At 61.5% G+C, this 70,324-nt stretch overlaps 2 long non-coding RNA genes across 2 annotated transcripts; both read left to right on the forward strand.

The window, feature by feature from the left end:
• The first annotated feature begins 19,567 nt into the window (after nt 1-19,567).
• LOC142870914 (uncharacterized) lies at nt 19,568-23,337 on the forward strand. The gene is made up of 3 exons (XR_012919234.1): nt 19,568-19,850; nt 20,045-21,631; nt 21,818-23,337. It is a non-coding gene; the product is annotated as an uncharacterized LOC142870914 (long non-coding RNA).
• Nucleotides 23,338-23,407: 70 nt separating this feature from the next.
• Nucleotides 23,408-27,153, forward strand: LOC109730855 (uncharacterized). The gene is made up of 3 exons (XR_012919193.1): nt 23,408-23,760; nt 23,916-24,203; nt 26,093-27,153. It is a non-coding gene; the product is annotated as an uncharacterized LOC109730855 (long non-coding RNA).
• Nucleotides 27,154-70,324: the final 43,171 nt, after the last annotated feature.

A 70,324-nucleotide genomic window follows, 5' to 3' on the forward strand; every position in this document is an offset into this window, starting at 1 on the left:
CTAACTTCTCTACTTTGGAAGGCTGACCCCGTTCTTGTGGACTTGGTATTTCCACATAGCCATCCTCAGGCTTTGTGTTCAGATAAACTCTGTACTTCATGGTAATTTCTGAATCTCGTTATTTAAGGCTGACAGCTTCCAGTCACCACATGGGTGGTCCCTGCCCCGTACCCAGTTTCCCACCTCTTGGACACCCCTCTGTCCAAGCAGGTCTGCCTCACCACACGGGTATGATGTTCTCACTCTTACTTCAGTGATTCAACCGTTAATATTATCTGACTTCCTGTAATGTCCCCTTGAACTTTACACATCACACCCTTTAAAGTCCAGATTAAGTTTTATTTTTTCTACTGAGATTTTCCCAACTATTCTACATTTCATAAGTTTCTTCCAAGTTTCTATGCACTTGATACTTACAGCTTATGTTAGGTGTTAATGCAATTATTAGTGCAATTGTTATTTCTTAAATATTGTCCCTCCCCCACTACTTGTGTTCTTGTGTGCCCAGCATTCTGGGCACAAGGTCTGGAACATGGCAGGCTCTAAAAGCCTTTGAAAATCCATCCTGCTGCTTACTTCTGCTTGTGAGAGAAACCTTGGGTCTGTGAGTGACTCAGACTCCTTTCAACCCCTCCTCTGGAGTCATTAGCAGCAGGGCTGGGTCTAAACTTGGGAAGGAGCTTCAAGTTCCTTTATTTTAAGTTGTCCCTTCTACAGAGGGGGTGGCAGCTGTGTCCGTGGATGATGTGGAATGTTGGGGGAGCGGGGTTGGGGGCACAAGCGCCTCCCCATCAAGTTGTGCTCACTGGGGTAGAGGGTACGAGGGTCTTGCTTCACCCACGGGACCACTGTTGGTTTATCTGTTACCACCCTGTTTTCTACTCGAGACAGGGAGGTGTATTTGTGTGGGTCTTGAGGTGGCAACTCTGCACGATAATGCCTTCCCATGAAGAGAGCCTCCCAGCTGCATGGCGTCCGCACCGCTGTCCCTGTGGGGCCTTGTGTGCGTGGGCTCCACTCTAGAATGTTCATCTGCCAAGCTGTTCTCTCTGTCGGAGTGGCTCCTTGGAGCTTGTGAATTATCTTTGAAAAATATTTCTTCTGTAATGAGAAAATTTTCAAGAAATAGTGGGGGTGTGGGTTGAGGTACACAGGGCTACTTGTACTAGCTTGATGCAAAAGTAATTGCGGCTTTAGCATTGTTGAAATTTGCCATTTGATATTGGAATACATTCTTAAATGTGGTTATGTTATACGTCATTTTAATGTGCATTTCTCACTTTATGTTTTTTTGCTAATAACATTCTTGCTGTTTATTTGATGCTTATTTTAGACTATGCAAATGATGTTATACAAAAAGCAAATTTGAGGGATTTTCTTATTCGCATTCAAAATGGGTCGTAAAGCAGCAGCGACAACTCGCAACGTCCACGATGCATTTGGCCCAGGAACTGCTAACGACCGTGCAGTGCAGTGGGGGGCAAGAAGTTTCGCAACAGAGCCGAGAGCCTTGAAGATGAGGAGCACAGTGGCCATCGGAAGTTGACAACGACCCATTGAGAGCAACCATCGAAGCTGATCCTCTTGCAACTACACGAGAAGTTGCCAAAGAACTCAACGTCGACCATCCTATGTTTGGCATTTGAAGCAAATTAGAAAAGTGAGAAAACTCGGTAAGTGGGTGCATCATGAGCTGACTGCAAATCAAAAAAATCGTCATTTTGAAGTGTCCTCTTCTTGGGCACAACAACAGCGAAACATTTCTGGATCAGATTGTGATGTGTGAAGAAAAGTGGATTTTTTTTTTTTTTTTTTTTTTTTTTGAGACAGAGTCTCGCTTGTTGCCCAGGCTAGAGTGAGTGCCGTGGCGTCAGCCTAGCTCACAGCAACCTCAAACTCCTGGGCTCAAGCAATCCTGCTGCCTCAGCCTCCCGAGTAGCTGGGACTACAGGCATGCGCCACCATGCCCGGCTAATTTATATATATATATATTAGTTGGCCAATTAATTTCTTTCTATTTATAGTAGAGACGGGGTCTTGCTCTTGCTCAGGCTGGTTTCGAACTCCTGACCTTGAGCAATCCGCCCGCCTCAGCCTCCCAAAGTGCTAGGATTACAGGCGTGAGCCACTGCGCCCGGCTGAAAAGTGGATTTTATACGACAACCGGCAATGACCAGCTCAGTGGTTGGACTGAGAAGAAGCTCCAAAGCACTTCCCAAAGCCAAACTTGCACCAGAAAAGGTCATGGTCACTGTTTGGTGGTCTGCTGCCGATCTGATCCACTGCAGCTTTGTGAATCCTGGCGAAACCAGGACATCTGAGCAACATGCTCAGCAAATGGATGAGACGCACTGAAAACTGCCACGCCTGCCGCTGGTGTCGGTCAACAGAAAGGGCCGATTCTTCTCCACGACAACACCCAACTGCCCGTGGCACAACCAATGCTTAAAAAGTTGAACGAATTGAGCTATGAAGTTTTGCCTCATCCGCCATATTCACCTGACCTCTCGCCAACCGACTCCCCCTTCTTCAAGCATCTCCACAGCTTTTTTGCAGGGAAAATGCTTTCACAACCAGCAGGATGCAGAAAAATTCTTCCCAAGAGTTTGTCGAATCCCAAAGCACAGCTTTTTACGCTCTAGGAATAAACAAATTTATTTCTTGTTGGCAAAAATGTGTTGATTGTAGTGGTTCCTATTTTGATTAATAAAGGTGTGTTTGAGCCTAGTTATAATGTATAAAATTCACAATCCAACACTGCAATTACCTTTGCACCAACCGAATAGCATAGGTGGCCGGAAGTGTCGTCCCCCCACTTGTCCTCAAGCAGACCAACAGCCTGACCTCTTCTGCAGTGGGGCCCTGCCAGCGTGGGCTGAGGTCCCCGGAAAGCGAGGGCCCCTCATTCTGCAGTGAACGCCAGAGTGCCCTGTCACTCTCCCCGAGGCCGCCAGATGGCAGTGTTGACCCGCCCGGTCTGGCCGCTCGGCCTCTGTGAGGGCCACCGCCGGCTGCCAGGCGGAGTGTTCAGACTTCACTGTGCTCCTGTGATGGGCCTTGAGCCTGGCGGTAAATCCTGTCTCGTAACCTGGACGAAGGACACCTGTCACCACCCCACCTCAGCACATCCTCAAAGTGGAAGGGACAGAGGAGATGAACCCAGCCAAACCGGTCGTAATCGGCACAGGAGGTGCCCTCGGTGTGTGTTACTTACGGGTAGCAGTGCAGGAAGGGTGGGGAGAGGAAGGTGGGAGAGGAGAGGGGGCTGCTGGCCGCTCAGGGAGACAGAAGTGAGAACACAGAATGTTTTGGAGCCATATGCGTTTGTAAACAGGAAACTGATGACTAGAGAATACATTGAAATGCTGTTCAGGCTGCTGGCGAGTGGCAGAGCTGTGATTGACTTGGTATCTGTTTTATTCTACTCTCTCTGTCTGTATCCCTCACCCCTGTATCTCTCTCTTTCTCTGTCCCTCACCCCATCTCTCTCTCTGTCTCTCCTCTGTGTCTCTCACCCCCATGTCTCTTACTCCCTTGTGTCTCTCTCCTCTCACCCCCATATGCCTCTCTGTCTCTGTCTCTTTCTCACACTCCTTGTGTATGTCTCTCTCTCTTTGGGTTTTCTTCGTTTTGTACTATTGAGTTATTTTTATTTCTTGTATTTCAGTAAATTCCTTTCAAATGAACCTTGATGTTATGGTGATCTAAGGACCCAAGTTGATAAATGCCATTGAGATTCTTGGGTGAGAAATTTGTGTAGGTGGTATTAGTAAAAATAGCCACAAAGTCATGAAGTAAAATCTCCGATCAGTGACATTCTGGGTCCCAGGGGGCAGGCCATTTACCTCAAGTCGTGCTCAATCAGCCGAACTCCGTGAAAGTGCAAGGAGAGACTGGTTTTCCTCACGTTTAATTTAGTTCAGTGCCTCTCGGTTTACCAGGAGTTGGCCTGGGCTGCCCTCAGGTGCTAGAGCAGGTGAGATGCATCTCCCCCGCGTTCTGCTGTTTCTCTGTTTTGCTCTGAAGGGCAGTCGGGTCCAAGGCAGACCTGCCGTAACTAGGGAGAAAAGAAAAGTGTAGTTATAGTGACACCGTTTCCTAAACCAAGGTTGGAACAAGCTGTCACACACGGTCTGACAAACATTTGACTTAAGACAGTCCTTGAAATGCCAATACTTATAATAGACTTGTTTAAGAGTTCCTATTTATTTTTTTCTTTTTAAATATTTATTTTTAACTATTTCAAGAGCTATAGCTGGATTCTATTTTCTTCTACATTCTTTACTCTTGCTCAAGTGGACAGTTTCATTTGCTTTTAGAGTGGAGTGTTGGGAGCCCCTGGGGGACTTAGGAGGTGAGGAGACCACAGTGTCTGTGATAGTTGAAACTTTTCCTCTTCATTTAAGAACTTTCACTCACAACATCCCAGGACATTGGCAGCTTCTGCAGAGGTCATCCGTGGGCCTGCACCAGGCCTGTTCTTTCAGTTTCCTGGGAAGTGCTGTGTGCAAATTCTCCGGAACCTTCTGTGGCTCAGGCAGTACCTGCAGAGGACCTGCTACCACCCGGCTCCAAAAGCCTTAAGGAAGCACTTCTAGGAAACTGTGCAACTGCTCACAAGGAACTTTTCCTGAAAGCTGCTCACAGATTCGACTGAGGTCAGCCCTGCTGAGAGAAGGCGTGGACCCAGCGGAAGGCTGAGAACGAGGACAGGGACAGGGCGGCCTGTGCAGCTCTCGGCCACCTTTCTGGAGGGCCAGGGAACAGGCACGGTCGAACCTGGCGCCACTGTGTCACAAGAGCATTAGACACTGCAATATGATTTCCCAGAGATCGAAATCTGCTTGTTTATGCTGCCCATTTAGGGGTAGCGTTAGAATACTGTATTTGGACACCCGGCGTGCTCGTGCATTCATTCTTTCAACAGTGTTCTTTGAGCTCCGGTTACACTCCAGGCACTTTCCAAGTCCGAGGACACAGCAGGGACCACGAGAAACCGCTGCTCTCTGGGGGAGAAGCAGACAGGCCCCCCAGGACCCGGAGGGGGAGAGGGGCGGGCGTGTGCTTCAGTCACGGAGGGGCTGCACCGGGACAGCCGGGTGCAGGAGTCTCGGCGGCTCGGTGCCAGGCCTGGGGACACAGCGAGCGCGACAGGCCAGTCCTCCCCTCAGGGTGCTCGTGTCCTGCCACCATGGGCAGCCAGGTGGCAAAGCGACATGCGCAGCAGCGGAGTGGCAGTGGGAGGCGCCGTGTGGGGAGGGAGGGCGTTGGAGGGAGGGAGCTGGGGGCCGGGTCGCAGCGGGGAGGGCTTCCCGCAGACGCCCAGGTGAGAAGGTGCTTCCACCCTTTCTAGACCAAAGACCTTACTTGTGCGTCAGGCTGCGGCTGAAACCCTGACCCCAAAGCCATTCTATGGCAGCAGAGCTGCTGCGGACACGCCGCACAGGGGGTTGAAATCTGCGGAGCCTCCTCACCACAGTGTGTTTAAGTTCTAAATTCTGGGTTTTTTTGAGTCAGAGTCTCAGTGTGTTGCCCGGGCTAGAGTGCCGTGGCGTCAGCCTAGCTCACAGCAACCTCAAGCGATCCTCCTGCCTCAGCCTCCCGAGTAGCTGGGACTGCAGGCATGCGCCACCATGCCCGGCTAATTTTTTCTATATATTTTTTGTTGGCCAATTAATTTATTTGGCCAATTAATTTATTTCTATTTTTAGTAGAGACACAGTCTCACTCTTGCTCAGGCTGGTTTCGAACTCCTGACCTTGAGTGATCCTCCCGCCTTGGCCTCCCAGAGTGCTAGGATTACAGGCGTGAGCCACCGCGCCTAGCCATTTTTAAATTCTTTAAATAACAACTGGGAAATGGCTAAGTAGTTAATGAAATAGCCACTACATGGAATATTTTCCAGCTACGTGGTGACTACGAAGACCGTGGCGGAATATTAGAGCAGAACAGTCAATGGAAATCAAAAGCAGACAAGGCCGGACACAGCAACGACAGGTATGTAAAAACGTGACTATGACGACGTGAAATAAATGCATCCAAATTAATAATGGCCCAGTATGTGTGGTTAATTTCATAGGCTTATGGTAGACTTTTATCATTTTTTTAAATTTCAGGACAAAACTTTGTACATTTAGAAGTCTATATTTAATAACTCTCCTTAAATTTTTGCATGATTTCAAAAGAACCAACCAAACTTCAACTGATATTTTGTTTTGATTGTGGCTGCAATCTAGCAATCAACTTAATGAAAGAAACCTCACTGCTGACTTAGTTTGAGTTGGCAAAAATCTGTTTGAGAGAATTTCACTTTCACACAGCCCCGTTGCCGCCGCTAGACGCACGGGCTCACCTCCTGAGGAACCGCCGCTCCCTGAGCGTTTGGCCGCGGCCGGCAGGAGGGTCGGTTTGCTGGAGCCACGCCGGCAACGCGCAGCGCACTGCGGCCGAGACTGCGGCCATGCTGGGAACGTGCCCATCGATCCGTTAGGTTATGAAGCTGCATAATTAGCAAAGACCCTTGACGTCTCAGACAGCTGTGTGCAGAGCCCCTGGGTGGTCTGGACAAGCCGCGGAACGTTCCGGGTCCTCGCAGGTTCATGAGGTGAAAAGTTTTAACCTTTATTAGCGCACGTTGCAACATTCTGATAAAGCAAAGGGTGTTGAAGGCGTGGCATTTCACTCAAAAATATTGGCCTAAAAAATGCTTACGGCCAATATGTTCCCATGCAAAAACTAAGAGAGACCTAGTGGGGACGCCCGACGCCGTCTTTATCCTGGTGGGAGCCGCGGGGGTGCCGGCGTCCAGGGCGCGAAGGCTAAAGGCGGGACGAGCTCGCTCACTCTCGCACTCGCACAGATCTGAAGGAAACAATTGCCAGTCGAGACTCGCCAGCAGGTAGGCGTGGGTTTGGGGCGTATTTACGTTCTCTTCACTGTGACAGGTTTGTGTTGTTCTGCGCCCCTCATAAATCTGTGAGAAAAGTGAGCCTGGAGTTTCAGAGCAGAGAACGTGTGGCTGCTGAACGTGTTCAGTCTGTCGCGGGAGAGGCCACCACATGCTCAGCATCACAATTCCTTACTAACACGCAACACCTGTCTGTGTTCGGGGCCCACAACATGCTCAGCACTGCAATTCCTTACTAACACTCAACACCTGTCTGTGTTTGGGGCCCACAACATGCTCAGCACCGCAATTCCTTACAAACACGCAACACCTGTGTGTGTTAGGGCCCACCACATGCTCAGCACCACAATTCCTTACTAACACGCAACACCTGTCTGTGTTCGGGGCCCACAACATGCTCAGCACCGCAATTCCTTACTAACACGCAACACCTGTGTGTGTTTGGGCCCACCACATGCTCAGCACTGCAATTCCTTACTAACACACAACACCTGTGTGTTTGGGGCCCACCACATGCTCAGCACTGCAATTCCTTACTAATACGCAACACCTGTCTGTGTTTGGGTCCACCACATGCTCAGCACTGCAATTCCTTACTAACACGCAACACCTGTCAGTGTTTGGGCCCACCACATGCTCAGCACTGCAATTCCTTACTAACACGCAACACCTGTGTGTGTTTGGGCCCACCACATGCTCAGCACTGCAATTCCTTACTAACACGCAACACCTGTCAGTGTTTGGGCCCATCACATGTTCAGCACTGCAATTCCTTACTAACACGCAACACTTGTCTGTGTTTGGGCCCACCACATGCTCAGCACTGCAATTCCTTACTAACACACAACACCTGTCTGTGTTCGGGGCCCACCACATGCTCAGCACTACAATTCCTTACTAACACGCAACACCTGTCTGTGTTCGGGGCACACAGCATGCTCAGCACCACAATTCCTTACTAACACGCAACACCTGTCTGTGTTTGGGGCCCACATGCTCAGCACTGCAATTCCTTACTAACACGCAACACCTGTGTGTGTTTGGGCCCACCACATGCTCAGCACTGCAATTCCTTACAAACACGCAACACCTGTCTGTGTTTGAGGCCCACATGCTCAGCACTGCAATTCCTTACTAACACGCAACACCTGTCTGTGTTTGGGTCCACCACATGCTCAGCACTGCAATTCCTTACTAACATACAACACCTGTCTGTGTTTGGGCCCACCACATGCTCAGCACTGCAATTCCTTACTAACACACGACACCTGTCTGTGTTCGGGGCCCACCACATGCTCAGCACCGCAATTCCTTACTAACACACAACACCTGTCTGTGTTTGGGGCCACCACATGCTCAGCACTACAATTCCTTACTAACACGCAACACCTGTCTGTGTTCGGGGCCCACCACATGCTCAGCACTGCAATTCCTTACTAACACACAACACCTGTCTGTGTTTGGGGCCACCACATGCTCAGCACTGCAATTCCTTACTAATACGCAACACCTGTCTGTGTTCGGGGCCCACCACATGCTCAGCACCGCAATTCCTTACTAACACACAACACCTGTCTGTGTTTGGGGCCACCACATGCTCAGCACTGCAATTCCTTACTAACACGCAACACCTGTCTGTGTTTGGGGCCCACCACATGCTCAGCACTGCAATTCCTTACTAATACGCAACACCTGTCTGTGTTTGGGGCCCACCACATGCTCAGCACTGCAATTCCTTACTAATACGCAACACCTGTCTGTGTTCGGGGCCCACCACATGCTCAGCACTGCAATTCCTTACTAATACGCAACACCTGTCTGTGTTCGGGGCCCACCACATGCTCAGCACTGCAATTCCTTACTAACACGCAACACCTGTCTGTGTTTGGGGCCCACCACATGCTCAGCACTGCAATTCCTTACTAATACGCAACATCTGTCTATGTTCGGGGCCCACCACATGCTCAGCACCGCAATTCCTTACAAACACGCAACACCTGTGTGTGTTTGGGTCCACCACATGCTCAGCACTGCAATTCCTTACTAACACGCAACACCTTTTTGTGTTTGAGGCCCACATGCTCAGCACTGCAATTCCTTACTAACACGCAACACCTGTCTGTGTTTGGGGCCCACCACATGCTCAGCACTGCAATTCCTTAATAACACGCAACACCTGTCTGTGTTTGGGGCCACCACATGCTCAGCACTGCAATTCCTTACAAACACGCAACACCTGTGTGTGTTTGGGCCCACCACATGCTCAGCACTGCAATTCCTTACTAACACGCAACACCTGTCTGTGTTTGGGCCCACCACATGCTCAGCACTGCAATTCCTTACTAACATACAACACCTGTCTGTGTTTGGGCCCACCACATGCTCAGCACTGCAATTCCTTACTAACATACAACACCTGTCTGTGTTCGGGGCCCACCACATGCTCAGCACTGCAATTCCTTACTAACACACAACACCTGTCTGTGTTCGGGGCCCACCACATGCTCAGCACTGCAATTCCTTACTAACACACAACACCTGTCTGTGTTTGGGGCCACCACATGCTCAGCACTGCAATTCCTTACTAACACGCAACACCTGTCTGTGTTTGGGCCCACCACATGCTCAGCACTGCAATTCCTTACTAACATACAACACCTGTCTGTGTTTGGGCCCACCACATGCTCAGCACTGCAATTCCTTACTAACATACAACACCTGTCTGTGTTCGGGGCCCACCACATGCTCAGCACTGCAATTCCTTACTAACACACAACACCTGTGTGTGTTTGGGCCCACCACATGCTCAGCACTGCAATTCCTTACTAACACGCAACACCTGTCTGTGTTTGGGCCCACCACATGCTCAGCACTGCAATTCCTTACTAACACACAACACCTGTCTGTGTTCGGGGCCCACCACATGCTCAGCACTGCAATTCCTTACTAACACGCAACACCTGTGTGTGTTTGGGCCCACCACATGCTCAGCACCGCAATTTCTTACTAACACACAACACTTGTCTGTGTTCGGGGCACACAGCATGCTCAGCACTGCAATTCCTTACTAACACGCAACACCTGTCTGTGTTCCGGGCCCACCACATGCTCAGCACCGCAATTCCTTACTAACACGCAACACCTGTTTGTGTTCGGGGGCCCACATGCTCAGCACTGCAATTCCTTACTAACACGCAACACCTGTCTGTGTTCGGGGCACGCCTGCTGTTTGCAACCCGTGTAGGTGCAGTGGTCAAGTCAGGCGTCTGTTCCTCCAGCACTTCCCGTCTCCCTGTCCTCCCCCCAGCTGCCTTGAAACACACAGCACACCGCCCCTGCCTGTGCGCTCCCTGCTCTGCTCTTGGCGGTTACAGCTTGTTCCTTCTTTTGTTTAGTTAGTTATTTATTTTGAGGCAGGGTCTCACTGTCACCCAGGCCAGAGCGCAGTGGCATCATCACTGGCACTGGCAGTGGCAGCTCACTGCAGCCTCCAGCTCCGGGCTCCAGCGATCCTCCTGCCTTAGCCTCCCGAATAGCTGGGACTACAGGTGCCACCGACACACCCTAAGTTCACATAAGTCTTAGGGTTGCTTAGAGGAGCAGGTTAGACCTGTTTCTACTCACATTGTGATAGAGATCTTTTTATGATATGACATATCTCCAAGTATGATTGATTTTTTAATTTATGCCAATGTGAGATAAAGTTCAGTTTCTAAAAAAAACCCACAAACCTTTTTTAGATCAGAAGCATAGACTAGAGGTGGGCAGGACGTGAGGCTGTGGCTCACGTGGGACCCCTTCTGCCTGGAGGGCGGGCGCCTGGCCCCCGCGTGGGCAGTTCCCGGACTGGGGCCCCTCACACCGGACCGTCTGCTGCCCCAGCAGGAAGCCCACAGGTTTTTGGCTTCTCCTTCAAGGCAATGCATTTTCCTTCTAAGTGTTGTTTGTTGTTTGTTTAAAAACAAAAACAAAACAGGTTTCTATTCTGTCATGTTGTCCTGCTCTGTGATAATAACAAAAATATCATTTGCTTTTTCAAATAACAAATTTTCCAGACTATCTGGTCCATTAACCGAGGGACTTTTTGCCTGTGCTTGTGATTGCTGTCAACTGCGCCCTGTACTGGCACTCCGTGTGCTGCCGTTGCTGGCCGGCAGCCCGCTCTGCATGCTTCGTCGAGGATGGCAGTGCTGATGCCAGGCCGCCAGTCTCGTTGTCCCTCTGTCTGTCCTTGCTGCGGCGTGCGGCTATTTCGGGGCGTGTGCTTCAGCGACAGCTGCGAGCCACATTTAACCCACCAGCTGAAAGTCCGCGCAGTGCCGCCGTGTTCCGCGTGCACAGATGGCTCGGCCTGGGCCCGCGGCAGCGGCGCGGTGTGACTGCGGCGTCTCCTGGGCAGGCTCAGGTGGCCCAGGCTCCCTTTCAGGAACCCCAGAGTCAGGCTCCTCGCACGGAAGAGTCAGGCGCTGACTCACACACCCCACAGCTGCCTCCTGCTCCCGCGAGGGGCTCCCGTCCCGGTGGCCTTAAAAGGAGAGGACTCGAGAAGGCCGCCCGGAGTCGGGGCCAGCGGCTTGTCTCTGAGAGGGGTGCCAAGGAGCGGTTATGGGAGACAGAGGGTCCTGCAAGACTCCGGCCTCGAAATAGCCCGGAGGTCCCGAGCTTCCCGTTACAGCCTCCCACAAGCCGGCCCAAAAGCCCTATTTATGTGTCTCGTCCAGGCCCCCGAGAGTCGTCTGGAGCGTGACGTGCTGTCCTCTCACTGTGCAAGACTAAGCTGTCTTTAAGTTCCAAGAGTGTCTTCTTGCCTCCACCTGGGGAAGGGCGGAGCGTGCTGCACCCGCGTGGGGCGCCGCGGCCACGCCAGGGATGTCCCCTATTGCCACTGCCACATGCTGCCCAGGCGACGTCGGTTTCTAGGAAGAAACTAAGCGCCTTGCCTTCTGCAGCAGATTTCATCTCAAAGAATTGCCCAGAAAAGGAAAAGCCTGTTCAACTCAATTTCCTCCGTGACCACGTTCCAGAGCAGGGCCCACAGGGACAGTGTTCCAGGCGAGCGCTGCGGTGGCAGCCACAGCTCCTGCCCCTGCCGTGGAGAAGCGCAGCGGTGACAGGCGCACGGGCCACAGACCCAGCGAAGGAAGACCTAAGACCGGGTTCGGACTGGGACAGAATCCACGTGAATTTCCACCAGAACGAGCCGCAGCTGGGCCCTCCAGCAGAGAGGCGGGTTGGGTGCCAAGGGGAACCCTGGGTTTTCCAAGGAGCCCTCGGACATTTACCGGATAATCAGGTTAGAAGGGAGTTGGCAGTGGTATTTTGGAGACTAAGAAGAGTCACGAGAAACAGGAGCGGGGACTGAGGCGGCGCACCGTGTCTTTGCCTGCAGGACGGCCGTGCCGCCGCCCTGGCATCCTCAGCCGCACACTCTCGTGGCCAAGGTGCGCCAGGCAGTCCTCGGCTGCGCCATCTCCACGGCCCAGACTGCAGAGTCGCCACGGCCCAGACTGCCGAGTCGCCACGGCCCAGACTGCCGTGTCGCCACGGCCACGGCCCCTCGGGCAGGCGCCTGTCCCTCTCAGGAGAGGTTCCCTCCCCTCACCTGGTCTCCGTCCGCGCTTTTCTGGCAACACGGCGCTGCTCATGCTGCCCAGAGTCCTGCGGAGCTGCCGCAGGCAGAGAGGCAGGCCCGCTCATCTCTGCCTCCCCATGTGGCCTCCCGCGCAGCGGCTTCCTCGCGGGGAGACAGATGGCAACACAACACCCCACCCCACCCGTCAGCCTGGAAACTCGGCCTTGTCCTTTAAGGCGGGCTCAGGGGCGCCTCTGTGGGAAGCTCGGGCTCCCCCACACCTCCCGCTCCCTAACCTCTGCCTGTTGTGGGGGAGCCTCACCACGTCCCCCTGCGCCAGCTCCATGGCTACCGTTGTTGCTTAATAAGTGTTTGTTAAATAATGAATTAAATGGAGTCAGTGGTTTCTTGTGACTGAAACTTTGGCTGGCAGCTATGAATGTCTCTGATTCTTGAGGAATTCATTGCTACTAAATGCAGTTTTGTAGGAAAAACCTTCCAAACACAGGTGGGGTAAGGGGAGGGGTGGAAAAGATAAAAAGAATTCCCAGTAAAAAGTTGGAGGAACTGCGGAGCTAGCATCTCCTCCCTCCCAGCGGGAGCTCGGTCTCCACACGGAGCATTTGTTCTCTGAGCTTGGGGACAGCAGCTGCCAGAGGGCAGGGCGCTGCTTGCAGCTGCCCACCGCCTGCGGGCCTGGTCGGCTTGGCCCTGGTCTGGCCTCCTCAAGCCTCAGCCCCGGCCACCCCCCGAGGTCCCTTGGGGTCACTTTGCTGCAAACAGCCCTGAGATCTGGGAACTGCTTTTCTCATCCTCTGACTCTGTTTTGCAGTTAAAATTCTACATGTGCAAAGTTTCGTCAATGACCCCACACGATGTGATGGCCACATTTTCAGACCCCAACGCTGGGTTTTCTGACCTGTGAACCGGCTTATGTGAGAACACTTATGAAGTTGTCAATACTAAATCACATTTAATGATGTACTTTAAAAAATACACGTAGAGCACAATTTAGATTCAGAACCATTTCAGAATATCCGAAACATGGTGACCACGCAGGTACAGTCCAACCTGGCAGGTATTCCAGCCTCAGTGGTCCAGATTTGTAATTGGCACAGAGTACAATGTCCCCTTGGCAGCACCGCTACATTTGAAAACCAGGTCACAAACAGCACGTTTGGTTTGGTTGATTTTGTGAAACACGAAATTACGTACAAGAAACAACACACACAGCGAACTGGAAAGAAATGCGTCAAAACATTGAAAGTGTTAAAGCCGCTGCGGCTGATGGGATTGGGGGTTGGTTTTTTCTTTTTAGTAATATGTACTAGTTTTTAAGTAAGAAAAACATAGACATTGTTCTCAGCCTATAAAGGCAAAGAAGCTGCCGGAAAACGGCTGTGGGGGTGTCCGCGGAGGCTCTGGGCCCTGGCGGAGACGCGAGGCACCTGCTCTCTCGCTGTGCATGGCCACCCACGCCCTGTCCCCAGAGACTCGGGCGGTTCCCGCCCCACGGCCCCACCAGGCGGGCTCCGCCCAGGAACTTCGGACGCCGCGGGCCTCCCACAGCCCGGCCCGGGGCTCCCGTCGCGGTCTCGCCGCAGGGTCCCCTCAGCCCTCCTGCGTGGAGGACGGACCTGGGGATGCCTTTGAGGGAGGAGCTGCCAGGCGCGTGACGCCTACTGTGTGGAGGACGCCGGAAAGCGCCGCGTGGTGTCCTCGGCCCCCCTTCCTCCAGGACGAAAGCCGGTCCTGGCTTTGGGATGGACGTGGAGGCTTTTCTCTCTCTGGGGCCCTAATTTCCAAGGAGGTAAACAAACCAGGTCTAGCTAAGTTCTTAAAAGAAGGGTAAAGGGAGCGCAGTGCCGGCCATGACAGAATTCCTTGGTGTTGCTGTGGGTGGCTGAGCCCGCCCCAGACGCTGCGTTTCTGTGTTGTCTGTGACCCATCCCCAGTCCCAGCCAGTTAATTTGGGATCAGATGTTTCATCACGCAATCTTTGCTTATATTTGGTGTTTAAATATCTTAGTATTTGAACTCAGACTATGAAATCCTAGCCCTGGGTGCCTACTTTCCACATCTTGTGTAAGTTACTGTTTTCCTACTGGTTGTCTGGATGAGAAGATCCACCCAGACGCCCATGAAAAAGACCCCAGTTTCTAGGGAGGAACCACATCTATCTTTGTATTCTTGTCCTAAAACAGCCCTGGGAGTTATTAAACCCGTTTCCTCTTCCCTGTCTCCATCCCTTCTTAGTTCCTGGTTCAGACCCTGGTCTCAAGCATGGAGACCCCAGCAACTTGCAGTCCCATCCACTCTCCACAGGCCAGCAGAGCAATTGCTGCTGTTGTTTTTAGACAGAGTCTTGCTTCATTGCCCCAGGTGGAGTGCTGTGGCGTCAGCCTAGCTCACTGCAACCTCCAACTCCTGGGCGCAAGGGATCCTCCTGCCTCAGCCTCCCTGGTAGCTGGGACTACAGGCTTGCACCATCACACCTGGCTAATTTTTAAAAAAAAATTCTGTAGAGACAGGATCTCACTTTGTTGCCCAGGCTGGTCTCACACTCCAGGCCTCAAGCGATCCTCCTACCTCACCTCTCAAAGAGCCGCTGTGCCCGGCCATGTGTGTATATGTATGTATTTGAATTTTGTCTGTCTTCTGTGAATTGCCTGTATTGTATTTGCCCATTTTCCTATTGAGTTGTCTTTTCCTATCAACCCGAATAATTTATTTACATGTTATACAGATTAATTCTTTACCTCAAATACTTTGCAAATATTTTATTCTAGTAGACACTTTTTTTAGACCTCATTTATGTGGGCTTTTCTCACAGAACAGTTCTAAGTGTCCATGTGATAGAATCTGCCAGTCTCTTCCTTTACGACTTCTGGGCTTGTTTCTTTTATGGGAAGGCTTCCATCAGCCCCTGTCCCTAAAACACGCGTCTCCGCGTCCTGCTGTTTCCTGCTGTCCGCGAGCCCGTCACTTGTTTGAGCTCTGCAGGCTCCGCGCAGCGGGCGCTGCCTTCAGGCGCCGGTCACAGTCTCCATTCCCTGCTCTCTTCAGTCGGCGCGCTGATAACGCTGATCCATCGCCTGCCCAGGGGGAGTCCGCACGGCCAGCCCACCCGTCTCATCCCGCACGGCCTTCTCTGTGGCGGAGGCAGCTCCGTGGCGCCAGGGCCGGCCTCAGCGCGGCGCCCGTGCTGGCTCTGGGGAGAGCCCCACCCTCTCCTGCCTGGCCTCCGTCCTGCTGCCCTCAGCCAGCAGGAAGCCATGCCCCGGTGGGGGGCGTGACGTGGGCCCCCCAGGCCCTGGGACACTAGCTTGTGTGGCTTGGGCAGAAGACGGGGATGGGAGGGCGGGCTGGCTCCTGCCTCCTGTCTGGGGTCCTGGACAGACTCCTGCTTCGGGAAGGGCCCCCCACTTGGGCTTTTGGGAAGGCCACCTCCTCAGAGAGACCACCACTGTCCTGTTTTGCCAGCACCTGTCTGCTGGCTCGAGTGGGCAAGCCTTCCTGCTTCGCTCGCTGGGACGGATGGGCTCGGTGCTATGGTGCTCAGAGCAGGTGCAGGGCCCAGCCCCACCTGTCTACACAGGCGCCTTCGGCGCGGGGCTGCGAGATGTGCACGGTTGTCTCTGGTCTCTGGGCCTGGGCTCCTCAGCCCACACTGCGTCTGGGGACTTTGACTCCTCACCGTGCGGGAGTCTGCGAGGACGAGGAGGAGGCAAGGCCGGACCAGGAGACGGGAAGTGCAAGCCGAGAGCCGGGAGCTCCCAGGCCAGGGCAGGAGGGCCAGGGCAGGCGTCAGACTCGGGGCCGGGCTGGGGGGGCGAGGAGAAGGCCCAGAGACCAGAAGGGACCCTCTCTCCCAGAGCCCACACCCTGGCACGACAGCTGCTCTGGGCACGCCACTGTCCTCGCTGGGGCCGGTGCCTTGCGGGCGCTGTGGCCCTTGACAGAGAACCCCAGGTCAGAGAACCAACAGGACAGGAGGTGCGAGGACTCTGGGTCCTACAGGGAGGGCCGCCTTGCTGGGGTCTGGGGGCTGCAGGGCTCCGGCCCGGCGGTGGGAAGGGGCCTTTCTGCGGACCCCGTGTTGGGCGTGGTGGGTCCACACCCCACACCTTCCCTGCTGTGCCGCTCCCTGGGGCCTGGTGCCAACGAGGGGGGCACACCAGGGGTCCCCAGGCCGCTCTGAAGACATGTGAGCTTGGCAGGCCCTGCTCTCCCGCGCCGGTGCCCAGACTCAGGCTGTCGGCGTGTAGCCTCCGTGTGCCCTGCGTCCTCCCCTCTCTGTCTCGGGTCCACACCCCACAGACCGTGCGTGTCCTGGACTCTGCTCCCAGACTGTTCACACGCAGCAGCCCTGCGCCCACCCAGCCTGCCGTGGACCCTGCGTGTCCTGGACTCTGCTCCCAGACTGTTCACACGCAGCAGCCCTGCGCCCACCCAGCCTGCCGTGGACCCTGCGTGTCCTGGACTCTGCTCCCAGACTGTTCACACGCAGGAGCCCTGTGCCCTCCCAGCCTGCCGTGGACCCTGCGTGTCCTGGACTCTGCTCCCGGACTGTTCACATGCAGCAGCCCTGCACCCTCTCAGCCTGGCGTGGACCCTGCGTGTCCTGGACTCTGCTCCCGGACTGTTCACACGCAGGAGCCCTGCGCCCACCCAGCCTGCCGTGGACCCTGCGTGTCCTGGACTCTGCTCCCAGACTGTTCACACGCAGGAGCCCTGCACCCTCCCAGCCTGCCGTGGACCCTGCGTGTCCTGGACTCTGCTCCCAGACTGTTCACACGGAGCAGCCCTGCGCCCTCCCAGCCTGCCGTGGACCCTGCGTGTCCTGGACTCAGCTCCCGGACTGTTCACACGGAGCAGCCCTGCGCCCTCCCAGCCTGCCGTGGACCCTGCGTGTCCTGGACTCTGCTCCCAGACTGTTCACACGCAGCAGCCCTGCGCCCTCCCAGCCTGCCGTGGACCCTGTGTGTCCTGGACTCTGCTCCCAGACTATTCACACAGAGCAGCCCTGCACCCTCCCAGCCTGCCGTGGACCCTGCGTGTCCTGGACTCTGCTCCCAGACTGTTCACACGCAGGAGCCCTGCGCCCTCCCAGCCTGCCGTGGACCCTGCGTGTCCTGGACTCTGCTCCCAGACTGTTCACACGGAGCAGCCCTGCGCCCTCCCAGCCTGCCGTGGACCCTGCGTGTCCTGGACTCTGCTCCCGGACTGTTCACACGGAGCAGCCCTGCGCCCTCCCAGCCTGCCGTGGACCCTGCGTGTCCTGGACTCTGCTCCCAGACTGTTCACACGCAGCAGCCCTGCACCCACCCAGCCTGCCGTGGACCCTGCGTGTCCTGGACTCTGCTCCCGGACTGTTCACACGGAGCAGCCCTGCGCCCACCCAGCCTGCCGTGGACCCTGCGTGTCCTGGACTCTGCTCCCAGACTGTTCACACGCAGGAGCCCTGCGCCCTCCCAGCCTGCCGTGGACCCTGCGTGTCCTGGACTCTGCTCCCAGACTGTTCACACGCAGCAGCCCTGCGCCCTCCCAGCCTGCCGTGGACCCTGCGTGTCCTGGACTCTGCTCCCAGACTGTTCACACGCAGGAGCCCTGCACCCTCCCAGCCTGCCGTGGACCCTGCGTGTCCTGGACTCTGCTCCCGGACTGTTCACACGCAGGAGCCCTGCGCCCTCCCAGCCTGCCGTGGACCCTGCGTGTCCTGGACTCTGCTCCCAGACTGTTCACACGCAGCAGCCCTGCCCCCTCCCAGCCTGGCGTGGACCCTGCGTGTCCTGGACTCTGCTCCCGGACTGTTCACACGGAGCAGCCCTGCGCCCACCCAGCCTGGCATGGACCCTGCGTGTCCTGGACTCTGCTCCCAGACTGTTCACACGCAGCAGCCCTGCGCCCACCCAGCCTGCCGTGGACCCTGCGTGTCCTGGACTCTGCTCCCGGACTGTTCACACGCAGCAGCCCTGCGCCCTCCCAGCCTGCCGTGGACCCTGCGTGTCCTGGACTCTGCTCCCGGACTGTTCACACGCAGCAGCCCTGCGCCCACCCAGCCTGCCGTGGACCCTGCGTGTCCTGGACTCTGCTCCCGGACTGTTCACACGCAGCAGCCCTGCGCCCTCCCAGCCTGCCGTGGACCCTGCGTGTCCTGGACTCTGCTCCCGGACTGTTCACACGGAGCAGCCCTGCGCCCTCCCAGCCTGCCGTGGACCCTGCGTGTCCTGGACTCTGTTCCCAGACTATTCACACGGAGCAGCCCTGTTCCCACGATGCCTGTATCCAGCTGGAAGTGGCGTGTTCGGGGACAAAGCCTGCCACATGTCGGGGAGCCTGGGCTGGGGGGCCACAGCCGGGGCTCAGGGAGGAGGGTTGCTCGGGTGAGAGGGAGGTGTCGTTTGCCCCCGGTCTGGGCCTGGGTGTTGCCAGCCACGGCAGGTCGCCTGCAGGTGCAGGGCTTAACGCTGACCCAGCGGCCCCCGGTCCCCACGGCGACTGGGATGGGGTCGGAGTGCGGGAGCCCGTGACGCTGAACTCTTCCAGTGCGTTTGTGGCTTATTTCTGACGGAAATTCTGTTTGGTCACATAGGCGGAGACCTGGGACTCGGGTCACACTCCTTCCCAAAGTCGCAGCAGCGAGAAAGTAGAAGAGGCTGTGTCTGACCCGAAAGCCCGTGAAATCAGGATCTCTTAGCCTCTTGTCTTTCTCTGGAAGCTGCAAACGGCAGCACGAAGGGGAGGAGTCGGCGAGGGCGGGTCACTCAGCCTGCACGTCACACCGTGTCTGGTCCACCAGAGTAAGTGGATTGATTAATGTATAAAACTTAAAATAGCACCTGACACTTAATAAGCGGTAATTCCAAACATTAGCTGCTATTATGATTACATTTAATGACTTATCACAATGGGGATAAAAATCTACCCTTCTGGGCTTATCACTTCCTGCTTGCTTATCTTCTGGAACCATCTGTGGCTTCCTGGGCTTTCCCTCTGCTCTCCTGACTCAGCACCTCTGTTCCCTGTGTCTGTAGGACTTTGTAGGTTACAGACAACAAAAACCCAACTGGAACGGTGAAGGGACTTCAGGCTAGGCTTGATCCAGCCACTCACTGGTGTTCCTTTATTTCCTTTATTTGCTGGTGTGTTTGCCCTGGCGTGCTCCACCGCTGTGGTCTGGCTGGGTGAGGCCTGCCCTGCGCAGACCCTGACCAGAGGGCGGCGTGCGACCGGCCCCCTGAAGAGGCGCGAGGGAGGGTCAGCGCCACCCGCTGGCAGGACGGGAGGCAGCGGTTCTGGAGAGGAAAATCGGAAGGCGGATCCTCTCTCTCCTCGCCACCCCAAGTTTCCCCAACACAGGCTGGACAGGTTGGTCCCAGGTGCGGAGGCTCCCGGCATGTAGTGTGTGCTCAGACGTTTGTGCCGAGTGGACGAAATTCCCTCCTCGCGAAGCTTTTCCGGGTACTGTCGATGAAATATAATTTCCGCCTCCTGAGAACAGTGACGTTTAGTGTCTGCACTGTTTTGCTGTTTTTGTGTTTTTGTTCGGATCTCTTCCTTAGACTATCCAGCGTCTAAAACGTGGCTGTTTTCCTTCCCTTTCCTTTCCTGGTGTGCGAGAAACCCAGTAACCCGTAGTGGAGTGACGTAATGGATGAACGTGGACGTGAGTGGCAGGTGACAGACTGGAGCACACGCAGGTGGTGGGTGGTGGGTAAACCTGGCCCGAGGGACCTTCCTGGGGGGGCCCTCGCGCAGCCCCGGGGCAGGCGCACAGGGCGGCCCGGGCCACGGGGCCGGGGCCGCGGGTCCTACTTGGTGCCCAGCATGCGTGTGGCTGGGCGGGCAGCGGCTCTCCCGGCCAGGGAGGCCGGGTGGGCAGAGGAGAGCCCAGGCCGCGGAGCCGACCATGCCTTTCCGCTCGGGGAGCGGCGAGCTCCGTGGCTCCCACCCGCGGTGGCTTGCGCCCGCCTGGAGGGAGGAGGGCACCCGCGGAGCCGCTGCGGAGGGACGAGGAGCTCGGAGTGTGTGGAAGGCGGAGGTGGGGGGTGAGCGGGCTGTCCCCGTCCCGTGGGAGCCCAAGCCCCATCACTGTGCCCTCCGCAGCCGCCTCACCTCCCCGCAGCCCTGCCCGAGCTGGAAACAGGGCGCCCCGCAGGGCCTGGAGCCCGGGCGGCCATGGGGGCCCTCATGGTGCTCGCTCTGTGCGAGGCCCTGAGCTTCCGCAGAGGCCCTGCTCCCCGGACTCAGCAGGTCTCCTGGGCAGAAAGTGAGTCTCGCAGCGTCCTGTCTGCTCCGCCTGGGCCCCGTCTGTGCGCGGCGCAGCCCAGCTGCAGGGCAGGGTGGCTGTCCGGGCGCCGGCGAGAGGTCAGAGGTGCGGCAGAACCCGCCGGGCGGGAGGGCTGTTCTGGGCCCCTCGGACTGAGGATGGGGAGCAGCTAGCCGGTTCTGCAGCTCCACGTGCCTGAAAGGGAGTCGGCATTCAAGTTAAATGTCATGCCTCCTGACAGTCACGAGACCAATAAAGGTGGGTGTCTTAGTTATATATGGATACATGGCAAGTCACCCCCAGATTTAGTGGCTTAAAAATAACAAACAGCTGTTCTCAAACACAGTCTCCAAGTGTGGTCCTGGCTCAGGGTCTCCTGGGAGGCTCAGCCGACTGTGACCCGGGGCTGGACGCTGGCTGGAGATCTGCCCCTAACACGCCAGTGCCGCGCCTGGCCGGCTGGTGGCGAGTGTGACCCAGGGCTGGATGCTGGCTGGAGATCCGCCCCTAACACGCCAGTGCCGTGCCTGGCCGGCTGGTGCCGGCTGCAGGCAGGGTCTTCTCACCCGAGGGCCCTCACAGCAGGGCAGCCGGTTCCTCACAGGGGTGGCCCGTGAGAGCAGGCACAGAGGGCACACCGTGCTTTCCTGTCACCTACTCTCGGGAGTGACCCGTCTGCTCTGCTTCACTCAGTTGCCGGCGAGTCCAAGGTGTTGCCCTCGAGGCAGGAGCCAGACCCCGCCTCTCGGAGGGAGGGGCATCGAAGGGTCTGCAGACGCATCTTAAAACCACTGTGGAGGGTGTGACAGCTAAACTCGACCCGTAGAGACTGCCCCAAACGTCACCTGGCACGTGTCATTTGGCGATCTCACTTTAGCTGGTAGGTCTATAACGCAATGTCGGCTGCCGCACCAGCCGAGGGGTTTGGGCTGATTACTAAGCCGCCCTGGGACTCAGCTTTGTCCTTTGTGAAATGGGGACTCGCGGCCGCCCTGTTCCCAGCCCCCAGGGGACACTCGTGCCCCCCCGTGGACACAGGCCTGGCTGAGCAGGGTCCACCTCGCAGGGACGGGCGAAGACTGCGGGCGCAGGCAGAGCTGTGCACAGCACGGCGTCCACACGTGGGCGTCTTTGCGAGGAAGGGCTGCGGCTGGCCTGGGCACCGCGGGTCAGTGCATTCTGCAGAGACCCGGCTCCCCACCTCCCTGCACCCCAGCTTCTGGCCTTGAGAACAGAAATGTGGTGCAGTAAGGGTTCAGCCTGCAGAACCGTGAGTTCCTTGGGGTCAGCGGTTCTCCCACGCAGACAAATGGTTCTGTGGAAATTCTGCTTCCCGACCGCGAGAGCCTGTGGGAGTTCCAACATCACCAGGTGTGGCTCTGCCTGGATTTTCCGCCCCACTTTGTTTTCTCCTCCTTCCATGCTGGGGTTGCTGGTTCGGGGTCCTCTAGGCAGCCCCCTTGTGGAGTTTCAGCGTCTGGAGGAGTTTCAGGCCGAGCAGCCTGGGTGTCCCCTGTGGAGCCCGAGGAGACCGTGAGTGGAAACAGTCCCCCCTTTGCTCTCCTCGGTTTGCTCCTGGCGCCCAACAGCTTCGGCCTGGTCCAGGGCACCGCCTGCCTCTCAGAGGCTCCCGGGTGGCGCTGCTCAGCTTGCCGCTCTCTGCACGTCCGCGTTTTCGTCATTGTCACTCATGCCTGAGACCCCCCCGGCCCCCAGCCTCCCCTAGGGACCCTCACGCTCTCCTCTGCGCCCCGACTCAGGGGCCAGGGAGCTCGGTGAACGTGACTGCAGGTGGCTGGGGACAGCCCCGTGTGGAGTGTCTTCCCCGTGGTTTTAGCAGGTGAAATGACACCGGTGGGACCACATGTCCCATTTCTGAGGTAGAAGATACTGTCGCTCTTCTAAGAGGAGAAGCTCCTTTCTCTGTGGTTCTTCCACCTCCAGTGGAAGTGAAGGAGGAGGCTTCACCCGCAGGTGGCTTGTCTCTCCTGGAGGGAGGGACAGAGACCGGCTCTGCGGGCAGGTGAGGCAGGTGAGCAAGGGGGGCCTGTCCAGCCTTCACCAAGCGACGGGACAGAGACAGCCCCCGAGCTGAGGAAGACGGGCTCGGGACAGGCTGGGACCAGGGCTGTGGTGGCATCCCTGAACAGCTGGACACGTGCCCCGAGGAGCAGGTGCAACCCCACTGCGGCTGCCAGTCTGGCCGGGAGCAGGAGAGGTGAGGGGGGACAAGCACCGCCTGGCAGGTGAGGTCACAGGGCAACCTCCAGGGTCTGCAGACAGACAGGCACTCAACATTTGGGGCGTGCGTCATGTAGGGTTTTCACTGGTTTTCCTTCTTAAGAGAACTCTGTGGCAGAGGAAGTGCCCTGTATTTCAGATACTTCCAGGAGTGCTGGCAACGGGAGGAGGAAGAATCCGCTGCTTTCAGCATCACAGAGGTTACCCGACTTTTCTTATCAGTGGGAATGTTCTGGGGTTGCCGTTTGGTCGAGACAGCTCAGTGGGCTTCTGGCTTTGACTGGAAGAGCCAGTCCACCCGCCCTAGGCACCGCTGGGACCTCAGTGTGGGGCTCGGGCCTGCTCCCTCCCGGCCCAGAACTCTGGACTCATCTCTCGTTCGGTGTGTGATGTGGGGCAAAATAATCCACAAAACCTTCAAAGGTGCCGTAGGGGCCGAGCAGACCTCAGCGGGCGCAGTTGGCGCTGCCGTGAGGGTCTGGACAGGCCCAGCCCTGGACCCCCAGAGGCTGCCTCCACACCCCAGATGGGTGATTCCGCACTGGGCTCCGCGGTAAGTGACACCAGGACAGTCTGCAGGCGGTGACTAGAAACAGGGTGGCTTTTCCCAATCCAACGGTGAGACTGAAACGCAGCCTAACACTGCGGACGCCACATCCCGCCGTTTCACACAGGCACTGTGTGACCGCTGTGGCCTTCGCGTCCCCTGAGCGGGTCCCCACTCCCGGGGTGCCGGGTCTGTCGCCTCACCCTGGAAGGCACAGGCAGGTCAGACACTTGGGTGTGGCGTGTGGCCCAGAACTCTGGACTCATCTCTCGTTCGGTGTGTGATGTGGGGCAAAATAATCCAGCCCCTCACAGCCTCAGTTTCAGGCTGGATGCAGGCAGGGGCCCAAGGAAACTCGTCCTCTCTTGCCTCCCAGGAAACTGTCGCCGAGCAGTAGGGGATTTGCTGAGTTCCTGTGGTGCCAAGAGGCCGAGGGAGGAATCGCCCACACCTGGGCACCTGGCGACCGCGAACCCCGGCTGTTTGGTGCCGGGCGGACGGACCCTGGGTCCCCAGACACAGCCGGTCCCTCCGCCACCGAGGAGCAGGGCATCGACCCGGGATCACGTCAGACAAGAAAATCAGAGCAAAACTAGCAGCTCAGTTGGAAGGGAAAGAGAACACCAGGCCAAAACACCTGCTTTCCTTTTTCTCACGCTGTCAGGTAAGTGTCTTTCCCTCACCGGCTGTTGAGACAGCACGAGAAAAGCCCCCTGGGCGGGAACTGGAGGAAGATCCGAGCTATTTAATGTGCTGCGCGCCGCCCGGCTTCGGTTGCGGGCACTGAAACCGCCGCTGCGCTTCACGCTCGCTCACGCCGCACGACACCGCCGCTGCGCTTCGCGCCCGCGTCACGCCGCACGACACCGCCGCTGCGCTTCGCGCCCGCGTCACGCCGCACGACACCGCCGCTGCGCTTCGCGCCCGCGTCACGCCGCACGACACCGCCGCTGCGCTTCACGCCCGCGTCACGCCGCACGACACCGCCGCTGCGCTTCACGCCCGCGTCACGCCGCACGACACCGCCGCTGCGCTTCACGCTCGCTCACGCCGCACGACACCGCCGCTGCGCTTCGCGCTCGCGTCACGCCGCACGACACCGCCGCTGCGCTTCACGCTCGCTCACGCCGCACGACACCGCCGCTGCGCTTCGCGCCCGCGTCACGCCGCACGACACCGCCGCTGCGCTTCACGCCCGCGTCACGCCGCACGACACCGCCGCTGCGCTTCACGCCCGCGTCACGCCGCACGACACCGCCGCTGCGCTTCACGCTCGCTCACGCCGCACGACACCGCCGCTGCGCTTCGCGCTCGCGTCACGCCGCACGACACCGCCGCTGCGCTTCACGCTCGCGTCACGCCGCACGACACCGCCGCTGCGCTTCACGCCCGCGTCACGCCGCACGACACCGCCGCTGCGCTTCACGCTCGCTCACGCCGCACGACACCGCCGCTGCGCTTCACGCCCGCGTCACGCCGCACGACACCGCCGCTGCGCTTCGCGCCCGCGTCACGCCGCACGACACCGCCGCTGCGCTTCGCGCCCGCGTCACGCCGCACGCCGCTCGGGGGCTTCCGCACACGTTTCGTCCCGTTCCGGAGTGGCATGTTGGTACAGGCTGCTGAAATTATCATTTCAGTTTTTTAAGTGAGGAAATTGAGGGGTTCGTGATTTCCCCAAGGAATTTCAGGGCACTGGAGAGAGGGCCACGCTTACGGACGCGTGGAGGGAGGGTGGTCAGCCACGCCGCCGTCCGGTGAGGGCGGAGCCAGGGGGGGGCGGCGCCCCCAGGGCGAGAGCTGCCTAACCTGCCAGGCCGGCCCCACACCGCCCCACGCGGGGGTAGGCAGCGCAGCCCTGACTTGGAAGAGGACATGGAGGGCCACAGAGTTGAGGGGCCTGTCTGAGGTCACGCAGGCAGTGCCTGCTCCTGCCCAGACCCCTGCCTTGAAGGCCCGGAGTTCCTGAGTGCGAGCAGGGCCGTGGGGCTGAGAAGCTCCCAGAGCCTCCAAAGGGGACGGCCGTGGGGCCCCACCCAGGGCGTTGGTGCTCTTTCCCGGCCCATGGCTCGGGGAGCTGGTTCACAGACTCCCTGCCCGTCCCATGGACGCGGGCTTAGTGCCGTGTCCCGTACTGGCCTTATCTGCCGGCCTGAGAAGCCTGCGTCCCTCCCTCCCAGTCAGGGACACCACTCGTACACGTGCGTCTGTGCGCAGCGTCTCCCGGGCCGTTTCGTGGTGCCTGGGAGCCGTTGCAGACTCCTGGGTTGCACCTAAAGAGTCAGGGCTGTACCTTTGGTTGTGGGAGGCCCAGCAGCTACCGCTCCAGGGACCCCAGAGTGACCGCTGCTTTTTTCAAAGTCTAAGTCCCCCAGATAGTGGGTCGGTGCAAAAGTAATTGCAGTTTTAGCATTTTTTGACATTTGCTCTTTGATACTGGAATACATTCTTAAATACATGTGGTCATGTCATACATCATTTTAGTATGAATTTCTTGTTTTATTTGTTTTGCTAATGACTTATTATTAGCTGTTTATTTGATGCTTATTTTAGACTATGGAAATGATGTTATACAAAAAGCAAATTTGAGGGATTTTCTTATTCGCGTTCAAAATGGGTCGTAAAGCAGCAGAGACAAGTCGCAACGTCCACGATGCATTTGGCCCAGGAACTGCTAACGACTATGCAGTGGGGGGGCAAGAAGTTTCGCAAAGGGGAGGAGAGCCTTGAAGATGAGAAGCGCAGTGGCCATCGGAAGTTGACAACGACCCATTGAGAGCAACCATCGAAGCTGATCCTCTTGCAACTACACGAGAAGTTGCTGAAAAACTCAAGGTCGACCATTCTACAGTCATTAGGCATTTGAAGCAAATTGGAAAGGTGAAAAAGCTCACTAAGTGGGTGCCTCATGAGCTGACCACAAATCAGAAAAATCATCATTTTGAAGTGTCATCTTATTGTATGCAACAATGAACCATTTGTGACGTGTGACGAAAAGTGGATTGTATATGACAACCGATGACAACCGCTCAGTGGTTGGACCGAGAAGCAGCTCCAAAGCACTTCCCAAAGCCAAACTTGCACCACAAAAACGTCATGATCACTGTTTGGTGGTCTGCTGCCGGTCTGATCCACTGCAGCTTTCTGAATCCTGGTGAAACCAGGACATCTGAGAAACATGCTCAGCAAATCGATGAGACACACTGAAAACTGCCACGCCTGCAGCTGGCATCGGTCAACAGAAAGGGCCGACTGCACGTTGCACAACCAACACTTCAAAAATTGAACGAATTAAGCTACGAAGTTTTGCCTCATCCGCCGTATTCACTTGATCTCTTGCCAACAGACTCCCACTTCTTCAAGCATCTCAACAGCGTTTTGCAGGGAAAACTCTTCCACAACCAGCAGGATGCAGAAAATTCTTTCCAAGAGTTCTTGGAATCCCGAAGCATAGATTTTTACGCCACAGGAATAAACAAACTTCTTTCTTATTGGCAAAAATGTGTTGATTGTAACGATTCCTATTTTGATTAATGAAAACGTGTTTGGGCCTAATTATAATGATTTAAATTTCATGATTCAAAATCACAATTACTTTTGCACCAACCTTAATATGTCACAAAATATGTTTGAACAAATACCTCAGCTTCTGCCTTTTTAATTTAATTTTTCAGCATATTATGGGGATACAAATGTTAAGGTTACGTATATTGCCCTTTCCCTCCTCCCCCCTTGAGTCAGAGCTTCAAGCGTGTCCATCCCCCAGTTGGTGTGCATCACACTCATTATGTATGTATATACCCATCCCCTCCCCTCCGCCTGCCCAACACCCGATAAATGTTATTCCTATATGTCCACTTAGGTGTTGATCAGTTAACACCAATTTGCTGGTGAGTACATTTGGTGCTTATTTTTTCCATTCTTGGGATACTTCACTTAATAGAATGGGTTCTAGCTTTATCCAGGAAAATACCAGAAGTGCTCTATCACCATTGTTTCTTAAAGCTGAATAGTACTCCATGGTATACATATACCACATTTTATTAATCCACTCATGTACTGATGGGCACTTGGGTTGTTTCCACATCTTTGCAATTGTGAATTGTGCTGCTATAAACATTCGAGTGCAGGTGTCTTTTTCATAAAGTGACTTTTGTTCTTTTGGGGTGATGCCCAGTAGTGGGATTGCTGGATCAAATGGTAGATCCACTTGTATCGCTTTAAGGTATCGCCGTATTGCTTTCCACAGAGGCTGAACTTGTTTGCAGTCCCAGGCTTCTGCTTTTTTATATATACAACGGTTCTCAGCATGGGTGCAGACCAGAATGACCTGAATGCACACTCCCAGGCCTGCTGCGTCGGAAGCTGGGAGGAGGCCATGGCATGTAGATGCTGTCAGAGCAGAGCAGACTCTGTGGCTTTTCTGGCCAGAACCCCAGACCAGACGGTCTCCAAGTTCTCCTCCACCTCCTACGGTCTTGTCAATGTTTAAAACTTCTCCATTTCCTGGTTAGAGCTGGAACCCATACTACTAAGTGAAGTATCCCAAGAATGGAAAAACAAGCACCAGATATATTCTCCAGCAAACTGGTATTAACTGAGTAGCACCTAAGTGGACACATAGGTACTACAGTAATAGGGTATTGGGCAGGTGGGAGGGGGGCGGGGGGCGGGTATATACATACATAATGAGTGAGATGTCCACCATCTGGGGGATGGTCATGATGGAGACTCAGACTTTTGGGGGGAGGAGGGGAAATGGGCATTTATTGAAACCTTAAAATCTGTACCCCCATAATATGCCGAAAAAAAAAAACAAAACTTCTCCAGAGAGGACAGCTGGGCACGGCGGCCACACCTGTAATCTCGGGACTTTGGGAGGCCAAGGCAGGAGGACGGCTCGAGGGCAGGGGTTTGCGACACACCTGGGCAACGTAGCAAGAACTGTCTCTAAGAAAACCTTTAAAGCTACACAGCACTTTGAACGGGGGAAGGGCTTTGTCCCCAAGATAACGTCACCAGCAGATGCTGCAATGCCAGAGCATGGACCACACTCCTCCGCCGAGCGTGCTGGGAAGGGGCCGAATGCGGCGAGGCGCTGGTGGCCCACAGCGGGCCCAGCAGGCACTTGTCACCCGTCGGCCCCCTGAGCCCTTTGGGGACTCGCAGCAAATGGCGAGGAGCAGCACGGGGACAGGAGAGAGGAGGCAGCCTCGCCTCTCGGCTTCTATTCACAGCGAAGCTCTCCCAGAAGACGGAGGGGAATCGGATAGCTCTGGGAACCAGTAACGGGATAGGGAATTTTCCGACCTGCGTTGACCACCTGTTTGGACCCGGCCCCCAGGCCCAGGGACCCACAGCCGCCGTCGCCTGGCAGCTGTTTGGTGGGGACACGGCGTGAGGTGGCCTCGCTCGGTGCCAGAGGGACAGGTGTGTCACGGCCCAGCCCACTCTCGGCCGCACCTCTGCCGACAGTCGTCCAGGGACCACGCGGGGTGGCGGCCCTCACTTCGCTGGTGCGCCGCGAGCAGGGCCCACGGCGGGTGCCCGGGGCGCACGGACACCAAAGCTCCCGTGCGTGCGTCTGCGCCTGCGCCTGCGCGGGGCGCCCGGCCGGGCCTGGCCTCCCGGGCCTCGGCGTGGCGTGGCGTGGCGTGGCGTGGCGTGGCGGCCACAGGTGCCTGCTGGGAAACGCTGCGCTTTCCCCTCCTCCCGCCTGGGAGCCCGGGCCCGCGCCAGGCTGGGTCGCCGGCTGCCCTTGTGCGCCGCGTGCCCCACGGCCTGCGTGCGTTTGCTCCGCATGCGCAGTTGTCTCTCTCTGGCCTGCCAGCCGGCGGCGGGGCCCGGACAGAGGGCGGGCGGCGTGGGCCGGGTGGTCGGGCTTCAGAGAGCCCGGAAAGCGCAGGCCCGACCGCGGTGCGCGCGCGGATCACGCTGGCAACGTTCTGAATAGAAAATTGTCTATTCTAGGGAAGATTTTCTATTGGTGACTGTCTCGCTAGTTCGTGGCACATTCCAGCTATTCTCGGGACAATTCCTTTCCTTTTTCCTTTCCCCTTTCCTTTCCCCTTTCCTTTCCCCTTTCCTTTTCCTTTCCTTTCCCCTTTCCTTTCCTTTCCCTTTCCTTTCCCTTTCCTTTCCCCTTTCCTTTCCTTTCCTTTCCCCTTTCCTTTCTCCTTTCCTTTCCTTTCCTTCCTTTTCCTTTTCCTTTTCCTTTTCCTTTTCCCTTTCCCTTTCCCTTTCCCTTTTCCTTTCCTTTCCTTTCCTTTCCTTTCCTTTCCTTTCCTTTCCTTTCCTTTCCTTTCCTTTCCTTTCCTTTCCTTTCCTTTCTTTCTTTTTTTATTTTGAGGCAGAGTCTCACTCTGTCCCCTGGGCTAGAGTGCCATGGCGTCAGCCTAGCTCACAGCAACCTCAAACTCCTGGGCTCGAGCAATCCTCCTGCCTCAGCCTCCCGAGTAGCTGGGACTACAGGCATGCACAACCATCCCCAGCTAATTTTTTCTATATATTTTTAGTTGTCCAGCTAATTTCTTTCTATTTTTAGTAGAGACGGGGTCTTGCTCTTGCTCAGGGTGGTTTCAAACTCCTGACCTTGAGCAACCTGCCCTTCTCAGCCTCCCAAAGTGCTAGGATTACAGGTGTGAGCCACTGCGCCTGTCCTTGGACAATTTCTTGTAGACAAAAACCCAGTCCTCCTGAAATGGAATTCCAGTAGGGCTTGGCAGCCCACGGCTCCCTGGACTACACGTGGAGCAGGGCTGAGTTTCCACAGCGAGAGAGCAGTGAGCAGAACCGAAGACCCAACCGCTGGGACTCATCACTGCAAACCAGCCGATTCAGTGGGAAAAGCTCGGAAAGCCGGTTGCACAACCAGGTCCCTGTGGCTCCACTCCAGCTAATGGACGAAGTTCTCCGTGCGTCTCTGTCTCTGTGCTGCTCAGGGCGCCGTCGTGGTCCTGACCAGGCCTCCCTTCTCCCTCTCACCCTCCCATGGGGGCCTGGCGGGCGCAGGTGACAGAGGGCCTTGCAGGGGCCTCTGGAGACATGTCAGCTGTGGAAAGTGGGATGGAGGCCTCAAGCCCAGGCCCGTGAGAAGGGGAGGCCTGGAAGTGAGTTCACAGCCTCCCTCTGCGAGAGGGAGTGGCTCTCCTTTCATCCTGTCCCGGCAAGGCTCAAACTGCCCGTCTTTGCAGGTGAGGCCTCAGCCAGCAGGTGTGAATTCCTGTCCCTGGAGGTGGCTGGGGGCCCAGGCAGCAGCTTTGATCTGGGACACTCTCTGGGCCATTTGGAGAGGCCGCACCTCCCAGCCAAGTGCCATCGGTCAGTAGGTGGTGACAATGACAGCTCCGGCCCATTAAACCCTTCAGCGCACAAAGGAGCTGCAGGGAGCAGCTCTGTGGGGCCAGCACAGGCGGCCACACCTGCTGGGGCTCCCGGAGGTGTGGACAGGGACCCCCCACTCTCCCCAGAGAGGGCAGGTGTGGCCGAAGCCCCCACTTGACCCCTGTTTATGTGGAAACCCCTCTCCGACTTCGGCTTTGCCGAGTTGCCGAGCAGGGACCTCTGGGCAGGGCTACGCTTGGAAGGCACCTGGCAGAGGCCCCAGGGAGGTGCGGGCAGCCGGTGCAGGAGGGTGGTGGGTGCCCAAGTCCACCAGGGGCCGCAGAACCAGCACGTTTTGGCCCAGCCCAGGCTCTGGCCCCACCCTCTGCGTGGCAGCCGTTGGGGTGGCCTGCGACCCCCCCCCCCCGGGGTTGCTCCCGGCGCTCCCAGTCCGCGGCAGAAGCTGAGGGGAGGCCAGCAGGCCGGCTTCGCCTGGGTGTCAAAGACTTTGGGCCTTTAAGCAAAACCGTCAGAGAAGGCCGGCTTGCTCTCACAGTTTTAAAAAACCAGCTGGCTGTGGCGGGTGCTTGTAGTCCCAGGTGCTAGGGAGGCTGAGGCGGGAGGATCGCAGAGCTCAGGAGCCGAGGTGCACAGTGAGCTCTGCCGGGGTCGCTGCTCTCGGCCTGGGCGGCGGAGCCAGACCAGAGCAAACAAATGCAAACCCACCGTGGACAGGCCCCTTTCCTCTCTGCCCCAGAACCTTTCCTCAGAGGCTGCCCTGTGGGGAACCGGCCTTGCTGGGGGTCCCCGCACCTCCCCTCCCAGCCCCGCCGCGATTCCTCCTCCCCGGGGGCCCACGCTTTCTGCAAGTCCTCCCCACACTGACTGTCTTCTCTTCTGAGACAGGGTCTGGCTCTGCTGCCCAGGCTGAGTACATGGCTGGTCAGAGCTCGCCGCAAACCCCGGCTCCTGGGCCCAGTGACCCTCGGCCTCCCAAGTTCTGGGATTATGGGTGTGAGCCACCCCTCAGCCCCACGCCGACTTTCAACCTGGTTCCATGTCTGTGAAAATCTGGGGTGCAGGGGCAGGTTGAGCAGCACCTGTGCCAGTCCCTCCTCCCCGCCGCCCTGCAGCGGAACCCTCTCCGTAACATCCCGAGTCCTGCTCCCAGGCTGGCGGGGCGTGGGGTGTCTGCAGCGTCCTCCAGGCTGGCCGAGCTGCCCGCGCCCGAGGGAGCCGCAGGCACAGCTGAGGCAAAGACTCTCATCCTGTCGGGAGCCAGGGAACGCCGAGTCCGTGACCTCGAGGAGCTTTTGTGAAGCTCATCTCCGCCTGCCCTTTCCTTCCCAGCCTTTCTGGGAAGCGGCCTCGCCTGTGGCCCAGGCTTCGCTCCCCACTCGCCCCTGCCTGGCCTGCGCTCCCCACTCGCCCCTGCCTGGCCTGCGCTCCCCACCCGTCCCTGCCTGGCCTGCGCTCCCCACCCGCCCCTCCCCGGCCTGCGCTCCCCACTCGCCCCTGCCTGGCCTGCGCTCCCCACTCGCCCCTCCCAGTCCTGTGCTCCCCACTTGCCCCTCCCAGGCCTGCACTCCCCACTCGCCCCTGCCTGGCCTGCCCGGCCCCCCACGCCGGCCCCCAACACTGCCGAGCTGTTCTCAGCGCCACATCTGACTCTGGCTGTCCTGGGTCACATGCCACCGAGCCGTGCACATTACAGCGTGTATGTCCCATCACGATACCCGTATGTTTTTCAGAGATGCCACAGTTCGGGCATGCTGAGGCCCTGTGACCTGGAACCTCCCTGGAGTGTCTGCAGGTGGCGCCCACAGGCTGAGCTCCCACCTCCGCCCAGCTCTGCCCTGAGCTTGCTGGCACCCCCTTGCTCTTGCTACGTGTGTGACACGAAATGGACGCAGGGAAGATCCCGCTTGTCTGTGTGCTGCACGGCGCACACACAACCGTGGAGGCCCGGGTCCTCAGCAGCCGGGGAGCCGAGACGGGACCCAGGGTGTCCGCGCCCCAGCTCTGTGGGGCAGTGCGCAGCCGGCTCTCTGGTGTAACTGCGGACGGCAGCCTGGGGGTTCAGGGTGTGCCAGCAAGTGTGTGAGTGTGCACATGTGTGCGACCGTGCACAGTGCATATGTGAGCATGTGTGGTTGTGCATGTGTATGTGTGTGCAAACATGTATGTGTGTTTGCATGTGAGTGTGTGTAGTGTGCGCATGTGTGAGTGGGCATGTGTGTGCGACTGTGCACGGTGCATACGTGAACATGTGTGCAAGTGTGCATGTGTTTGTGGTTGTGCATGTGTATGTGTGTGCAAACACGTATGTTTCCATGTGCTGTGCGCATGTGTGAGTGTGCATGTGTGTGTGCATGTGAGTGTGAGCGTGAGAGGCACCAGCTGTGACTTCTCATGGATTTTGCTGGTGAGACAGAAAATGTAGGTCTTCTAAAATTCCTTTTTTTGGTGGGGGGAAGTTCTTTGTTCATTTTTCTTTTTCTTTCTATGTCAATATAGAAAACTGTGTTGAGTTTCTAGGGTACGGGAATGGCCTGTCTTACCCTCAGGGTGCTTATACATGCATGCACACACGAAACACTCCACGGAGCCATGCATGTTACTGCATGCATGTTATACAGCAATACATGTATATTTTTAAGAGATGCAACAGCGATGTCCCTCTGCAAAGTCTGTCTCCCTCCAGATCTTTCCATAGATTCAGTGTAAATTCTTGTAGGACCTTACAATACTAGAGGTCTTTTAATGAATGTTTTATTATAAAAGCTGTCATCCAAATTTTCTGTGATATTTAAATATACCTTAATTTGGATTTCTCTGCAGAGTTTCTGAGGCTTCCTTTTCTGACTTCTCGATGGAAGCCCCTTCCTGGAAGGCCCAGCCATTCTTGCAGGTGGCACGGAGCCGGCGGCCTGGCCCACGAGCCCTGTGGTTCGCTCTCCCGGCCCACCTGTCTGTGCTGACCTGGGCTGCTCTACCAGCCAGAGCCAGATGCTGGGCTGGGTCGGCGCTCAGGCGGGCCGGGCACCCCGGGCCTGTCCCTGCGAGTGTGGCCACCGTTGACCTCGTTCCCTCTGCGTTTGGGGCAAACCAGGGGTGGAGCCGGGAGGTGGGACGGGATCCTCGGTTCTGGGGGCGAACTGCTTGCAGTCCCCTCATGACAGCCACGGCACGTGGACGTCCCCAGTGTGCATTCCTCCTGCCTGGGTCTCTCCGGGTCCACCTGCCACCCGCCTTCCCTGCAGTGGCAGCGCAGGCTGTTCTCTTCTTCGCTCAGACCCGGCTCCTTCTGGCAACGCTGCCCCCGGGCTGCGCCCTGTGGAGCCAGCTCCAGGCACGGCCCCTCCCGCCGTCCCCTGGCCGTCCCCGCCTCTCTCTGCGCGCCGGGCGGGCAGCTCCTGTGTCCGGCAGTGGCGGGGTCCTGCAGGGAGACCCGGGGCAGGCAGCGCACTGCCGTCTGCTGAAGTCTGAGCAGGAGGCTGAGAGGCCCGAGGGAGCCCCAAGCCCCGGCTCCTGGGGGCCCATCCCTGCTCGATGCTCCTCCCTTCATACCCACAGGCCGACAGGTCTTGGGTGCCCCTGCTCCCAGCGGTCACCACAACCCAGACCTCAGATCCCAACTGCCTACAGCTGCAGTCCTAACCCCCGGGCCGAGGACCGGTGCTGATCTGTGGCGGTCCTAACCCCCGGGCCGAGGACCGGCGCTGATCCTCTTAGGAACCGGGCCGCTCGGCAGGAGGTGAGCACTGGGCAAGCGAGTGGGAGAAGCTTCACCTGTGTTTACAGATGCTCCCCGTTGCTGGCGTCACCGTCCGGGCTCCGCCTCCTGTCACAGCAGTGGCCTCATTAGATTGTCGTAGGAGCTTGGACCCTACTAAGAACTGTGGGTGGGAGGAATCTAGGTTCATGCTCCTTACGAGAATCTAGTGCCTGATGATCCGAGGGGGAGCTGAGGTGGCGATGCCGGTGCTGGGGAGCAGCTGCAGACACAGATCACCACGAGCAGAGAGGTTCGACTGCACAGAGGCCTTAATGAATCAACTGCTTGCAGAGTCATATCAACGCCCTATCGGTGAGTGGCGAGTGACAGTTACGCTGCACCTGGTGGCAGCTGTAAGTCAGAATCTGACACTTAGAGTCCGTGTGTGGCCCGCCCGATATTTCATTTGCCACTCCCATCCTCACCTCTTCCCCAGACTTTGCACTTGTCTCCATCAAGGTCTGGGTGACCCACAAGCCAACCTAGCAAAAATGAGTTAAAAGCAAACGCCACTGGAGAGCTGCCCTGAAAAGGTGGAAAGGCCCAAGGTGAGGCAGCAGAAGACTGCAAGGCTGCCAACAAAATGAAAGCTGCATTTAAAACAAAATATCAAGAGTCCTCCTTAAATTATGGTTCCTTGCAACAGGTGATTCCCATTCTCCAAGCCGCTTTGTACAATATATGGGGACCTAGTACCTAATGAAGCCATGAAAGCTTCAAAACTGCTTTGCCACACGGAGACCAAGCGCCCTGCACTAAAAGACAAGCCTTTGGAGTTTTTCAAAAGAAACGCAAACACAAAGAACAGAAGCAATTACTGAAGGCCACCACCTCATCAAGTGTGTCTGCCCTGAGAGCATCACTCCTAGTGGCTACCGCACTGCTGACGCTAGGAACCCCTTTGCTGTTGGTGAAGAGCCGATCCTGCCTGCCGCTAAGCACATTTGCCGTGAACTTGTAGGAGAGGCTGCAGTGCCAAACGTGGCACCTGTTCCTCTTTCGGCCAGCGCCGAAACTAGACGAATTGATGAAACAGCAGAGGACATTGAGGCAAGTTGCTAGAGAGCACTGATGTGTCCGTGCGGGGCCGTCCCCCATCCAGACATGCCTCAGCCTGCAGGGTCAGCGGGGCGGGTGCATCGGCTCTGCCCACGCTTCGCCTGGTGTCTGGCTGGGGCTGCTGGGCTCAGGCACTGCCCTTCGCGGTTCCTGTCCCCCTCCGAGCTCTGGTCTGGGCAGCCCCAGCCCTGCAGACCCTGCCCCACCTGAGGGAGCTTTGCCTGCCTGTCACGGTGGCCACCTGGCCCCACTCAGAGATGACAGACTGGGGGGATTCGTGCCTGCCCTGGGGCAGCGCCCGGGTCAGGGGTGGGAGCCTGCGGCCTTCTAGGTCCCTCTAGGTCCTGGAGTGTGGCCTTTTGACTGAATCCACATTTTACAGAACAAATCCTCTTATTTTTATTAATACATTTTTGTTTGTCCTTTATGTTTTTATTTTATTTTTAAAATGAATGTATTTAAAATATCTAAGAATAAAATAAATTTCAACTAAATAATCCTCCCAGGTTGACCAGCACAATTGATATGTTAGTAAGTCGTAAGGGCTAAACTGACAACAGCTACACTCATGACTTGTTCTAACTTCCCCGCCTGACTGGGGCCACTGCCGCAAGAGGCTGGTTGGGGAGAGTTTATGGGATCGAGTAGGCCAGTCTGTTACTGTGTTTCTGTTTGAAGCAGAATTTGAATAGTTGCACAGCTCGACAATATATTTTAATTCTGTCAGCCTAACAGTTCATCGTGTCAAAGAAGACCAAGAGAGTACTGAAGGAAGACCGTGGACCTCTATGCTGTGGCCAAACAGTCAGATGCTTCCCAACAGAATACAAAGTCACTGAACGGTTAGTTAGCTTTAAGATGAACAAATAGTTTTCACTGTTTGAAATTATGAAGTACATAGCAGTTAGATTTTTACAAAACAATGTACATTTTTGAGTATATCTAATTGGAGTTTCTTGACTGTGGCCTAATCTGATTAGAGCTAAATTACCTGCTCCCACCAGGAAAGGCCCCACCGGGCCCTGGGTGCAGGCGGGTCCTGCCCAGCAGCGCGAGGGCCCAGCCCCCGTCCCTCCGTGGGCTCTGGCCCCGCCAGGCTTCAGTGCAGGAAGCTACACAGGGGCAGGAGGGCGCAGGCCCTTCCCCTCCAGGACTGCGGTTTGGACGACGGTCTCCCTTCTGCTAAAGGCCGCGGCCGCCCCACAGACGCAGGTGCTGGAGTTGCTCCTGGCGGCAGCTGCTGCCCTGCCTGGGCGGCGTCTTCACTGGCCTCCCCGCCCGCCATCCTCACCGGCCTCCCGCCCGCCCAGCCTCCCTGGCCTCCCCCGCCGCCCGCCTCACCATCCTCCCGCCCGTCCGCATCACTGGCCTCCCGCCTGGCTCACCGGCCTCCCGCGCAGCCAGCCTCCCCGGCCCAAGCAGAGGCGCGGGGGAGGCAGCGCCAGCCCAGCAGGGAGGCCGCCCAGGCCCGCGGCCGTCCTGCGCTGGGTGGACAGCGGACAGGGGTCCGTGGGGCGGCTCCAGCGTCCCCGTGCTCGCTGGAGACGGAAGTGGTCGCGGGACGCCGCCTCCACCTCCCCGGGCAGGCCTGGCGGCAGCCAGCGCACAGGGGCAGGCAGAGCCGTCGGCCCGTGGTCTCTGGGCCGGCCGACTCCCGCAGGGCAGGGCTAGCGCCCTCATCCTGCGCCGACCGCGGGGTTTCCGCTGCAAGTGGGCGTGCGGGGCGTCCCCCAGAAGGCGCATTCCGACACCCCGTGAAGTTTGTCCCCCAGGGCAGGCCTGCTCGGGGCGGAGCCTCCACGGCCAGAGGGGCTCCAGCTGCCCCCCGCAGCCTCCGCCCGCCAGGCTCATCCCGCCGGCCTAGCCGCGCCTGGCGTCGCTGTGCGCGGGCTGCTGACGGCAGGTGCGTGGGCAGCTCCGCCGACCTCGCCGTGCAGGACGGGCGGAGTGACTCCGCGGTGGGGTCTTACGGACCCTCCCGGGGACTGGGGAGCCCAGGGGCCGGGGTGCCTCCGCGGCTCCGATTCGCCCCTGCCGCGAAGGCGCATCCGGGCTCCCCTGCGGCACAGGCTCCGGGCGGGCGGGGCGCGGCGACTTCTCCGCCGTCCAAGGCCACCCGCCCGACACCCCCGCCTTCCTCCGCGCGTGCGGCCGACGCCCGCGTGTGCGCAGGGAGCCCGGGCGTGAAGCGTGGGGCCGCCGGCCGCCACGGAGAAGTGGCACGCGTCTCCCTGCGCGGTGGCACGTGCCCGTCGTGCTGTGTGGACGGCGGGCCGGGCGGGCGCGGGGCGGGACGCCCGCTCCCAGGGCTGCAGCGTGTGTGGCCCTCGCGGCCACGCTCTCCTCCCCGAGCCTGCGGCCGAGCTGGCGGCCTCCTCGCCGTGCACTGGAGCTCTGTGGTTTGTTGGCTGGTCCAGACGTGCCCTCTCGGGGTTCCCAGGTGACCCCGCAGGAGCCACGGCTTGGGGGCGCGGGGCCCAGTGCCCCGCCTAGCCGGAAGCAGGGCCAGCCGCTTTTTGAGGCGCAGCCACCGCCTCCATTTGTCCTGTGACCCGCACTCCCGGCGTGTTCCAGGCCCAGGGTTCCCAGACCCACGGCATTCGGGGGCTCAGAACCCCGTTCGCAGGCCCCAGGTGGGCCCCAGGGTCCATGTTCTGACAAGGCCTCGGGCGGGTGTGACACGCAGCACAGAGACACGGCCTACCAGCATCGCCTACGAGAATGGGGTCCCCAAGGGAGGCCGAGTCGTGCCTCACGGAGCCCCCAGCCGCGCCTCACGGAGCCCCCAGCCCTGCCTCACGGAGCCCCCAGCCCTGCCTCACGGGCCCTCAGCCGCGCCTCACGGAGCCCCCAGCCGCGCCACACGGAGCCCCCAGCCCTGCTTCACGGGCCCTCAGCCGCGCCACACGGAGCCCCCAGCCGCGCCTCACGGAGCCCCCAGCCCTGCCTCACGGGCCCTCAGCCGCGCCACACGGAGCCCCCAGCCGCGCCACACGGAGCCCCCAGCCCTGCCTCACGGAGCCCTCAGCCGCGCCACACGGAGCCCCCAGCCGCGCCTCATGGAGCCCCCAGCCCTGCCTCACGGGCCCTCAGCCGCGCCTCACGGAGCCCCCAGCCCTGCCTCACGGGCCCTCAGCCGCGCCACACGGAGCCCCCAGCCCTGCTTCACGGAGCCCCCAGCCCTGCTTCACGGAGCCCCCAGCCCTGCCTCACGGGCCCTCAGCCGCGCCTCACGGAGCCCCCAGCCCTGCCTCACGGGCCCTCAGCCGCGCCACACGGAGCCCCCAGCCGCGCCACACGGAGCCCCCAGCCCTGCCTCACGGAGCCCCCAGCCGCGCCTCACGGAGCCCCCAGCCCTGCCTCACGGAGCCCCCAGCCCTGCTTCACGGAGCCCCCAGCCGTGCCACACGGAGCCCCCAGCCGTGCCACACGGAGCCCCCAGCCGCGCCACACGGAGCCCCCAGCCCTGCCTCACGGAGCCCCCAGCCCTGCCTCACGGGCCCTCAGCCGCGCCACACGGAGCCCCCAGCCCTGCCTCACGGGCCCTCAGCCGCGCCACACGGAGCCCCCAGCCGCGCCACACGGAGCCCCCAGCCCTGCTTCACGGAGCCCCCAGCCGTGCCACACGGAGCCCCCAGCCGTGCCACACGGAGCCCCCAGCCCTGCCTCACGGAGCCCCCAGCCGCGCCACACGGAGCCCCCAGCCGCGCCACACGGAGCCCCCAGCCCTGCCTCACGGAGCCCCCAGCCGTGCCACACGGAGCCCCCAGCCGTGCCACACGGAGCCCCCAGCCGCGCCACACGGAGCCCCCAGCCGTGCCACACGGAGCCCCCATCCATGCCTGGGCACATGTGAGACTGTTCCTGGCAGTGCACAGGGCTGCGCCGAGTCAGCGGGCTGAGAAGGCCCAGATCCCTGCCTGGACGCTGAGGCCATGGGCCCCGTCCCCACATCCGGACCGGAGCTGGGTGGGCACGTGGGGTCCGGAGCCTGGTTTGGATTCACGACTGGGGCAGGGGGGCTGCCCCTGGTCCCCTGAGGACCTGCCCACGGCAGCAATGGCACCTGCCCACAGCAGCGATGGCACCTGCCAGAGAAGGACCCTCGCAGCTGGGCCCCGGCATGGGGGCTCCTGGCCCGGCCCCTCCACCCTCCGCCCTCCGCCCTCCGCCCTCTGCCCTCCGCCCCTGCCCTGACCGTGGCCGCGGTTCTCGGGGTCAGGCCGGGTCCCCGGAAGGCAGGGACCACGGAGAGTCCTCGAAGCCGCAGCTCTGCCTGCGCCGGGCAGCCTGGCGGGCGGAGCCCCGCGGACACCACAGGCGGCGAGTCCCGTCTCCAGGAGGGAGAGAAGAACGAAAACTGGCCGGTCCTGCCTGACGGCAACTGCGGAGGCGTGTGGATAACATGCGGGCGCACACGCACACGGCCATGAGGCCCAGACGCGCAACACGGTGTCGCGGAGCCCGCCGCTCCCCAGAGCAGTGCTAGCGCGCTGGCTTGACTAAAGCAGTCGCAGGCTCTCGCCCTGACGAGGGGCATGCTGCAGTCCCGAGCCCGCGGAGCGGCGGGAATACCTGGAACCCGCTGGAATGCCTGCAGGAGGCGCCAAAAGCAATTGCCCCCAAATCACGCCGACATATTTTAAGATTCTTTCATGAAACGTGTTCCTGTGACACAAGTGCAGTGATTGCTAAATTCCCGGGTGAGATTGTGACGCTGGGCCCGGCCGGGCTGCAGGGCTGCAGGGCTGTGGGAAGAAGGGCCGTTTGCCGCCGAGCTAGGCCTGCCGGCGTCCCGAGCAGGCGGAAGCCCCGTGGGGGTGTCCCCGCGCCCCGGACCCTCCGCGCCCGGCCTCAGGGGATGACTCTCTGAGCAAAGCGGGAGCCACCACACGCCTGGTCCTCGTGAAGTCGCACTTCGGCTCAGCCCGGCGTCCTCAGGGGTTACCGGAAAAGGGGAGGCCGGGTCGGTGGAGTTCTGTGTGCGAGGCACTGAGCGAGGCCTCAGCCCGCACCTCTGCCTGCTGCCGTCTCCTCCCGCTGACGACGGAGGTGCGGGAGTGACGTGGGGAGGAGCGGAGCTGGAGCCCAGCTGGTCCCCACGCCAGCCCCCGCGGCCCCCAAGCTGTCCCCTCTCCAGGGCTCGGAGCAGCTGGGGAAGCTCGCACACGGTGGGGGCACAGGCTCGGAGGGTGACGCCAGCGCCCAGGGGCAGGGCCTGGGCTGCACAGACCTTCCGAGGTCCAAGGCGCAGCCTCTCCCGTGTCCCACTGGGCGACCCCACCCACCGCAGCCCCGGCCCGCCTCACCCCTTCCCTGCCTCTGGGCAGCCTGTTCTCCCTGTCAGCGGACCCTCCGCGGGCTGAGGGGTCAGGGACCCCCTGCTCCCGACCCCGCAACTGGCCCTGCTCCCAGGGCATAAGAGCCACCAGACACGGCCCGGGAAGAAACACGAATGGGTGACAAAAGCCCAAGTGGCAGGCGCTGCTGGTGGCTTTGGGGCCACAGCCCTGCCTTTCTGAGTTGATTGGGAGGATGGCCGAGGGAACTGCCGCTGAGGAGTTCCTGCATTTCAAAGCCCCGCAGCCCACAGGGCTCCTCCTTGGGGTGCCCGTCCCACCCCGACTCCCTCCACACGCCCTTCGTGCCTGGAGTTTTTGCAGGAAGGTCAGTTTTCAAGGCGTTAGTGGCCAAATCACAGGTAGGAGTTTGCAGAAACAACAATTTGTCTTCCTCTCTCTGACTTACGCTTGAGTTTGTCTTTTAATCACAAACGCCACACAAGCCTGCAGCACGTTCAAGCAACACAAAGGTAAAGGGCGTGGAGACAGGTGGGCCCGGCTGGCCCGGCCTCTCGCTCTCCTGGAGCTGACGCCGGGGCAGGGCTCGGCCCTCCTCCCTCCTCGTGGCCGGCTGGGCCACCCGCCTTCCAGAGCCCCTCCGCCATCCTCACCCTCAGCTTCCTGGAATGCAGTGCCCGCCTCAGGCTGCATTTCCTGACACGGCCACCCACGCGTGTTCTGTCGTGAGTTACACACCGACCACTCACAGCTCTCGGCTGTGAGTCCTCACACAGTGGGTGAGGAGGTGCCTCAGCCCGTGTCTGCCCAGGGCTGACCGGGGACCACAGGGCTGTGTGGGGCTGTCAGGACACCGGGTGCGAGACAGCGGGGTCTGCCACAGCACACACGTGGCCCTCCTGTGCGGCAGGGCTGTGGAGCTGCGGGGCGTCCATGCTCGGAGAGCTGGTGCTGGGCCTGAGGGTCCTCTCCATGCCCGGCCGGCAGGGCCGAGCAGAGCTGGGGCCCACCCTGACACCCGCGGGGCACGCTGGCACCACCCACGGCCGGGCAGGGCTCTGCAGAGACAGCGTGTGGTCACGAGGGCGGGAGAGCAGCGGGGAGCTGAGGCCACCCAGGGTGGCGTCACGGTGGTCTGCGGCTGGTGCCACGTGCTGCGGTGGACCCATGGTGGCCAGGTCACAGGTGGACAGCCGGCGGGACACGTGTGTGGGGAAGCAGAGCACGCCAGTGCCGGCGTGCAGAGGGCTCTGGCCGTGGGGGCAAGTGTGACAGCGAGCGCGGGGTAGAGCCCGTCCCCCAGGCGAGAGAGGCGAGCTGGGAAGACCGGGAGCTGGAAGACAGCTCGGGGAAGAATGCGGCAGTGGGAGTGGGTCCCTCAGCCAGGAGCCAGGCCGACCTGAACGAAGGCGGGACCAGAGGGGAGCGGGCGACCCCAGCAGAGCCGGCCGCTCCACGCTGGCTCGCTGCGGGGTGTGTGAGTCTGTGCGGCGCAAATCCCTTCTGCACCTGCGGAGTCCAAGGCCGGCGGGCGCGTGCAGGCCCTCCGCCAGGGCTGCTTCCCGGCGCGCCCGCGCAGCCTCAGCCCCGGCGGGCGAGGGCCCCAAGCCCTGCTCGAGTGGGCCGGGCCGACCAGGTGCACGAGGCCGGGAACAGGCGGCGAGAAAAGGCCACTGGATGCTCGTGCAAGAAGCCAAAGCGCAGGCGGCTTTTCCACGGGGTTTCCGGGGGCGGTGGGACAGGTGTCACCCTGGTCACATGCTGTCTGCTGGGGGCAGGGGCAGCGGCGGGAAGACAGTGTCCACCGAGCCCCAGCGCGGACGTCCCCAGCCCTGGACAGGAGGGGCGCAGGCTCTGACGGTCCTTAAACGCAACCGGAAGTGCCTCCCCCGGTCCGCTCCGCGGAGCTGGCTCCGACCTTCCTAATCCCTCCGACTCTGGGCCCAGCAAACCGCTGTGTTGTCAGGAGCAGCTGGGTCACGGGGTGGGGGGCAGGGGTACAGCCGATGGGCAGGGCACACAGGGGCGGGGCACAGCAGGTGGGCGGGGCACACGGGGCGGGGTACAGCAGGTGGGCGGGGCACACGGGTGTGGGGCACAGCAGGTGGGCGGGGCACACGGGGGTCAGGGCACAGTAGGTGGGCGGAGCACATGGGGCCGGGTATAGTAGGTGGGCGGAGCACATGGGGCCGGGTATAGTAGTTGGGCGGGGCGCACGGGGGCGGGGCACAGCAGGTGGGTGGGGCACCCGGGGGCGGGGTTCAGCAGGTGGGTGGGGCACATGGGGTGGGTACAGCAGTTAGGCGGGGCACACGGGGGTGGAGCACAGCAGGTGGGCGGAGCACACAGGGCGGGGTACAGCAGGTGGGCGGAGCATATGGGGCGGGGTTCAGCAGGTGGGCGGGGCACACGGGGGTGGGGCACAGCAGGTGGTTGTGCACCCTATTTCCAGTGGGACAGATACTGGACACGAGATATCAGGTAGAGTTGACTCAAGGGTCCAGGGCCTCTGGCACTGGGAATAGCTTTCTTCACTGACCTTTCACCTACAGGCTATGCTTCCGCGTTGCTTTTGCTCGCTGCTGTGGCTGACTACCTGTGCCAGTTACTAGGTGTTATTCTCCCAGCTCCACACCTCCCTTCTGCGATGCTAGGTCTGGGGTACTACAAGCCATGTTTCTGCTTTGTCAGCGAGTTCCCAGCTAGGGCGCAGTAGGTGGCTGGGTACAGGGGTTGGGGGGTGACACACGGGTGGGCGGGCACAGGTCAGGGGGCGCGGGGTGCCCCTCACCCCGCCTGCAAGCCCCTGGCCAAGGCACCGGGTCCGCAGCGCTGATGGGCAGCTGCGCAGTGCCCGGCACGGACGCCCCTGTGACCCTCGGCTGGAGCCCGCGGGCGGCGGGCGGCTGCCTGGGGACCCCGGCAGGGCCGCACCGGGAGCGCGGAGCTTCCCGAGGGGCTCCCGTCAGGAGCGGCCGTGGGGGAGTCTCCGCGCGAGGGAGGCTGCGAGGCCGTGGGGCGGGGCGGCCGAGCCTCCCGGGGACAGACCCGCAGGGAGAGGCGTGACTGCCCGCGAGGGAGGACTTGTCGTTCTGCACTTTTCCTTCTGCTAAAGCTCAGGTTTCGTGTCGTCCCCCGGCCTGGGGGCTCCTTTCCGGCCGTCCAGGGCCCCAGCGTGGCTGGTGCACATCCAGGGCAGGGCTTGCCCCGCCGTGCGGGGGCGAACCCAGCTCGACGGGAGGGCGCGGGCCTGGCCGACCCCTCGGTCCTGGTCGTAGCTTCTTTCTTGGTTCCTGCTCTGTGCGGCTCTGGAAGGGGAAGAAGCAAACAGAGGGGAGGCAGGAGGCGGCTGCGGTGCCTTCTCCACCGACCCCGGCGGGCGGGCTCTCCTCCACTGGCCACGGCTCTCCCGGCCCAGCCTGACCGTGCGCACGCGGACCCACTGCGCTGCGGCGCCAGAGCCCGTCCACGCGGCGCTGGGAAGGGGCCCTTTGGACAGAAAGTTCGTGGGCTCCGAGGCCACAGCAGGCCACGGAGGGGCCGCTCCCGCCAGGCCAGGGAGGCCCCAGGTCCCTCCTCCGCTGGCGTGGGCAGCTCCCGCCCAGAAGCCGCCTGTCGCCTTGGCGGGGTTCCGCGTGCTGGGCTGCGCACTTGGGGAGGGACCCTGTGGCGAGGGGACAGCTGGTGTCCACGATTCTCTGGGGTCTCCCGTCTCCCTGGGGCTCACTCCAGGACGGCGCCAGATCACCACCACTCTGGGCTGAAGCCACTCACGGAGCTTGCCGAGCCACCAAGCATGTGCGAGGGCCACCTGCCCAGGCGCGGTCCTGCACCGTCCCCGCTGGCCAGCCAAGCCCTGGGCAGCCAGACCCTTAGGGGCAGAGTTGGATCCCGGAGCCCGTGGGGATGAGCGTCCGCCTGCTCCACTGGCAGGGCAGGGCACCCCTGGCACCGAGTGACATTTGCTGACCTGGGTCCCAGAGCGGGCCAGGCTGTTGTCACTGCAGCGTCCCCGAGTAGCCACCAACCCTTGTCACGTGCGTGTGATGGGTCTGTACAATCCACTCCAGAAAGAGGGTCACAGGCGAGGTTCCCTGCGTGTCTAGCTTTGGCGGATACGGCCATGGAAGGGCCGCTTCCCACGCCAGCCTGGCCTCCGGTCTGGTCACGGGGCGGTGACGTGGCCCAGGGCGGTTCTGTGAGTGGGTTGAGTGTCTTTTCGTGTGGCTAAGAGAGCCTGATACTATCTTTTCTGTGAACTCGGTTGAAATCTTTTACTTCTTTTTCCTTATCGACTTAAATATTAGGAAACTACTCTTTCTGGTATTGCAGTTTTATTTTCCAGCTTTGTCGCTGTCTTTTTTTTTTGAGACAGAGTCTCGCTTTGTTGCCCAGGCTAGAGTGAGTGCCGTGGCGTCAGCCTAGTTCACAGCAACCTCAATCTCTTGGGCTCAAGCAATCCTCCTGCCTCAGCCTCCCGAGTAGCTGGTACTGCAGGCATGCGCCACCATGCCCGGCTAATTTTTTCTATATATATATTTTTTTAGCAGGGCAATTAATTTCTTTGTATTTATAGTAGAGATGGGGTCTCGCTCTTGCTCTGGCTGGCTTCGAACTCCTGACCTTGAGCGATCCGCCTGCCTTGGCCTCCCAGAGTGCTAGGATTACAGGCGTGAGCCACCGCACCTGGCCATGACATTGAGCTATTTTTCCAACCATGTGTATGCTTGTCCTTTGGTCCCTGTGTGTGTCTAGGTGTTTGTGTGTGCCTCTGGGTGTCTGTGTGTGTATGTCCCTGTGTGTGTCCTTGTGTGAATCTGTGTGTGTCCCTGTGTGTCTTTGTGTGTCTTTGTGTGGTCCCTCTGTGTGTGTGTGTGTCTCAGAGGCATCTCAATGTTTTCTTGCTGTAGGTCTTTCACATTTCTTCTTAACCAAATTCTTAGCTCTTTTACCTTTTTTTTTTTTTTATTCTAAGCTTCTGCATGCTGCTGTAATCTTTTACCTTTTTTTGATGCTATGTTAAATGGGACCATTTAACAGGTCCCATTTAACAGGTCCCATTTCCTAACAGGTATCATTTTTCCTAACGGTTCTTGTTTCTACAGAAAGACTGCTGCCTTCTACATTCTATTTTTATACCTTGCCAAATTCTCTTATATTTTTGTACATTTTTTCAATTATTTTTCTAGGGTTATCTAGATGTACAATAAAATAATCTACAAGTAATCATCACTTTATCTTTTTCTTTCTTATTTTTGCACTTCTAATTTCTTTATTTTGCCCTAATTACATGGGCCAGTGCCCCAAAACAAAGTAGAAATGCGCACTGGAAATTCTGAGTCTCTTTTGTCCTCTGCACAACTGGTGGGACGTTCAGGATGAGACAGAGATCACTTGTCATGTGAAAGAACTATTCGTCACTTTCTATTTTATCAGGAACATTTTTAAAAATAGAGAATGGGTGTTGACTTCCATCCAGTGCTTGTGGGCATCTGCAGAGATGGTCACATTATTTTTCTCATTGGCTCTATTAAATGGTGATTTATATTAATAGACCTAATACTGAGCCATTTATACTTCCCTGGGACAAAAAAAAAACAAACACTGAGTCATGGTGTGTACTTGGTTAACATGCCATTGGATTCTGTTTGTTGATGTTTCACTTCGGATTCTTACATTGTGTTTATGCATTAGATAGGTTGGTAGCTTTCTTTTTATTGATCTCAGTGGCAACGTTATACTCACTTCATAAAAAAATTTGGAGGCTTTCCTCCTATTTCTAGGTTTGGAACAATCGAAATGCAGGGGGAAATGGCTCAACTGAAGACCAGCATTTTTTACTCTTTATCCAAGTAACCTGGAAATGGATCTTTTCTGCACCTCTGTTGTGAATGAAAATATGAATGAGATATTCTGAAGAAATTTCAATTTTATTTTCCTTTGAGGCAGTAAAACCTAATAGCAGGAGTTTGGTGAAATTCCAGGTTTGACCTGCCCTGAAATCCATCTGGTGCCCAGCACACCTTTGTTGGTTAGTTTGAAAGTCATTTGAAGGGCAGATTTCAATTTTATGTAAATAACACCATTTATGCTCACGAGCTACAATGACTCATGACACAGGAAAACATAATCTGATAAGGGCTGAAGGTCCTGTGTTTAAGGGCACAGCACCCACCAAACAAGGGGTCTGCGGCCTGGCCACGCCCTGGACAGCTCTGCGGCCGCCTGCGGGGGCCTCAGGGGCGGGTGAGGCCGGGGCTCCCAAGGGGGTGCTGGGGTCTGGAGGGTGTCCCGCCTGGGAGGACCCAGGAAGGGGGAGGACGGTGGGGACGGCCCCGCCGAGCTCTGGAAGGCCACACTGACAAAATTGCTGGTGACTAAGGGCAGGTCACTCTCTAATGCCACATACAAGCTTTCCGAGAAGATTTAGTAAAATTCTGAGGCTGTGACCACCCCTCAGAAGCAAGAGCCCCGGGCCTTCTAAAGTCTGGGAAGGGCCTGGCTGGAAGGGCTTCAGGCAGGTGCGGCGAGTTTTGGCCTTGACGGGCTGACCCCATTGCAAGAGGTGGCTTCTCCCCGTCCCAGTGGAATCTTCCAGGGCCCCTGGCTTCCCTGTGAGTCTGTGTCAGTTCCACGAAAAGGAAGCTGGGGGGAGGGGCGCCACACCCTTGGCCCCTCGCGAGGAAACACTGAGGTGCTCCCTGTGACATGGAGCTCCTCCCAGCGCTGACCCCGAGCACGCACAGCCTCCCGTGCCAAGAACGCAGCCCTGGGCCCTCGCCCCTGAGAGGGCCGGCCCGCCGTGCCTGGCCCCAGGGGACCGAGAAGCAGCGGGGAGAGGACGTGGACTCTGTGACACTCAATGTCCAGGTCTCAGAGGAGCGGGGCAGACTCGGTCCGGGCTGTGCCTGGCCTCTCCGCCCCGCTGGCCTCGGCTGCAGGGGGAGGCCGTGGCCCCTCGTGGGGGTGGGGCTGCGGGCCCAGCTCCCAGCTGCAGCCCCTCAGTCCCAGCTACACGGGGCTCGCGCTGCGGGGGAGGGGGTGGCCGGTCACAAGGGCCTCCCCCGCCCCAGCCCATTCCAGAGCACAGATAAAAGGGAAACCTGAGCAGCAAATGTTTTCGGGCCGCCGCCAATCAAGGGCTGCGTCACCACGGTAACGGGGACACTTCATCAGCTCTGTGAACAGATGGTCAGTGAGCAACAGGCAGCATATGTTCCCGTAAGCCCTGACACGGGCACAGATGGAGGGTGGGCGGGAGGTGGGCTGGGGACATAACCCGACATTTCCTTCCCATTGGGCGCTGCATTGTGGAGCGCGGGGAGATTAGCGGCGCCTGAATGGCGTGGGGGCCGCGGGAGCCCGATTACTAACACTCCAGTGCGGTTGTAGAGTCTCCGCACCCAGCGCGCAGCGTCGTTAGCGCCGAGCACAAAGCCGGGCGCTCAGCACGGCCCAGACTCCTCATTAGCGGCTCGGGCGTCCCCGGCTCCGGGCCTGTCTCCGCGGCTCCTCGCGAGAAGCCCGTCCCTGTGCAGGACGGAGGGAGAGTGGAGTCCCGTCTCCAGTCACACCCGGGTGGGGGAGGCCGCGGCGGAGGTGGTGGCTTCAGCCCCAGGCTGCATCTTCGCTGCGCCGTGTCTGACCCTGCAAAGGGGCCGAGACGCCACTGCCTGCCACGGCCACGTGGTGACACCCCGCGAGTCACCGGCGTGACTGCAGCCTCCACGGGGCCTCGCCGACCCAGCCGACCCGCCGCGGTGAGGGTGGCGCAGGCCTCCCGCTGCGTGGGGTGCGGCCCGCAGGGCGCCGAAGGCCCGGGACTCGGGGCCACTGGGCAGGGGCAGGCCGGGCCCTGTCTGAGCGGGGCCCACGCAGTTGCCTGGCAGGCCGGGGGGAGCCGGCGCGCTCTGTCCCGCCATTTCTGCGCATCTGCCGGTCCCTGGGTGCGTCCGTCTGTCCGGAGTGGGCAGAGCGTCCCGGCCCCCGCCCCGTCCCCAGCGTCTGTGTCCGGCCCATCCGTGCCCTGGACCCAGGAATGCCGACTTCCCTGGCTCATGCGGTCTCGCTCACGGGTACTCGGCACCGGCACGGCTCTGACCCTCCCGGGACCCCGAAACCGTGCTCAGTCGGACCCTCCACCACCCGGGAATGTCTGCGGCCGACCTCGGCGCTGCCTGGGTGCGTCCCGCCCGAGCGGGGCTCTGCCTACAAGCCCGGGCAGATGCCTCCCGGTCCGGCCTCGCGGGAAACGGGCAGAGACCCACCTGCAGCCCCCGGAGGCGTCAGGAAGGGGCCGGCAGGCAGCGGCCCCACAGCTCTCCTTTCCACGCAAGTCAGGTTAAATCCCGAGGAGCAGCCTCGAGCGACCAGAGGGACGAGTCAATGTGTCCCCCCAAACCCTGGCTTGCTTTGGGGGCGCAGAGAGGCCTCTGAGGAGGTCCGCTGGGCCAAGGACGAAGCTCCTCGTGACTCTGTCCGGCTGCTCTGAGCTGCCCGGGAAGCCGAGGGCTCCGTGCCCTCGCCCCTGCTCCCGCCTGCGTGCTGTTCCAGCCGGGAGCTCAGTGTCCGAGTTCCCTTGGGATGTCTGTCCAAAGCGCACCCCTCCCGCCATCACCCGGCCCGGCGCCCCAGACCATGAGAGGGGAAGCCAGGGCGGCTCCCGCAGGCCGTGCAAGGAAACTGAGTCTGTAAATCGTACGGCTCGGAAGGCCCACGAAGCACATGAACCTGCAATCATTTCTGATTCAAACGTTTAGGAAAATGTTTCTTGTTTAGCAGGAACTGTGTAGGTCTAAATGCCCGTTCTAGAAAAAGAGATGATTAAAATCAGTGACCTGAAGTTCCCTTAAAATGCTTCAAAAAGAAGAGTGAACTTAACACAGAGCAAGCATTAAAAAATAAAGAACAGGTATCAGCAGAAGAAAGAGAAAAACAGAAATTTAGCAAAAGCAAAGCTGGTTTTCTGGACAGACGGGCAAACTCGATAGACCCAGCCCCAATGACGACAGGAAGGAGCCACACGGGGCCGGTCCCGGGGTGTCGGGGCGTCGGGGCCTCCCTGGAGGGGGACAGCATGGGCGGGGGGCGGGAAGGACCAGGATGTCGGGCCTCCCTGGCAGGGGACAGTGGGGAGGGGGCCAGGGTGTCGGGGCCTCCCTGGCGGGGGACAGCGGGGGGGGGGCGGACTGGGGTGTCGGGGCCTCCCTGGCGGGGGACAGCGGGGGGGGCGGACTGGGGTGTCGGGGCCTCCCTGGCGGGGGACAGCGGGGGGGGGGGGCGGACTGGGGTGTCGGGGCCTCCCTGGCAGGGGACAGCGGGGGGGGGGGCGGACTGGGGTGTCGGGGCCTCCCTGGCAGGGGACAGCGGGGGGGGGCGGACTGGGGTGTCGGGGCCTCCCTGGCAGGGGACAGCGGAGGGGGGGGCGGGGGCACCGGTGGCGTTGGGCCGGCGCGGGACGTGGGCAGCCCGAGGACAGAGGTGCTCTCTGCACCGATGGTGGGGCTGACACGGGCGCTCGTTTTTGCTAAAACACATAATTTCACTTTACTGGAGGTAAATTACACCTCTATAAACTTGGTTCTAACATTTTGCAAGATTCACTGCTGGATGTCCTGCCTTCCTGAACAGAGACGATTTTTCATGCTCCAGAGCATGAATTTGAAGGTTTATTGAATTCCACTGTAATTCCTGCACTGTGGGACCCTGCGAGGTGACAGTGTCGGGAGGACCGTCGTGGGGAGGAGGGTTGTGGGAGGACAGTCATGGGAGGACAGTCATGGGGAGGACAGTGATGAGAGGACCGTCATAGGGAGGACAGTTGTGGGAGGACAGTCGTGGGGAGGAGAGTTGTGGGGAGGACAGTCGTGGGAGAACAGTTGTGGGGATGACAGTCGTAGGGAGGACAGTCATGGGAGGACAGTCGTGGGAGGATAGTCATGGGAGGACAGTCAGGAGGAGGACAGTCGTGGGGAGAACGGTCGTAGGGGGATGGTCATGGGGAGGACAGTCATGAAAGGACAGTCAGGAGGAGGACAGTCGTGGGGAGGACGGTCGTGGGGGGATGGGTCATGGGGAGGACAGTCGTGGGAGGATAGTCATGGGGAGGACAGTCATAGGGAGGACAGTCGTGGGAGGACAGTCATGGGAGGACAGTCGTGGGAGGACAGTTGTGGGAGGACAGTCGTGGGAGGACAGTCGTGGGAGGAGAGTTGTGGGAGGACAGTTGTGGGAGGACAGTCGTGGAGAGGACAGTTGGGAGGAGGACAGTCGTGGGAGGACAGTCGTGGGAGGACAGTTGTGAGGAGGAGAGTTGTGAGGACAGTCGTGGAGAGGAGAGTTGTGGGAGGACAGCCGTGGGAGGACAGCAGTGGGAGGACAGCCGTGGGAGGACAGCCATGGGAGGACAGCCGTGGGAGGACAGCCGTGGGAGGACAGTCCTGGGGAGGACAGCCGTGGGAGGACAGTCGTGGGAGGACAGCCGTGGGAGGACAGTCATAAGGAAGACAGTCGTGGGGAGGACAGTCCTGGGGAGGACAGCCGTGGGAGGACAGTCGTGGGAGGACAGCCGTGGGAGGACAGTCATAGGGAAGACAGTCGTGGGGAGGACAGTCTGTGGGAGGACAGTCCTGGGGAGGACAGCCGTGGGAGGACAGTCATGGGAGGACAGCCGTGGGAGGACAGTCATAGGGAAGACAGTCGTGGGAGGACAGTCCTGGGGAGGACAGTCGTGGGGAGGACAGTCCTGGGGAGGACAGCCGTGGGAGGACAGCCGTGGGAGGACAGTCATAGGGAAGACAGTCGTGGGGAGGACAGCCGTGGGAGGACAGTCATAGGGAAGACAGTCGTGGGGAGGACAGCCGTGGGAGGACAGTCGTGGGAGGACAGCCGTGGGAGGACAGTCATAGGGAAGACAGTCGTGGGGAGGACAGTCCTGGGGAGGACAGCCGTGGGAGGACAGCCGTGGGAGGACAGTCGTGGGGAGGACAGTCCTGGGGAGGACAGCCATGGGAGGACAGTCCGTGGGAGGACAGCCGTGGGAGGACAGTCCGTGGGAGGACAGCCGTGGGAGGACAGCCGTGGGAGGACAGTCCGTGGGAAGACAGTCGTGGGGAGGACAGTCGTGGGAGGACAGTTGTGGGAGGACAGTCCGTGGGAAGACAGTCGTGGGGAGGACAGTCGTGGGAGGACAGTCGTGGGAGGACAGTCGTGGGAGGACAGTCGTGGGGAGGACAGTCGTGGGAGGACAGTCGTGGGAGGACAGCCGTGGGAGGACAGTCGTGGGGAGGACAGTCCGTGGGAGGACAGCCCGTGGGAGGACAGCCGTGGGGAGGACAGCCGTGGGAGGACAGCCGTGGGAGGACAGTCGTGGGGAGGACAGTCCGTGGGAGGACAGCCGTGGGAGGACAGTCGTGGGGAGGACAGCCGTGGGAGGACAGCCGTGGGGAGGACAGCCGTGGGAGGACAGCCGTGGGAGGACAGCCGTGGGAGGACAGCCGTGGGAGGACAGTCGTGGGGAGGACAGTCCGTGGGAGGACAGCCGTGGGAGGACAGCCGTGGGAGGACAGCCGTGGGAGGACAGTCGTGGGGAGGACAGCCGTGGGAGGACAGTCCTGGGAGGACAGCCGTGGGAGGACAGCCGTGGGGAGGACAGCCGTGGGAGGACAGTCGTGGGGAGGACAGCCGTGGGAGGACAGCCGTGGGAGGACAGCCGTGGGAGGACAGTCGTGGGAGGACAGTCGTGGGGAGGACAGTCGTGGGAGGACAGTCGTGGGAGGACAGTCGTGGGAGGACAGCCGTGGGAGGACAGTCGTGGGAAGACAGTCGTGGGGAGGACAGTCCTGGGAGGACAGTCGTGGGAGGACAGTCGTGGGAGGACAGCCGTGGGAGGACAGTCGTGGGAAGACAGTCGTGGGGAGGACAGTTGTGGGAGGACAGTCGTGGGAGGACAGTCGTGGGAGGACAGTCGTGGGAAGACAGTCGTGGGGAGGACAGTTGTGGGAGGACAGTCGTGGGAGGACAGTCGTGGGAAGACAGTCGTGGGAGGACAGTCGTGGGGAGGACAGCCGTGGGAGGACAGCCGTGGGAGGACAGCCGTGGGAGGACAGCCGTGGGAGGAGCCCGGGCAGAGTGTGGCTGAGATCCGGAAAGGTCCCTGGAGAAAGCAGCGTCGTCCCCAAGAGAAACGCACGGACACAGCCCGGCCTTTCAATGTGAGTCTCACAAACACTGTCTTGTTTCCAGTCAGCTGTCCCGAGTCAGGCGTGTTCCGGCGTCTGCGGGCTGTGGCGTTCGCCCCAAAGGAGCCGGGCCATGTCCTCACGGCGAGCGCATCCCCGTGGCAGGAGCACTTGACCTTTCCACGTGACCCCGCGAGCCCCGCGAGTGCTTCCGGGCCAGAGCTGCTCCGGCGCGTCTTCCTCCCGGCTGGCGGGCCGGCCCACCCTGCGGCAGCCTCTCTCTGCCTTCTGCACTGAGACCGCCCGCAGTGCCCCGACAGTCGCCAGACCCTCCATGGCCGCGGTCTGCTCGCCTCCCCGCCCTGTTCCCCCCCTTCCTGCCACACGGGACCCGCCCAGCAGCCGCGGCAGGTGAGGAGGTGCCGCCTGTGAGCTCCACACCGCCAGGGCTGCTAGGGGTGGGTTGGCCCACCCTGGGGGTAGCCACGCCGCGCCCTGGGGGGTGGGCCACGCCATGCCATGCTAGAGCCTTGGGGGTGGGCCATGCCACGCCTTGCCCTGGGGGGTGGGCCACGCCATACCACGCCACACCAGGCCCCTCCGGTTTGCTGGGTGCCTGGTACCAGGAGCGGCTTCCTGTCCCACCAGGCCACGGCAGCGGCCCGGACGCTCACCCAGCCTTGCCCCAGGGACGTGGCCCCAGGTGTGGTCTCCAGGGCTGTACTGTCTGCCTGGAAGCTCAACCTGAAGCTTCTAGAAGCTGCGGGACGGATCAGGCTGCCTCGGGGATGCAGAAGCTGTTACCCAGCACGCGTCGCCCGGGGCGGCCCAGAGCGTGGGCCCTGTGCACGGGGTCGGGGGTGGCCGGGACCCGCGGCTGCGTGGCCGAGCGATGGGGGAGGGGAGCTGCTGGGCGGCCCCGCACCCCAGACCTTGCCGACACTGGGTGCCGGCCCTGTCCCAGTACCGGCTGTTTCGTCCGTGTCCCTGGAGCCTGGGAGCACGGGCTCCGTGTCTCCCGCTTAGAAAGGGTCCTGCAGCCAGGGCCGCGAGAGAGGTTCGGGGCGAGGGCGTCGCCCGCAGAGGGGCCCGTGCGCTCCCAGTCCCGGCCCCCGCGCCTCTGCGTCTGCTGAATGGTGTCTGTGTCCCGCGGCTGCCCTAACAGGTACCTGCAAACCTAGTGCTCGAGCAGTACGAGTTTATCATCTTGTAGTTCCGGGCATCCTCGTTCCTCCCCAGGCTCCGGGGAAAGTTGTCCTGGCCTCTCAGGGTCTGGAGGCTGCTGCAGCCCCGGCTCTCGCTGCGTCATTCCTGCCCCGCTCCTTCCTCCCCCTTCGGGGCCCTGTGTTCCACATACAGCCCTGTGTTCCCCATCTCGAGGTCCTGGATTGAATCGCACCCCAGAGTCCCTCTGCGGTCCCCAGTCTGACGGGGACAGTGCCAGGCCCTGCAGGCCCCCCCCCCCCGCTGTGCTGTGAGCGGCCCTGGGCTGGCCTTGCCGTCAGCCGGGGAGCAGGAGCGGGTGCAGGCCTGTCCCGGGCAGCAGCAGCCCCACAGGCCAGGGGGTTGTAGGGGCAGGAGCAGGGAGCGAGGCGAGGAAGAACACGTCCGCACATGGCTGGCGCTGCCTCACGCCAGCCCGAGCCCTGGGCTGCCCTACCCTGCCCCCGTCCCACGCAGGCGGCGCCTCTGCCTCCGCCCCCGCCTCGGCGATCATGGCCATCCTGCCCTGGCCGGGTGGACGGGTCGCGCGGTGTCTTCACGCCCAGCGTCCGGCCTGGGCCAGCCGTGCGGGCCGAGCGGCCCTCCAGGGCTTCACCGGGTGAGCTGGCACTTCCCTGGCGCGTGTGGACGGCGAAGCGTCTCTCAGCCGCCTGTCTGCAGCCTTGGCCGCCCCACCCTGCCGGGGAGCGGTGGGGCCGGGCTCCAGCCTTCGGGGGTCCCTGGGTCACTTCACGCCGACCAGCGAGCGGCTGGAGCCCTGGGGGCGGCGGGCGGCCCCTCCCCGTGAGACGCTCGCGTCTGGGAACCTGGCTGTCGGGGAGCCCAGGCGCCCGGTGGGGTCGTCCGTGCGGGACTGTGTCAAACCGGACTAGACACCCGGGAGGGGAGAGGCAGGGAGGGAGCTCGTCACAGGGGTGGTCTGCGAGGATATCGGCATGGCAACCGCCTGTCCCACTGTGGCCTGTGCCACCCTGTAGCAGTCACCCCCAGGACGATGACCTCACTGTGTCACCCCATCCATTTGTCCTGTGAACAGCTCCCTGCCATGCACACGGGGTAGTACGCAGCGTGGCTGAGACCCGTGGCCCTGGGAGGAGGCAGCGGTTCTGGGCCCCGAGCACAGCCCAAGAGCCCTCTGCCCGGGCGGGTCTTCTCCTCCCTCCTCTCGTATGGTGATTACTTTGGTGAGCAGCTTGTTTTGGTGGAAAGGCCACCTATCATAAAGGACCACGTCCCTCCTGGGGTGGAGAGAGACTTAGACGTTTCTGGCAAGTACTTCCCCATGTGAAGAGGCCCCTGTGGTCCCATTGTCAGCTCCGTATCTGGGTGCGTTCCTCCAGCCCACATGCTCTGACACGCGTCCAAGCCAAGATCCTGGAGGACACGTCGCTCTGACGCGCGTCTGGGCCGAGATCCTGGAGGACACGTCTCTCTGACGCACGTGTGGGCCGAGATCCTGGTGGACACGTCGCTCTGACGCACGTCCGGGCCGAGATCCTGGTGGACAGGTCGCTCTGACGCACGTCCGGGCCGAGATCCTGGAGGACACGTCGCTCTGACGCGCGTCCGGGCCGAGATCCTGGTGGACACGTCGCTCTGACGCACGTCCGGGCCGAGATCCTGGAGGACACGTCGCTCTGACGCACGTCCGGGCCGAGATCCTGGAGGACACGTCGCTCTGACCCGCGTCCGGGCCGAGATCCTGGTGGACACGTCGCTCTGACGCCCGTCTGGGCCGAGATCCTGGTGGACACGTCGCTCTGACGCGCGTCTGGGCCGAGATCCTGGAGGACACGTCGCTCTGACGTCCGTCTGGGCCGAGATCCTGGTGGACACGTTGCTCTGACGCACGTCCGGGCCGAGATCCTGGAGGACACGTCGCTCTGACGCCCGTCTGGGCCGAGATCCTGGTGGACACGTTGCTCTGACGCCCGTCTGGGCCGAGATCCTGGTGGACACGTTGCTCTGACGCACGTCCGGGCCGAGATCCTGGAGGACACGTCGCTCTGACGCACGCCTGGGCCGAGATCCTGGAGGACACGTCTCTCTGACGGGCGTCTGGGCCGAGATCCTGGAGGACACGTTGCTCTGACGCACGTCCGGGCCGAGATCCTGGAGGACACGTCTCTCTGACGCACGTCTGGGCCGAGATCCTGGTGGACACGTTGCTCTGACGCACGTCCGGGCCGAGATCCTGGAGGACACGTCTCTCTGACGCACGTCTGGGCCGAGATCCTGGTGGACACGTTGCTCTGACGCACGTGTGGGCCGAGATCCTGGTGGACACGTCGCTCTGACGCACGTCTGGGCCGAGATCCTGGAGGACACGTCGCTCTGACGCGCGTCTGGGCCGAGATCCTGGTGGACACGTCGCTCTGACGCGCGTCCGGGCCGAGATCCTGGTGGACAGGTCGCTCTGACACACGTCCGGGCCGAGATCCTGGTGGACACGTCGCTCTGACGCACGTCCGGGCCGAGATCCTGGTGGACACGTCGCTCTGACGCACGTCTGGGCCGAGATCCTGGTGGACACGTCGCTCTGACGCGCGTCTGGGCCGAGATCCTGGAGGACACGTCGCTCTGACGCGCGTCTGGGCCGAGGTCCTGGAGGACACGTCGCTCTGACGCCCGTCTGGGCCGAGATCCTGGTGGACACGTTGCTCTGACGCACGTCCGGGCCGAGATCCTGGAGGACACGTCGCTCTGACGCACGTCTGGGCCGAGATCCTGGAGGACACGTCTCTCTGACGGGCGTCTGGGCCGAGATCCTGGAGGACACGTTGCTCTGACGCACGTCCGGGCCGAGATCCTGGAGGACACGTCTCTCTGACGCACGTCTGGGCCGAGATCCTGGTGGACACGTTGCTCTGACGCACGTCCGGGCCGAGATCCTGGAGGACACGTCTCTCTGACGCACGTGTGGGCCGAGATCCTGGTGGACACGTCGCTCTGACGCACGTGTGGGCCGAGATCCTGGTGGACACGTCGCTCTGACGCACGTCTGGGCCGAGATCCTAGAGGACACGTCGCTCTGACGCACGTCTGGGCCGAGATCCTGGTGGACACGTCGCTCTGACGCGCGTCCGGGCCGAGATCCTGGTGGACAGGTCGCTCTGACGCACGTCCGGGCCGAGATCCTGGTGGACACGTCCCTCTGACGCACGTCCGGGCCGAGATCCTGGTGGACACGTCGCTCTGACGCACGTCTGGGCCGAGATCCTGGTGGACACGTCGCTCTGACGCGCGTCTGGGCCGAGATCCTGGAGGACACGTCGCTCTGACGCGCGTCTGGGCCGAGGTCCTGGAGGACACGTCGCTCTGACGCCCGTCTGGGCCGAGATCCTGGTGGACACGTTGCTCTGACGCACGTCCGGGCCGAGATCCTGGAGGACACGTCGCTCTGACGCACGTCTGGGCCGAGATCCTGGAGGACACGTCTCTCTGACGGGCGTCTGGGCCGAGATCCTGGAGGACAGGTTGCTCTGACGCACGTCCGGGCCGAGATCCTGGAGGACACGTCTCTCTGACGCACGTCTGGGCCGAGATCCTGGTGGACACGTTGCTCTGACGCACGTCCGGGCCGAGATCCTGGAGGACACGTCTCTCTGACGCACGTGTGGGCCGAGATCCTGGTGGACACGTCGCTCTGACGCACGTGTGGGCCGAGATCCTGGTGGACACGTCGCTCTGACGCACGTCTGGGCCGAGATCCTAGAGGACACGTCGCTCTGACGCACGTCTGGGCCGAGATCCTGGTGGACACGTCGCTCTGACGCGCGTCCGGGCCGAGATCCTGGTGGACAGGTCGCTCTGACGCACGTCCGGGCCGAGATCCTGGTGGACACGTCCCTCTGACGCACGTCCGGGCCGAGATCCTGGTGGACACGTCGCTCTGACGCACGTCTGGGCCGAGATCCTGGTGGACACGTCGCTCTGACGCGCGTCTGGGCCGAGATCCTGGAGGACACGTCGCTCTGACGCGCGTCTGGGCCGAGGTCCTGGAGGACACGTCGCTCTGACGCCCGTCTGGGCCGAGATCCTGGTGGACACGTTGCTCTGACGCACGTCCGGGCCGAGATCCTGGAGGACACGTCGCTCTGACGCACGTCTGGGCCGAGATCCTGGAGGACACGTCGCTCTGACGCGCGTCGGGGCCGAGATCCTGGAGGACAGGTTGCTCTGACGCGCGTCGGGGCCGAGATCCTGGAGGACACGTCTCTCTGACGGGCGTCTGGGCCGAGATCCTGGAGGACAGGTTGCTCTGACGCACGTCCGGGCCGAGATCCTGGAGGACACGTCTCTCTGACGCACGTCTGGGCCGAGATCCTGGTGGACACGTTGCTCTGACGCACGTCCGGGCCGAGATCCTGGAGGACACGTCTCTCTGACGCACGTCTGGGCCGAGATCCTGGTGGACACGTCGCTCTGACGCACGTGTGGGCCGAGATCCTGGTGGACACGTCGCTCTGACGCACGTCTGGGCCGAGATCCTGGAGGACACGTCGCTCTGACGCACGTCTGGGCCGAGATCCTGGTGGACACGTCGCTCTGACGCGCGTCCGGGCCGAGATCCTGGTGGACAGGTCGCTCTGACGCACGTCCGGGCCGAGATCCTGGTGGACACGTCGCTCTGACGCGCGTCCGGGCCGAGATCCTGGTGGACACGTCGCTCTGACGCGCGTCTGGGCCGAGATCCTGGTGGACACGTCGCTCTGACGCGCGTCTGGGCCGAGATCCTGGTGGACACGTCGCTCTGACGCACGTGTGGGCCGAGATCCTGGTGGACACGTCGCTCTGACGCACGTCTGGGCCGAGATCCTGGAGGACACGTCGCTCTGACGCACGTCCGGGCCGAGATCCTGGTGGACACGTCGCTCTGACGCGCGTCCGGGCCGAGATCCTGGTGGACAGGTCGCTCTGACGCACGTCCGGGCCGAGATCCTGGTGGACACGTCGCTCTGACGCGCGTCTGGGCCGAGATCCTGGTGGACACGTCGCTCTGACGCGCGTCTGGGCCGAGATCCTGGTGGACACGTCGCTCTGACGCGCGTCTGGGCCGAGATCCTGGAGGACACGTCGCTCTGACGCGCGTGTGGGCCGAGATCCTGGTGGACACGTCGCTCTGACGCACGTCCGGGCCGAGATCCTGGTGGACACGTCGCTCTGACGCACGTCCGGGCCGAGATCCTGGTGGACACGTCGCTCTGACGCGCGTCCGGGCCGAGATCCTGGTGGACACGTCGCTCTGACGCGCGTCTGGGCCGAGATCCTGGTGGACACGTCACTCTGACGCGCGTGTGGGCCGAGATCCTGGAGGACACGTCGCTCTGACGCGCGTCTGGGCCGAGATCCTGGTGGACACGTCGCTCTGACGCGCGTGTGGGACGAGATCCTGGAGGACACGTCGCTCTGACGCGCGTCTGGGCCGAGATCCTGGTGGACACGTCGCTCTGACGCACGTCCGGGCCGAGATCCTGGTGGACACGTCGCTCTGACGCGCGTCCGGGCCGAGATCCTGGTGGACACGTCGCTCTGACGCACGTCTGGGCCGAGATCCTGGTGGACACGTCGCTCTGACGGGCGTCTGGGCCGAGATCCTGGTGGACACGTCGCTCTGACGCGCGTCCGGGCCGAGATCCTGGAGGACACGTCGCTCTGACGCGCGTCCGGGCCGAGATCCTGGTGGACACGTCGCTCTGACGGGCGTCTGGGCCGAGATCCTGGTGGACACGTCGCTCTGACGCGCGTCCGGGCCGAGATCCTGGAGGACACGTCGCTCTGACGCCTGTCTGGGCCGAGATCCTGGTGGACACGTCGCTCTGACGCGCGTCCGGGCCGAGATCCTGGAGGACACGTGGCTCTGACGCGCGTCCGGGCCGAGATCCTGGAGGACACGTCGCTCTGACGCGCGTCCGGGCCGAGATCCTGGGGGACACGTCGCTCTGACACGCGTCCGGGCCGAGATCCTGGGGGACACGTCGCTCTGACGCGCGTCTGGGCCGAGATCCTGGAGGACACGTCGCTCTGACGCGCGTCCGTGCCGAGATCCTGGGGGACACGTCGCTCTGACGCGCGTCTGGGCCGAGATCCTGGAGGACACGTCGCTCTGACACGCGTCCGGGCCGAGATCCTGGTGGACAGGTCGCTCTGACGCACGTCTGGGCCGAGATCCTGGAGGACACGTCGCTCTGACGCACGTCTGGGCCGAGATCCTGGAGGACACGTCGCTCTGACGCACGTCTGGGCCGAGATCCTGGAGGACACGTCGCTCTGACGCGCGTCTGGGCCGAGATCCTGGAGGACACGTCGCTCTGACGCACGTCCGGGCCGAGATCCTGGAGGACACGTCGCTCTGACGCGCGTCCGGGCAGAGATCCTGGTGGACAGGTCGCTCTGACGCGCGTCCGGGCCGAGATCCTGGTGGACACGTCGCTCTGACGCACGTCCGGGCCGAGATCCTGGAGGACACGTCGCTCTGACGCACGTCTGGGCCGAGATCCTGGTGGACACGTCGCTCTGACGCGCGTCTGGGCCGAGATCCTGGAGGACACGTCGCTCTGACGCGCGTCTGGGCCGAGATCCTGGTGGACACGTCGCTCTGACGCATGTGTGGGCTGAGATCCTGGTGGACACGTCGCTCTGACGCACGTGTGGGCCGAGATCCTGGTGGACACGTCGCTCTGACGCACGTGTGGGCCGAGATCCTGGTGGACACGTCGCTCTGACGCACGTCCGGGCCGAGATCCTGGTGGACACGTCGCTCTGACGCACGTCCGGGCCGAGATCCTGGTGGACAGGTCGCTCTGACACACGTCTGGGCCGAGATCCTGGAGGACACGTCGCTCTGACACAGGTCTGGGCCGAGATCCTGGAGGACACGTCGCTCTGACGCGCGTCTGGGCCGAGATCCTGGTGGACACGTCGCTCTGACGCGCGTCTGGGCCGAGATCCTGGTGGACACGTCGCTCTGACGCGCGTGTGGGCCGAGATCCTGGAGGACACGTCGCTCTGACGCGCGTCCGGGCCGAGATCCTGGTGGACACGTCGCTCTGACGCGCGTCCGGGCCGAGATCCTGGTGGACACGTCGCTCTGACGCGCGTCCGGGCCGAGATCCTGGTGGACACGTCGCTCTGACGCGCGTCCGGGCCGAGATCCTGGGGGACACGTCGCTCTGACGCGCGTCCGGGCCGAGATCCTGGTGGACACGTCGCTCTGACGCACGTCCGGGCCGAGATCCTGGGGGACACGTCGCTCTGACGCGCGTCCGGGCCGAGATCCTGGAGGACACGTCGCTCTGACGCACGTCCGGGCCGAGATCCTGGAGGACACGTCGCTCTGACGGGCGTCCGGGCCGAGATCCTGGAGGACACGTCGCTCTGACGGGCGTCTGGGCCGAGATCCTGGAGGACACGTCGCTCTGACGGGCGTCTGGGCCGAGATCCTGGTGGACACGTCGCTCTGACGCGCGTCCGGGCCGAGATCCTGGTGGACACGTCGCTCTGACGCGCGTCCGGGCCGAGATCCTGGTGGACACGTCGCTCTGACGCGCGTCCGGGCCGAGATCCTGGAGGACACGTCGCTCTGACGCGCGTCCGGGCCGAGATCCTGGTGGACACGTCGCTCTGACGGGCGTCTGGGCCGAGATCCTGGTGGACACGTCGCTCTGACGCGCGTCCGGGCCGAGATCCTGGAGGACACGTCGCTCTGACGCCTGTCTGGGCCGAGATCCTGGTGGACACGTCGCTCTGACGCGCGTCCGGGCCGAGATCCTGGAGGACACGTCGCTCTGACGCGCGTCTGGGCCGAGATCCTGGAGGACACGTCGCTCTGACACGCGTCCGGGCCGAGATCCTGGGGGACACGTCGCTCTGACACGCGTCCGGGCAGAGATCCTGGTGGACAGGTCGCTCTGACGCACGTCCGGGCCGAGATCCTGGTGGACACGTCGCTCTGACGCACGTCCGGGCCGAGATCCTGGTGGACACGTCGCTCTGACGCACGTCCGGGCCGAGATCCTGGAGGACACGTCGCTCTGACGCACGTCTGGGCTGAGATCCTGGTGGACACGTCGCTCTGACGCGCGTCTGGGCCGAGATCCTGGAGGACACGTCGCTCTGACGCGCGTCTGGGCCGAGATCCTGGTGGACACGTCGCTCTGACGCATGTGTGGGCTGAGATCCTGGTGGACACGTCGCTCTGACGCACGTGTGGGCCGAGATCCTGGTGGACACGTCGCTCTGACGCACGTGTGGGCCGAGATCCTGGTGGACACGTCGCTCTGACGCACGTCCGGGCCGAGATCCTGGTGGACACGTCGCTCTGACGCACGTCCGGGCCGAGATCCTGGTGGACAGGTCGCTCTGACACACGTCTGGGCCGAGATCCTGGAGGACACGTCGCTCTGACACAGGTCTGGGCCGAGATCCTGGAGGACACGTCGCTCTGACGCGCGTCTGGGCCGAGATCCTGGTGGACACGTCGCTCTGACGCGCGTCTGGGCCGAGATCCTGGTGGACACGTCGCTCTGACGCGCGTGTGGGCCGAGATCCTGGAGGACACGTCGCTCTGACGCGCGTCCGGGCCGAGATCCTGGTGGACACGTCGCTCTGACGCGCGTCCGGGCCGAGATCCTGGTGGACACGTCGCTCTGACGCGCGTCCGGGCCGAGATCCTGGTGGACACGTCGCTCTGACGCACGTCCGGGCCGAGATCCTGGGGGACACGTCGCTCTGACGCGCGTCCGGGCCGAGATCCTGGAGGACACGTCGCTCTGACGCACGTCCGGGCCGAGATCCTGGAGGACACGTCGCTCTGACGGGCGTCCGGGCCGAGATCCTGGAGGACACGTCGCTCTGACGGGCGTCTGGGCCGAGATCCTGGAGGACACGTCGCTCTGACGGGCGTCTGGGCCGAGATCCTGGTGGACACGTCGCTCTGACGCGCGTCCGGGCCGAGATCCTGGTGGACACGTCGCTCTGACGCGCGTCCGGGCCGAGATCCTGGTGGACACGTCGCTCTGACGCGCGTCCGGGCCGAGATCCTGGAGGACACGTCGCTCTGACGCGCGTCCGGGCCGAGATCCTGGTGGACACGTCGCTCTGACGGGCGTCTGGGCCGAGATCCTGGTGGACACGTCGCTCTGACGCGCGTCCGGGCCGAGATCCTGGAGGACACGTCGCTCTGACGCCTGTCTGGGCCGAGATCCTGGTGGACACGACGCTCTGACGCGCGTCCGGGCCGAGATCCTGGAGGACACGTCGCTCTGACGCGCGTCTGGGCCGAGATCCTGGAGGACACGTCGCTCTGACACGCGTCCGGGCCGAGATCCTGGGGGACACGTCGCTCTGACACGCGTCCGGGCCGAGATCCTGGAGGACACGTCGCTCTGACGCGCGTCTGGGCCGAGATCCTGGAGGACACGTCGCTCTGACGCGCGTCCGTGCCGAGATCCTGGGGGACACGTCGCTCTGACGCGCGTCTGGGCCGAGATCCTGGTGGACACGTCGCTCTGACGCACGTCTGGGCCGAGATCCTGGAGGACACGTCGCTCTGACGGGCGTCTGGGCCGAGATCCTGGTGGACACGTCGCTCTGACGCGCGTCCGGGCCGAGATCCTGGAGGACACGTCGCTCTGACGCGCGTCCGGGCCGAGATCCTGGTGGACACGTCGCTCTGATGCCCGTCTGGGCCGAGATCATGGGGGACACGTCGCTCTGACGCCCGTCTGGGCCGAGATCCTGGTGGACACGTCGCTCTGACGCGCGTCTGGGCCGAGATCCTGGAGGACACGTCGCTCTGACGCGCGTCTGGGCCGAGATCCTGGTGGACACGTCGCTCTGACGCCCGTCTGGGCCGAGATCATGGGGGACACGTCGCTCTGACGCCCGTCTGGGCCGAGATCCTGGTGGACACGTCGCTCTGACACACGTCTGGGCCGAGATCATGGGGGACACGTCGCTCTGACGCACGTCCGGGCCGAGATCCTGGTGGACACGTCGCTCTGACGCGCGTCTGGGCCGAGATCCTGGAGGACACGTCGCTCTGACGCGCGTCTGGGCCGAGATCCTGGTGGACACGTCGCTCTGACACGCGTCTGGGCCGAGATCCTGGAGGACACGTCGCTCTGACGCGCGTCTGGGCCGAGATCATGGGGGACACGTCGCTCTGACGCGCGTCCGGGCCGAGATCCTGGAGGACACGTCGCTCTGACGCACGTCCGGGCCGAGATCCTGGAGGACACGTCGCTCTGACGCGCGTCCGGGCCGAGATCCTGGTGGACACGTCGCTCTGACGCGCGTCCGGGCCGAGATCCTGGTGGACACGTCGCTCTGACGCGCGTCTGGGCCGAGATCCTGGAGGACACGTCGCTCTGACGCACGTCTGGGCCGAGATCCTGGAGGACACGTCGCTCTGACGCGCGTCCGGGCCGAGATCCTGGTGGACACGTCGCTCTGACGCGCGTCCGGGCCGAGATCCTGGTGGACACGTCGCTCTGACGCGCGTCTGGGCCGAGATCCTGGTGGACACGTCGCTCTGACGCGCGTCTGGGCCGAGATCCTGGAGGACACGTCGCTCTGACGCGCGTCTGGGCCGAGGTCCTGGAGGACACGTCGCTCTGACGCGCGTCTGGGCCGAGATCCTGGTGGACACGTCGCTCTGACGCGCGTGTGGGCCGAGATCCTGGTGGACACGTCGCTCTGACGCGCGTGTGGGCCGAGATCCTGGTGGACACGTCGCTCTGACGCACGTGTGGGGGGAGATCCTGGTGGACACGTCGCTCTGACGCACGTCCGGGCCGAGATCCTGGTGGACACGTCGCTCTGACGCACGTCCGGGCCGAGATCCTGGTGGACACGTCGCTCTGACGCGCGTCCGGGCCGAGATCCTGGTGGACACGTCGCTCTGACGCGCGTCTGGGCCGAGATCCTGGTGGACACGTCGCTCTGACGCGCGTGTGGGCCGAGATCCTGGAGGACACGTCGCTCTGACGCGCGTCTGGGCCGAGATCCTGGTGGACACGTCGCTCTGACGCGCGTGTGGGACGAGATCCTGGAGGACACGTCGCTCTGACGCGCGTCTGGGCCGAGATCCTGGTGGACACGTCGCTCTGACGCACGTCCGGGCCGAGATCCTGGTGGACACGTCGCTCTGACGCGCGTCCGGGCCGAGATCCTGGTGGACACGTCGCTCTGACGCACGTCTGGGCCGAGATCCTGGTGGACACGTCGCTCTGACGGGCGTCTGGGCCGAGATCCTGGTGGACACGTCGCTCTGACGCGCGTCCGGGCCGAGATCCTGGAGGACACGTCGCTCTGACGCGCGTCCGGGCCGAGATCCTGGTGGACACGTCGCTCTGACGGGCGTCTGGGCCGAGATCCTGGTGGACACGTCGCTCTGACGCGCGTCCGGGCCGAGATCCTGGAGGACACGTCGCTCTGACGCCTGTCTGGGCCGAGATCCTGGTGGACACGTCGCTCTGACGCGCGTCCGGGCCGAGATCCTGGAGGACACGTGGCTCTGACGCGCGTCCGGGCCGAGATCCTGGAGGACACGTCGCTCTGACGCGCGTCCGGGCCGAGATCCTGGGGGACACGTCGCTCTGACACGCGTCCGGGCCGAGATCCTGGGGGACACGTCGCTCTGACGCGCGTCTGGGCCGAGATCCTGGAGGACACGTCGCTCTGACGCGCGTCCGTGCCGAGATCCTGGGGGACACGTCGCTCTGACGCGCGTCTGGGGACAGGTCGCTCTGACGCACGTCTGGGCCGAGATCCTGGAGGACACGTCGCTCTGACGCACGTCTGGGCCGAGATCCTGGAGGACACGTCGCTCTGACGCGCGTCTGGGCCGAGATCCTGGAGGACACGTCGCTCTGACGCACGTCCGGGCCGAGATCCTGGAGGACACGTCGCTCTGACGCGCGTCCGGGCAGAGATCCTGGTGGACAGGTCGCTCTGACGCACGTCCGGGCCGAGATCCTGGTGGACACGTCGCTCTGACGCACGTCCGGGCCGAGATCCTGGAGGACACGTCGCTCTGACGCACGTCTGGGCCGAGATCCTGGTGGACACGTCGCTCTGACGCGCGTCTGGGCCGAGATCCTGGAGGACACGTCGCTCTGACGCGCGTCTGGGCCGAGATCCTGGTGGACACGTCGCTCTGACGCATGTGTGGGCTGAGATCCTGGTGGACACGTCGCTCTGACGCACGTGTGGGCCGAGATCCTGGTGGACACGTCGCTCTGACGCACGTGTGGGCCGAGATCCTGGTGGACACGTCGCTCTGACGCACGTCCGGGCCGAGATCCTGGTGGACACGTCGCTCTGACGCACGTCCGGGCCGAGATCCTGGTGGACAGGTCGCTCTGACACACGTCTGGGCCGAGATCCTGGAGGACACGTCGCTCTGACACAGGTCTGGGCCGAGATCCTGGAGGACACGTCGCTCTGACGCGCGTCTGGGCCGAGATCCTGGTGGACACGTCGCTCTGACGCGCGTCTGGGCCGAGATCCTGGTGGACACGTCGCTCTGACGCGCGTGTGGGCCGAGATCCTGGAGGACACGTCGCTCTGACGCGCGTCCGGGCCGAGATCCTGGTGGACACGTCGCTCTGACGCGCGTCCGGGCCGAGATCCTGGTGGACACGTCGCTCTGACGCGCGTCCGGGCCGAGATCCTGGTGGACACGTCGCTCTGACGCACGTCCGGGCCGAGATCCTGGGGGACACGTCGCTCTGACGCGCGTCCGGGCCGAGATCCTGGTGGACACGTCGCTCTGACGCACGTCCGGGCCGAGATCCTGGGGGACACGTCGCTCTGACGCGCGTCCGGGCCGAGATCCTGGAGGACACGTCGCTCTGACGCGCGTCCGGGCCGAGATCCTGGAGGACACGTCGCTCTGACGCACGTCCGGGCCGAGATCCTGGAGGACACGTCGCTCTGACGGGCGTCCGGGCCGAGATCCTGGAGGACACGTCGCTCTGACGGGCGTCTGGGCCGAGATCCTGGAGGACACGTCGCTCTGACGGGCGTCTGGGCCGAGATCCTGGTGGACACGTCCCTCTGACGCGCGTCCGGGCCGAGATCCTGGTGGACACGTCGCTCTGACGCGCGTCCGGGCCGAGATCCTGGTGGACACGTCGCTCTGACGCGCGTCCGGGCCGAGATCCTGGAGGACACGTCGCTCTGACGCGCGTCCGGGCCGAGATCCTGGTGGACACGTCGCTCTGACGGGCGTCTGGGCCGAGATCCTGGTGGACACGTCGCTCTGACGCGCGTCTGGGCCGAGATCCTGGAGGACACGTCGCTCTGACGCCTGTCTGGGCCGAGATCCTGGTGGACACGTCGCTCTGACGCGCGTCCGGGCCGAGATCCTGGAGGACACGTCGCTCTGACGCGCGTCTGGGCCGAGATCCTGGAGGACACGTCGCTCTGACACGCGTCCGGGCCGAGATCCTGGGGGACACGTCGCTCTGACACGCGTCCGGGCCGAGATCCTGGAGGACACGTCGCTCTGACGCGCGTCTGGGCCGAGATCCTGGAGGACACGTCGCTCTGACGCGCGTCCGTGCCGAGATCCTGGGGGACACGTCGCTCTGACGCGCGTCTGGGCCGAGATCCTGGTGGACACGTCGCTCTGACGCACGTCTGGGCCGAGATCCTGGAGGACACGTCGCTCTGACGGGCGTCTGGGCCGAGATCCTGGTGGACACGTCGCTCTGACGCGCGTCCGGGCCGAGATCCTGGAGGACACGTCGCTCTGACGCGCGTCCGGGCCGAGATCCTGGTGGACACGTCGCTCTGATGCCCGTCTGGGCCGAGATCATGGGGGACACGTCGCTCTGACGCCCGTCTGGGCCGAGATCCTGGTGGACACGTCGCTCTGACGCGCGTCTGGGCCGAGATCCTGGAGGACACGTCGCTCTGACGCGCGTCTGGGCCGAGATCCTGGTGGACACGTCGCTCTGACGCCCGTCTGGGCCGAGATCATGGGGGACACGTCGCTCTGACGCCCGTCTGGGCCGAGATCCTGGTGGACACGTCGCTCTGACACACGTCTGGGCCGAGATCATGGGGGACACGTCGCTCTGACGCACGTCCGGGCCGAGATCCTGGTGGACACGTCGCTCTGACGCGCGTCTGGGCCGAGATCCTGGAGGACACGTCGCTCTGACGCGCGTCTGGGCCGAGATCCTGGTGGACACGTCGCTCTGACACGCGTCTGGGCCGAGATCCTGGAGGACACGTCGCTCTGACGCGCGTCTGGGCCGAGATCATGGGGGACACGTCGCTCTGACGCGCGTCCGGGCCGAGATCCTGGAGGACACGTCGCTCTGACGCACGTCCGGGCCGAGATCCTGGAGGACACGTCGCTCTGACGCGCGTCCGGGCCGAGATCCTGGTGGACACGTCGCTCTGACGCGCGTCCGGGCCGAGATCCTGGTGGACACGTCGCTCTGACGCGCGTCTGGGCCGAGATCCTGGAGGACACGTCGCTCTGACGCACGTCTGGGCCGAGATCCTGGAGGACACGTCGCTCTGACGCGCGTCCGGGCCGAGATCCTGGTGGACACGTCGCTCTGACGCGCGTCCGGGCCGAGATCCTGGTGGACACGTCGCTCTGACGCGCGTCTGGGCCGAGATCCTGGAGGACACGTCGCTCTGACGCGCGTCTGGGCCGAGATCCTGGAGGACACGTCGCTCTGACGCACGTCTGGGCCGAGATCCTGGAGGACACGTCGCTCTGACGCGCGTCTGGGCCGAGATCCTGGTGGACACGTCGCTCTGACGCACGTCTGGGCCGAGATCCTGGTGGACACGTCGCTCTGACGCGCGTCTGGGCCGAGATCCTGGAGGACACGTCGCTCTGACGCGCGTCTGGGCCGAGATCCTGGAGGACACGTCGCTCTGACGCACGTGTGGGCCGAGATCCTGGTGGACACGTCGCTCTGACGCGCGTCTGGGCCGAGATCCTGGAGGACACGTCGCTCTGACGCACGTCCGGGCCGAGATCCTGGTGGACACGTCGCTCTGACGGGCGTCCGGGCCGAGATCCTGGAGGACACGTCGCTCTGACGCGCGTCTGGGCCGAGATCCTGGTGGACACGTCTCTCTGACGCGCGTCTGGGCCGAGATCCTGGTGGACACGTCGCTCTGACGCGCGTCCGGGCCGAGATCCTGGTGGACACGTCGCTCTGACGCACGTCTGGGCCGAGATCCTGGTGGACACGTCCCTCTGACGCGCGTCTGGGCCGAGATCCTGGTGGACACGTCGCTCTGACGCGCGTCTGGGCAGAGATCCTGGAGGACACGTCGCTCTGACGGGCGTCTGGGCCGAGATCCTGGGGGACACGTCGCTCTGACGCACGTGTGGGCCGAGATCCTGGTGGACACGTCGCTCTGACGCGCGTCTGGGCCGAGATCCTGGAGGACACGTCTCTCTGACGCGCGTCTGGGCCGAGATCCTGGAGGACACGTCGCTCTGAGGCACGTCTGGGCCGAGATCCTGGAGGACACGTCGCTCTGACGCACGTCTGGGCCGAGATCCTGGTGGACACGTCGCTGTGACGCGCGTCTGGGCCGAGATCCTGGAGGACACGTCGCTCTGACGGGCGTCTGGGCCGAGATCCTGGAGGACACGTCGCTCTGACGCGCGTCTGGGCCGAGATCCTGGAAGACACGTCTCTCTGACGCGCGTCTGGGCCGAGATCCTGGTGTACACGTCGCTCTGACGCGCGTCTGGGCCGAGATCCTTGAGGACACGTCGCTCTGACGCACGTCTGGGCCGAGATCCTGGAGGACACGTCGCTCTGACGCGCGTCTGGGTCGAGATCCTGGAGGACACGTCGCTCTGACGCGCGTCTGGGCCGAGATCCTGGAGGACACGTCGCTCTGACGCGCGTCCGGGCCGAGATCCTGGTGG

Source organism: Microcebus murinus, chromosome 5 (assembly GCF_040939455.1).
Source record: "Microcebus murinus isolate Inina chromosome 5, M.murinus_Inina_mat1.0, whole genome shotgun sequence".
NCBI lineage: Eukaryota > Metazoa > Chordata > Mammalia > Primates > Cheirogaleidae > Microcebus > Microcebus murinus.